Raw genomic sequence first — 72089 nt, 5'->3', positions numbered from 1 at the left:
ATTATGCCACAAAACACAATGATAAAAAACAAATAATTGCTATGACAACAAGATTCCAAAACATCTCCCAACAACGCCAAACTACTAATGGTAATGAAGACATAGAAGTTGCCCAATAGTCCATAGAACAAAGAATCATCAGAGACCCATTGATTGTTAAGACCAAAGGTCGTGAGGCAAGAAAGGGAAGGACAAAGACAAACACAACGTCGGTCAAGAAGATTATCCAAGGAAGCAGAAGAGTTGTCGTATATGCAATCAGTTGGGACACAATAGATCTACATGTAAATACAACAAAGATGGTCTACCGACTGCGAATGACCTAACACAATCAATATTTGGCACAGCACAACCGGCCATCACAACCAGCTTTAACAACAATGAAGGTGATCTCCAGAATTTGGAATCAATTTTAAAACATAACAATGAAAGGTCAAATTGGTTTCCATCACAACTTCAAATACCTTTAATTTCATTTGATTTGTGGGGGGCATAAACCCAAACTAAAAAAACAATGAAAGTCCACAGAAATCAGATGACTATGGCTTCTCCAAGTTAGTATGAAATAATTGTTCGAGTCCATTTTAATATAATTAATTGTTATTTAAGTTTTCAACCAAGCCGGACTTCAATTGGTGTGTTATAATCTCTATTGTAATGGTCTTAGTTATAATAAATCATAGAACTACTGTATGTAAGGAATTGCTTTTCAAATGGCATTCAACAAAAAAAAAAATTAAAGCCATCTCCAAAAATATATTATACTTTCCTATGGTCAATTTCAGCTACAAATTTGAGTTTTCCTTAAAATACAATTTCGCTCCAGTTTATATCTCTCCCTCATTGTACAAACCTAAAAATACCTTATTTTTTATGCACACGAAAAAATTTCTCCCCTAAAATATAAAGGGGAATATATTTCTCAAAAACTTATTCCATATTCCATTGACTACAATTCAACAAGATGAAGTCATTAATCCACCAGAACCACCACTGCTTAACCAGATAAATTGGTAACGAAAAAGTAAATGTGACTACCACATATAACACAAAGTTCTGAATTGCCTCAAAATAATTAATGCTACTTTCATGAAAAACTGATTTCACCTCGGTACACTGTCTACTAATAATCTATATTGGATTATGTAGTTTTAGGGTCTTCACACCAATCATCACACCTACAACATGGGACACACATTATTCAACTCCAAAAAATTTATCCCTAATCATTTTAAATCCAAATATTGTTAACACTCATTTATGCTCCCAACACACCAACAATCCTTAATCACAATTTGAGAAATCTAGGCATATTATGCATGATTCCTACTAATAATGCACGTGGCAACCTTTTAAACATGTGGTATGTCTAGTGACATGTTATGCACTAAAATTCTATTTACTAGTCAAATTTATATATAGAAATTTGGACACGAACTGCCTGTGGCAATTGACATTATAACTGCCTATCATAGTATAAAAACGAACGTTCAATTACTACTACCACCTCATACTTTTCATTCCAATAACTCCAAAATCACTACAATAATTTCATTAATAAATAAAATCAAATTAACACCTTTATTCTACCAACAGAAGTACCTAAACACACCATAACAAAATATCCATGCACACCAAATTGAGAACCGGGCTCACAACTAATAAATAATTGGTTTAATACTCCACTTTTAAGATTTCAGTTTCAATTTCCTTTCCAACTAATACCTCAATTCATCCCTCCCTTCTCATTCCCAAAATAACAATTCATTCATTTCACAATCCATACCAAAAATCTTCTTCTTAAAACAAACAATTCATTGACCTTATGCAAATGTGTTACACCCTAGCTTAGGTTCACTTAATCTACGGGTGACAATAAACTAAGTCTTATCTACCAATGACATAATTGTATTTTAAAAATTCTCTTATCATCTCTATCATTTTATGAAACTCACTGGCCCACTTATTTCCAAAATTACTTCTTTTAGATGTTATTGTAACAAACAAAATAGTAACCACAACCATAACATAATATTATTCAAATTGTATTTTGTGATTTTTACACCCAATTTTTTCGAGGTATTTAGTTTTCCAACCTTTATCCAAAAAGTTTCAATTTTCCAATTAATAGTTTCCATTTATTTCTTCTCTATTTTCCTCATCTATCAAAATCTATATAAAAATGAATTATTCTCATAACGAGGCTTCTCAAAATTAAGCTGTAACAATGTCACCAATTTAATTACAAAAACAAAAGAGAGAGAACTTACAACCATCATTGTCGCCGACACCAACTCTAGTAGGGGAACTACTCGAAAAAAAGATTGACATCTGAAAAGAAAATTAACATGAAATTTAAATGAACAGATTGAGATGAAACATATAAACTAATGTTTACAATGAACAACTGCTATTACTAACCATTTCTTAATTAAGCAAATGTTCAGCACACAACAAGATTTTTTACTTCATCTACAATTAAGTAATTTCTTCTTCCTCCCCCTTACCTATTTAAAAATGGATCGACATTAAAACTTACTCAAACTTCTACAATACATCTTCCCTTTAAACCCAAAATTTAACAAAAAATATCTACAACTAAGATTAACAATAAAGTCACAAAAACACCAATGCCTACTCCCTAACCACTTTTCCTCTTTTCACATATCAGTTCACAAATTTAAAAAATGTTTCCCCCTTTTCAATAAAAAAAATTAAATAAATTACACCACAATCACAAACCAGATACTACTTAAATTAACATACAAATGGGTACAACTTATGCTCTGTAATAGATTATTGTTGCCTTTCAATTCTTCTTCTTTTTATATCAAAATGGTTCTGCTACTCCTTATTCTTCTCCACTGAAGATACCAAAAACAGATCCAATACTTCATTCTTATACTCCTCGACGATAGCCCAACTTTGATACATTGGTTTGAATCATCCCATTTAAAAATCTTCCACATCGGTCATCTTGCATTATTTTCGTTAACAATTTTTTTAAGAAACTAATTACAAATTTCAAATTATAACTACTCTGATTCTGAATACACATGTCACTGATTCTGAATACACATCTCAACTCTCCCAAAAATAATGTAAATTTACACTATTACCCCTCCAATTACCAGAGGAATATTTCGTAAAGAAAATAATAATAAAAAAATAATATAAAATTTATTTCTACACCTTGGAATAGTTTCTTCACGGTTTGCAAACTGGCTACTATAGGTAACTAATATAAAAAATAAATCCTAGCTACAATTAAAAGTCCATTGTCCCTGCGAAGGATCACAAACCTCAAATTGAGGTGAGGGATTGAATCCCTGCCCTAAATAATTAAATGTAATAAACAAAACGAAGTTCAGCCGCAATTAAATATTGATATTTATTAACTTATAATACACCAAACTATGCACACGTATTACTTGGTTTGTTTAGTTTAATTATTAACATCCAAAGTCATGTGGGAATTTTTTGTTGCTAACTTTTAATAGTTTATCACAGTATGCAAAAAAATATATATATATATATATATTGCTAATAGCACAAGTTAATGGTATATTTTGATGCAATCAGAGCCAGGTCGTGTAATGCTTAAAATTTCCCTGGTATAAGAAAATGAATACTGCTGAATTTCAATGACTTAAAAAAGTTAAATTCTTAGCTACCATTGGTCCAACAAAATCTCATTTTCTCTAACCTAACACTTAACAAAAAAGGTGCTGATGTCCTTGGAACAAAGTAGAGATTTTAATCATATGATCCAAAGACCAAAAAACCAAACATTACAGAGAGAAATTAATACATCATTGATGAACCTGTATAGGCAAAAAAAAAAAATAGTTGTTGGATTCTCCACTCTTCACTTCTAACTGCCTTCATCTTTTTTTGGCTTAACGTTTTGAAAAAAAATATTATTGAATATAAAAAGACAAAGGACATTATTGACACCAGAAATGGTGATGGTGATCTCATCTCATCTGAAATTCTCAATCAAAAAAAGAGTAATATAATTCCTTTGACATGTTTTATCTTTCACTCATGCCTTGAGTTTGGCCTTCTAACAAATCGCCCCTGTAGAAGGAAAAAATATATATTATGAGAAAGTGAAAATTGCTAATGTAGTTGTATCATTATAAACCATGCTAGGGTTATTACTAATTAGCAACCAGATTATTAGGTTTCCATGCATGTGTGTGTAGAGTACTAAGATACAATATTAAAGGACAAGAATATTAATTTGGCGGTAGTTTAGAAATTGGGTATTTATTGTTGCTGATAAATATTTTAATACATAATAAGGTGCACCAGAGTTTATATTTGCAATAAAATAATGTGCCCAAAAGTTTTGCTGATTGGCTCAAGTATTTTGCTGTCCATGTTAGAGTTTCCGACCTTTATAAGCAATTGAAACCTCTTTTGGCTTTTCCACAGCTTTATCAAAGCATTGAAAATTTGAAAACAAACAAGAAGAAAAGAACGTATTTATGCTATTAAAGGATTTTTAAATAGTATAATGATTGTTGCATTTTTACATTAAGAATCAAGAACTAATATTAAAACTAAAAAAATGATAATTAAGTTGATCTCTAAATACTCCGTTTTGGTTATATATGAACAATAAATTGTCATTTATTGGACGAAGTAAATTGGTGTTACCTTAAGTTTGGCAAAAAATTAAAGAAGGTTGCAAATTTCTTTAATTTTTTAGTGACACCTTTCCAAACTGAAATTACCAAATTAAGTTAGTGAACACATGACGTCTCATAGGTGTATCTTACCAATGTCTCATAAATCTTGACTGTGACAAATTTTTAATTTTGAAATTTAAAAATAAATAAATAAAAATGTACCTTCATTCTGGGCCGTCGATCTGCGTTGACTTTTCTAACTTGGTATCTGATCTTCTTAGAGAAGAGGCGCGTACGCCGTTTTTCCTTGTATCGCAATACGCTCGCTTCTCTTACTCCGCCTGTCTCCGGGAACAAATCAATCTGCGCCAATCTGGCCTGCCCATATTAATTTAAATAAAAATAAAATCAAACATCTGTGATTCACTGCTTCGCACCACATCCTAAAAATTATAATTCAACCCAACAAAATATGACAAGTGTCATTTTCTCTCACATTCTAGTCACTACCCAATATGCCAGCCAATTTTAACAAACAGAAAACGACACATTCTGCCTCTTGCTATTTAAAAGGTTACAATTCTTTTTTTAATATTTTATAGAGGCTTTTAAAGTATATTTAAATTGGGGTTTTTTTTTTAATATTACAATACTAGATGAATATTCTTCTACTAATTCTTTTTCTTTTATAAATACTAGGAGCTCCACTACTGTTCCTTCAAACGTCGGAAAACAATTAAACTCGTTCGAAAAATAGCTAAATAAAACGGCATTAACTAATCAGAAATGCCCGTAAAAAAAGTCAGTTCCAATGTCGAATTTCGAACTGAGTGAACTGAAAATAAAAAAAGTATATTTATGGAACGTGAAAAACACGCGCCAATGCATCAACTCGTTTTACTAAAAGTTTAAATCTAATCAAAAGTTCCAACACAAAACTTTTATTATTTGTCGTTGAAAAAAAAAATTAAGCTTTGCGAGACTTTGATTTCCGTGCGGGAGTTGTGAAACCTACGGTGACGTCATTTTCAGGTAGGTCTGACCCCGGAGCATCGTCAGAGAACGGTGAACCTTTATCTGACCAAGCGTTCAAAACGTCGTCGTAATTGAGCTTCAGCGACAAACCCTCGTTGTTCTTAGCCTTCGAACCCGACACTAACTCCAGACTCTTCGACTCTGTAACAACCGCCGATTTCTTCTCCTCTTTCTCCTTGGTCGCCGACACTACCGCCTTCTTCTTCTTCTTTTTATCCGGCACCGGCGCCGGAGCTTTCCTAAACTTTGGCGAGAGCTCCATTACATCCACCGTGGGAAAGCTCCACCAGTTCCCTTCATCAACATTTCTCAAAGCACTAATTCCTCCTCCTCCCCTTCTCATCATCCCCAACCCTAATTCAAACCTCCCCCCCAATCCCAGTCCCAACCCCATCGGATACCCGTAACAAAATCCCCCGCCTACGCTAGATTCAGCGGTGGCCGCGGCTGAGGAATCGACGGTCAGATTCCCCATTATGCTATCAATTCCGCCCTCATCAAACTCCTCATCGAGAATTGATTCGGCATCAAAATCATCATCCTGGTAAGCATATCCCGTAGAAGTCGTAGTAGTAGTAGTGGCAGTCTCTCCCAAATCCATCAATTCAGAATCGCAATTCGAATTGGGCCGAGAATCGAACTCGCCGGGGCTCTGACACGACGTGGAAGAATTAGCGGCGAGCTTAAATTCAAGGCGAGAGGTGTGTTTTCGATGGTGGTAGCGGTGATGGAGCAAGAAGCCCGAACCATCTTCGTCATCGTCGATGAGTTGGAACGGTAAGAGCAAATCGGTCGAGTCGTCGAACGGAATCGGCGAGGAAGCATGGGGATTGAAGTGAGGAGGCAATTTGGAGAATTGAATGGGATTGGAGAAGAGGTTTGGGTAAGCTGTGGAGAGCAATGCCGCAGCCTCATTGTAGGTCTGGTTGGGTCGTTTCCGAGGAGTTCTGGGCTTTCTGGTAGTGATTGCAAGACCCGAATTGCTCGATTCCGATAGAGTTGAAGATGGTGGAGATGAACTTGCATTCGAATTTCGAGTGGTCGATGCCGATGATGCCGACTTCACGATTTCTAATTCGAATGCATAAGTCCTACCACCTCCTCCGGTCAGACACGAAGACATTTGCAGATTAGTACTATTTTGTGGTAGAAACATGAGGGAAGACAACTCTCTAATTACAAAATTTCAAACAATTAACTTTATTTGGAGAATTTAGAAGTTGAGAGATTGAAGCGCAGTTGGCGTTTTTATTTCACTTTTGTTTTCTCAAGTGACTAAAAAAAGAGAGAAATTTTTTCAAAAGAGAGGAATATGCACAAAACCCTAAACCCTTGTAAAGTACACTATAGTTCTGGGATTTTAAGGGCTAAAATAAAAAGGAGTGGGAAAAAGCCAAAGGGATTCTTTATTTTATAGAGATAAACTATAGAGAGGAAAAAAACACTGGAATAAAAAGACCTTTTTCCAAGGAATTAAATTAAATTATAGATTAGGCAGAAAACAGCTTATTTTATCTGTGTCTTAAAACAAAACAAAAAAAATAACAGAGAGTCCAGATATATACTACTCAGCTCAGAGTCTCAGACCATCATGATGATGTGAGTGAGTTTTGGATGAAGAGAAGGAGAAATATCTTAGTTTTAGAAAGGAAAGTTACCCAATACGGGAAACGATAACTCTTAGTTGATATACACTGAAAAAGAGTATAAAATACAGAGAGAAAGAGAAAGAGAAGAAGGTCACGAGTTGGCCAAGCAGATAAAAAGGAAAAGAACCGTTAAGAGCTCTGTACTAATAGGGTTCATGACAGGCCAAGAATTCAGTCACTCACTCACACTCTTCTTCTTCTTTTTTTTTTTTTTTTTTTTTTGAGTAAAGAAAGAAATTAGAAGAGAGACTAAAGAAGAGATTATTTAGGGTCGAAGAAAGACAGAGAAATGGAGATGAATACAGAAGAAGAGACAATGCTCAGTCTCTGCAGTTCTGAGTGTGGGACCACTCTGTTTATTTACAACTCGGTTCTTTTTGTTTTAGTTTTTCTTTTATTCGCTTATAGCGATTGCTTCAATTATTTTATTTCCACATTTACTGAATTAACCTTCTTCTTTTGCTTTCTATATAATTATTATCTCTCGACTTTTTTTTTTCTAATTGAAAATAATGACTAATTATTCAACAAAGACCACATTAAATGTTAAATGTTCTTTCAATATTATTATTTTTTTGGTCCGACTTTATATAATTGTCATAGATCGTGCTCCAAAAATTTTACCTCCAAAGATTTGACTCGGTAAATCCTCCTAGAATATTTTAATTTTAGCTTATTTGCTTTAACTACTTATTTTATTATGAAGCCTTATGAAGATTCCTTCTAGAGATGCTGCTAAACCAAGGAACCAAGTTTTCTTTCCCATAGATTAATTAATCCAATTTTCTTTTTTTTTCCTCCACTTCATTTTTCAAAACCTCTTAAATATGTTTTTATTCTCTCTAATATATGACCATTTTTTTCTTTCTTTTAAATCTGTAGCTTACACCGTCCATTCATGTGGAAAATGACAAAACAATGTGATCTACTATTATATACCTCTAAACCCTAAAATTGGCCATTGAGCATATACTTGAATGAATATTATAAAATATATTTGTATTGTTTTGTGTTTAGGAAATATATATTTTGTATTTTTTGTTTGTTTTAAAATCAATTTTCATACCTTATATATAATAAACAAGCTCAAAATTATTTCTATATACATATTTTTGCAAGTTTGATCAATATTTTTTATGAAAAATTTGTAAATATTTTATGTAATCAACCGACTCGACTGCATAACAACAGCAAATTACACTTCCAAGTTGTAGGTCTACATCACAGTGGCATTATAGTAAATCTAATGCTATCAGGAGGGCATAAAGGGGTAACCAAAAACTTCTAATCCTGTTGATGGGGCAAGTATGGATGGATCCTTAGGATTAGTCCAAGTGTGCCACCCATACCACCTGCAAGACTTTCTTTGGAGATTTCATGGAAAAGGTTTCTTATCCGCTGACGTGGCAACCTTCTATTGGTGACTTCGGATTTTAGGGCTGACATGGCATGTCTTTTAAGGAATGGATGATGTTCACGTGTATCAAGGTGGGATTTTGGATGTCTCTCTTATGAGCAATGATTTGTAGACTTTTTTAGGTTTAAATTTTTTTAATTATTTTCTTTCTAGTTTGGGTGTCTGTTTGCCGTTTTATTATGTGTGGCAGATTCGAATCATACGTTGAGCTTATTAGCTTCAATGATTTGTGATTTGATGATCTTATTGTTTTGTGGCAACCTTCTACTTTCTCTAGTATTATCTTTCTTAAAAGCCACTTTCACTAATACATCTAAACTTGGTTTTCATAAGATAATTACAATTTTTTTTTTGTAAAAGAAAACAAATTTATTGCTAACTTTACAAATATATGAATATATTGTTTCTTGTCCAACTCTCTAAAAGTCATATGGGTCGAATATCATTCATAAATTTTAAAAAATAAAATAACAAGTTGAACCGAACTTCATTTTGAGCAAATATTCTATTTCAAATTTGCCCCTACTAGTTTTTTTTTTTTTAAATAAACTTAATATAAGAAATTAAATGTATATAAACATATTAATTTTTTTATAATTTTTATTAAAAAGAATGTAGCCCCCTACAATTTAGTTCTAACTCTGTCGTTGTGTTTCTCAAAAGTTTGTTTAATTAACAAGCTAGCAAACATTTTAGAAGAATAGTAGAGTTAGTGTATAATTTTTGTATAATTTACTGAATATAAAAAAATTTCACAATATTTTTTTTTTTGGGCATGGCCCTCCAAGGTACATGTTCGCCACTGAGTAGAGTCTTCTAGGTTAGGGAGACTAGTAGTGGGCCTAGTAACATAATTCTACATTTTTTTTAGAAGAAAACTACATTATTTTTTAAGTTTTTTTTTTTGTTATGTAATTCTTTGGAGGGTCATATTTGAGTTTAAGAAAAAAAAATGAGTATCATTTGCAAATAATAAATTATGAGAAAATAATATAAATACAAAGATATAATTTTTTTACTCGCTAATAATATATATATATCTCTTTTATATAAAAAGTGTTTAAATAACGAGAATTCTTGGTTTTAATGGTTTTTTATTTTTTATAATGTTAACTTTAATATAATATTCTTATATTTAACAAATTATTCTTATATTTAACAGTAGTTTGTAAACATTATTTAAACTTAAATAAAATAAAATAAAATAAATAATTAAACAAATTAAAATAAGATATTTTTTAGATATTTTGCAATGATAATTATTTAGAAATAATAAATAATTAAATAAATTAAAATAGAATATTTTTGAGATATTTTACAATGATAATTATTTAAATAATAAAATCATACATTTTATTACTTAAATAAAATTTAATTAAACTTAAACTCACTTATTAGAATAATATCATATTAAACATATAATATAATCTATTGTCAATTAGCAACAAATTATTTTTAAAAAAAACTAGCAAGAAACTTAAATTTAAAATTTATGTATAATATTTAAAATTATATTAAACATATACTATATAATCTTTTGTTGTCACTTCCAAATTCAAAAATTAGAACAAACATAAATTTAAACAAAAATAAATAAATTATTTAATTAAAATATGATATTTATTTAAAATTTATATCACATTAATATAAATTTAATAAAAATAATTGATAAATTCTATAAATAAAACTAAGTAAACGTGTATTGCACGTTACTTATATCTAATATATATATAAATGAAAATAAGGATAAGTAGGATTAAATTATTATAAGTTCTTTATTAATGAAACTAAATTACTATATTCTATTTAAATTCATTTAGCTATTGGATTAACATTTCAAATATGTTATTTAGTTTCAATTCGAAACTCCTAAAAAAATTACAATCCAGTCCAATATATATAATCATCTCCAAACTCAAGTTAAAATTCTACAAATTTACAAAGTAAAATCACGTGACCATATTTCTACAAAATAATAAATTTGATAAGTAAATCAATTATCTTTTAAATCTCTTTTTGATTTATTTATCATTTGTGATGGTTTCATCAACAAAATTATAAACTTATTTCTATACTAGATACAAATAACGTGCAATACACATTTATTTAGTTTTATTTATAGAATTTATTAATTATTTTTATTAAATTTGTATCATTGTCATATAAATTTCAAATAAATAAATAATATTATATATAAAAAATAATATAAACATATTAAATAAAAAAATTAAACTAATACATTGTTCATAATTTTTAAAAATATATATATATATATATATACGCCCTGGTTTTCCCACGGGCTGATTAGCAGGTCGAGCCTCGGACTAATCAAGGTTAGTCCGTAAACTTCCCCAGGTCGGAGATCCTGTTTTCCAGGTCGTACCCCCTTAGCTCGAGGTATCCTCAAGAACTCTCCAAGGCTGCCCAAGACTGGGGGAAGGAATCCTTGAAGCCAAAGGTCGGGTCAGGGAAGCAGCTCGTGGTACGAGCTGCTTCTCATAGATCTCTGACCCTTTGTAAGGTCAACACACGCAAGATAAACGTGCCTATATCTGACATCACGTGTCCGATATCTCCCTGACTTCTCGGACACGCAGCAGGAACGTGCGCATTCAGACACCCACGGCTGGGTTGGGCCGTGCGGCCCAATATCTCCTTATCTATCGATTGGACCATACTCATGTGTCAGGTTTATGAATTAATCATGAATGTCACAGAGTTGATATGACAAATAAGAAGGTCACGGGATGACCTCCTTACCAACTTCCAGGTGCCTTCTCCTATAAATATGGAGACCCTGGGAGTTGATAGGGGTTGGAAAAAATAGTCTCAGAAGAGATATACACTTTGTAACCAAAAAATCCAGAATATATCAATAATATTGACTAGTGGAGTAGAAGGATTTTAACCTTTGAACTACTTAAAAACGTGTCTTGAGTCACCTAGCTCATTCTCTAAGATTTCATCTGTGACGGTTCTACTTTCAGCACTAATCCCTTTCTCTTCTTCTCTTAATTACCTGTTGGCGAAGAACCGCGTCAACAGTTTGGTGCTTTAATTGAGAGCAAGTTCAATTAGTGCTGCCACAAACATCCAACTATGGTGACCACTCGATCCAGGCATGGCAACGAAACAGAGCAGCAGGATGGGCAGGAGGCCCACCATATTGCCATCCCTGATGAACAAATTCCTGAAGTCCAACAGAGGCCAGGAAAGCAGCCGGCGGGCCAAGACGATACTGGTAGTTCGACACCCCGGCCACCTAATCCGAACCCGTGTTATTATACTGCGGTGGAGATGGAGAATGCTCAACTGAGGAGCCAGTTAGCAACAGCCGGTCGGCAAATCCAGGATATTCTGGCCCGGCTACCCCCTCTCACAACCAACGTTAACGTTGGAGAGAGGCAAGGTGAGGCTCCTAAGTCTCACCGGGGTAATCGGCCCAGGCATAGCCGGTCGGGTAGGCCTCATGCAGCCAACTCCACCCCTTCGTCACACCATCAAGAGTCAAACTTCAAGGAAATGCCTGGGGTCGGACAACAACAATACAGCCGTTCGGTCAGGACGTCAACTCCTAGTTCTCAACCTTCCTCGAGAACGCCCAGGAGAGCTCGAGGAAATTCCCGAAGGAGATCCGGGGAGGGCCAGCGACGTCAGGCCGTCCCAGAAGACCGTCCTGCGCCTCATCCAGCTCGCCCGAAGCGGGACCAGCAAGCTGGCAGGGCCGAAAGGCCCCCACCAAATTTGATCTGTCCAGACGGAACTAGGATCGCCTCCCCAGTCAGGCATCCTCCTTCTCCAATCAGATATCCGTCTCCTCGGCCTTTCCGAGACATCCCGGCTTACGGAAGTAGTAGGAGAGACCCACCATCTGCGGGACCTTCCCGACATAGTAAGGCGCCTGAAGAAAGCTCAGGTCCTCACCACCAAAGGCGGACTCCAAGCCTATCCGGCAGGAGTCATTGGACCGGCAGCCGCCGGAGTGATCTCTCCGGAGGAGACCTGCGTCAGCGACTGAGTTCGGCATAGAGCCACCAGACCACCCAGGGAGGCGACCTTCGAGATCGCCTCAACTCTCACAGAGAGGACAGGGCTAGGGATGGTAGTCAGGTCCGCTCGGCGGGAGTCCGATCCGAAGTACGTAACGGAGGGAATGTCCCAAATAACCTATCTCAAGATAGGAGGGGCAACAACCCACCTAATATGTACAATGGGTCCGGAGCTGTGGAACAGCCCCGGAATAACCCAAGATCTCAGGACCAAACCCTCGAGCGCCTAACTCAGATGGAGGAACTGATGAGGAAGCTCCTATTAGAAAAAGAAAAAGACGAATATGATTCGGGTGACGAAATGGAACTCTTTGCCCCCAATATAGCAGCGACGGCATACCCGTCTGGTTTCCGTATGCCCCACTTGTCAAAGTTCAACGGGGACGGGGACCCGTCGGACCATTTGGAGATGTTCAACACCCTAATGATGGCTCATAACATTGGCCCGAAGCTGCGTTGCTTGATCTTCCCTTCCACGCTGATCGGACCTGCCAGGCAATGGTTCAAGCAAAGTAAAAGACAGTCAATCAGCTCCTGGAAGACTTTCTCAGCTGACTTCAAAAGGGCATTCCGTGCCTCCTAGGCCGCCCGAGTCCAAGTCGATTCCCTAGCTAACGTGAGACAGCAGCCCGGTGAAACGCTGAAGGCCTACTTGAGCAGATTCGCGAATGTCGCTGCTCGAGCCCGAGACGCTGATAATAGCTCTAAGCTCATGGCCATGAGAACCGAAATCTTGGTCAGGGGAGACCTGTGGAAAGATATTCAGAGGAAGGGAGTCAACTCGGTTAACGAATTCCTTAACAGAGCCCAAGAGTGGATAAACTTAGAAGAAGCTGAAGCTTCAGCCGCGGGGACCAGCCAGGTTCCCGAGAAGCCCGCTGGAGCGGGGACGGAGATCGTGGTGGCGATCCCCGGCGACGTACAGAACAACCAGCCCGGCGGTGGCAAAAGAAAGGGAAATGGTGAAAACAGCCAGCACGGTCAAAAGAAGAATAAGTCTGTGGATAAATTCAAGCCCGTGTTCACAGCATATACCGAGCTCACCCAGTCCAGGGAAAGCATCTTCCTAGCCAACTCTACTCGGGTCCCCTGGAAGAGGCCGGAGCCATTGAAACACCACAAGGGAAAGAGAGACACTTCAAATTTTTGCCATTTCCATAACGACGTCGGCCACAATACCGACGATTGCAGGCATCTAAAAGATGAAATCGAGACTCTCATCCGAGCAGGCCCCTTGGCGCAATATTCATGAAACAGGGTCCCAGCGGGTCGACCCGCTCCAGAAGTCCCAGCCAGTCAGCCCGGGCCTCGGGTAGATCAGGACGTCCCTCCTCCCGTGGCCGAGGGAGAGATATCCACAATCTCTGGAGGACCGCACATGGCCGGCACGAGCAGAGGCATCCAGAAGAGGTATGTGAATGAGCTAAAGGCCCACAACGGAGCGGAGTTCATCCCGGAGCAGCGTCATTCAAAACAGCAGCGGTTAGAGAAGCAACCGATTACCTTTACAGAGGAAGACGCAGACCATGTCCAATTCCCCCATAATGATCCCTTGGTCGTAGCAGTCCAACTCGCCAACCGGAAAGTGAGGAGAGTGTTGGTGGACAACGGAAGCTCGGTGAACCTCCTATTCCGATCCACATTAGAAAAGATGGGTCTAACCGTCGCCGAGCTAAAGGCGACCTCCATGATGCTATATGGTTTTTCGGGAGAAGGATCGGCAGCGATAGGGACGATCGAGCTGGTGATCACCCTAGGAGAAGAGTCTCGGACAGTCTCCAAGCTACTTGAGTTCGTGGTCATTGACTGCTCCGCTGCCTACAACGCCATTTTGGGCCGACCTACACTCATAGCTTTCGAGGCCATCACTTCCATTCGACATCTTGCCATGCAGTTCCCTACTTCAACAAGAATCTGCACCATCAAGGGCGATCAGCTCGCTGCCAGGGAGTGCTACAGCATTTCCATGAAGGGAAAGTCTAAACCCGGGCAGCTGGCAATGGCCATTCAGGGCGAGGAGGAATCTCAGGGACCCTTGGCGGCTCCTGAGATTGAAAAACCTCAGAATCCCGAAGAGGAAAAGATCGCCTTGAGTGAGGACATTGACCCCCGAGTAGGCGAGGACAGATCCGAGCTCCAGGCTATTGAGGATCTCGAGGAGGTGAACATTGATGAACAAAATCCATCACGTACGGTTAAGCTTGGGAAGAACCTCTGCGACAAGAGAAAGGCGGAGCTGATTACGTTTCTGAGAAATAACTTGGACGTATTCGCATGGTCCCACGAGGACATGGTGGGGATTAGTCCGAGTGTCATCATGCACACGCTCCATCTGGATAAAAGCGTTCCTGCCAAGTCTCAAAAGCAAAGGCGTTTAGGAACAACCCGAGCTGAAGCCCTAGAAGAAGAAGTGGCCCGGCTCAAAAAGTGTGGCTTTATCCGCGAAGCCAAATTTCCAATTTGGGTTGCCAACCCCGTGCTAGTTCCAAAGCCCAACGGGAAATGGTGGACTTGCATTGATTTCTCCGACCTAAATAAAGCCTGCCCCAAGGATTGCTTTCCATTGCCTAGGATCGATCAGCTGGTGGATGCTATGGCGGGGCACGAGCTCATGTCCTTCATGGACGCGTACTCAGGCTACAATCAGATCGCGATGAATCCGGCGGACCAGGAGCATACCAGCTTTATGACCCCAATGAATGTCTATTGCTATAAGGTCATGCCATTTGGTCTGAAGAATGCCGGAGCTACCTACCAGAGGCTAGTAAACAGAATGTTCGCGGACCAGATCGGAAAGAACATGGAGGTGTATGTTGATGACATGCTCGTCAAGTCAAAGACTGCCGACAACCATGTTTCCGACCTGGAAGAATGTTTTAAAATACTACGGGAATATGGCATGAAGCTCAATCCTCAGAAATGCACGTTCGGTGTCGCATCAGGGAAATTCCTAGGGTTCATAGTCAATACCCGAGGAATCGAGGCAAACCCCGACAAAATCAAGTCACTGTTCGAGCTTCCTTCCCCCAGATCACGGAAAGACGTCCAAGGCCTCACAAGAAGAGTGGCAGCACTTAACCAGTTCATTTCCAAATCGACCGACAAGTGTTTGCCCTTCTACAACCTGCTCCGGGGAAACAAGAAGTTTGAGTGGACAGTAGAGTGCGAAAGCGCATTCCTCGATCTGAAGGCGCATCTGGCTGAACCGCCCGTGCTGTCCAAGCCCAGGGCAGGAGAGCCTCTTTTCCTCTACATGGCCGTCATGGAGGATGCAACTAGCACCGTGCTAGTACGAGAAGAGGACCAAGTTCAAAAGCCAGTCTACTACATCAGCAAGAGACTCCTCGGAGCAGAGTCACGGTACCCACTGATGGAAAAATTGGCGTTTTGCCTAATCACAGCCTCGCGAAAGCTCAGACCATATTTCCAGTCCCACTCGATACACGTCATGACCGATCAGCCTCTAAGGCAGGTTTTGCAAAAGCCTGAAGCATCAGAACGTTTGAAAAATGGGCGGTCGAGCTCAGTCAGTTCAAGATCTTCTATACTCCACGAACTTCAATAAAAAGTCAGGCGTTGGCTGACTTCATGGCGGAGTGCGCGGGATTCCAGGAGGATCCATCAGAAGGCCTACTTCAATTCGCCTCGCCGCATTCGTCGTGGAAGATCTTCATTGATGGTTCATCTAACGAGAGCGGCTCCGGGGCTAGAATCATTCTAATATCTCCCGAGGGACATAGGTTCTACTCGGCGCTAAGGTTCGGGTTCAAGGCGTCCAACAATGAGGCAGAGTACGAAGCTTTGTTAGCTGGGCTAAGGGTAGCTCAGGAGTTAAAGGCGAGCTCCGTCCAGTGCTTCAGTGACTCCCAGCTCGTGGTAAACCAGGTTCTAGGCAAATATCAGGCGCGGGGACTCAAGATGGTCGCCTATTTGGCGAAGGTAAAAACTGAGCTGTCCGCGTTTGAGCGAGGATCGATCGAACAGATACCTCGGGAACAGAACGCCAACGCAGATGCTCTCGCCAAACTCGCCACCTCGGGAGAGACAGAAACCCTGGGGTTGGTGCCAATAGAATTCTTAAAAGAACCAAGTATAGAGGGAGATCGGGCAGAGGTCGAGATGATTGATGCCAGGGCGACCTGGATGACCCCTATCCTTGAGTATCTCGTCGAGGGCAAGCTGCCTGAAGACCGTAACGATGCACGGCGAGTCTTGTATCAGGATCCGAGGTACACGCTGGTCGATGGTGTGTTGTACCGACGTGGGCACTCCCTACCTCTCCTCCGGTGCGTTCATCCAGATGAGGCACAGGCCATCTTGAAAGACATTCACGAAGGATTCTGCGGAGACCATGCTGGGGGGCAAAGCCTGGCCTTGAAGGTTCTCAGGCAAGGATATTACTGGCCAACTCTGTCCAAAGACTCGATTTCATATGTGAAAAAGTGCGACAAGTGCCAGCGCTTCGCTGCGGTTGCCCGAGCTCCTCCAGTCGAACTGAAAATGATCTCAGCCCCTTGGCCATTCGCCGTTTGGGGGATAGATTTAGTAGGCGCCCTGCCTACTGGAAAGGGTGGGGTCCGCTATGCCGTGGTAGCCATCGACTACTTTACTAAGTGGGCCGAGGCAGAGCCGTTGGCAACAATAACATCGAAGAAGGTACTCGACTTTGTGGTTAAAAGCATCATCTGTCGGTTCGGCCTGCCGAAGAAGATTGTCTCCGACAACGGCACTCAGTTCGACAGCGACCTGTTCATTGAGTTTTGTGAAAGGCACGGGATTGTGAAAAGCTTCTCCTCTGTGGCCTATCCTCAAGCAAACAACCAGGACGAGGCTGTCAATAAAACTCTAAAGGCGAGCCTCAAGAAGAGGCTAGATGAGGCAAAGGGGGTCTGGCCAGAACAGCTCCCCCAGGTCCTTTGGGCATACCGGACCTCGCATCGAACTCCTACGGGTCACACTCCTTTCTCCCTAACCTTTGGGAATGAAGCAGTCCTCCCCGTGGAAATTAAAGTTCTGTCGCATAGAGTCCAGTCCTACGACCAAGATAGGAACCACGAGCTCGTATGCCATTCCCTAGACCTTATCGATGAAAGGCGAGAGGATTCGCAACTCCAGCTCGCCCATTACCAGCAAAAGATCGCTCGCTACTTCAATGCTAAAGTCAAAAAACGTACCTTTACCGTTGGCGACTTGGTCCTAAGAAGAGTTTTCCTGGCCGGAAAAGATCCCAAGGATGGAGTCTTAGGACCGAACTGGGAAGGACCATACCAGGTCATTGAAGTCATCAAGGAAGGAACTTGTAAGTTAGCTCGACTTGATGGAGGGGCAGTCCCACGGACTTGGAACGCCATCCACTTAAAGAAATATTATCAATGATCCACTAGTAAGACCTGGAAGGCCACTTTTTATGTATTAATAAAAATCAAGTTTTCCTTTTTTTTTTGCAAGTGTAATCTTAAAGTAACCACGAAAGACCCTTTCCCAGTTACTTGGGGGGCATATGGTACCTGGATATAACCAGGTCTCCTTAACGGCTTAGGTGTTGATTCTTATCAATGTATAAGGGTTAACGCGAACTAAGTCCTATCCTGGTTTTAACCGGGTCATAAAACTTAGAAGTTAACTTAAATTTATTGATCGTGGTTCTTCTTAAAGAGCACGAGATATGGATAAAAAGTTGACACGAACTAAGTTTTCAAAATAAGCTCCTGATTTTAACCGGATCATAAAACTTAGAAGTTAACTTAAATTTATTGATCGTGGTTCTTCTTAAAGAGCACGAGATATGGATAAAAAGTTGACACGAACTAAGTTTTCAAAATAAGCTCCTGGTTTTAACCGGGTCATAAAACTTAGAAGTTAACTTAAATTTATTGATCGTGGTTCTTCTTAAAGAGCACGAGATATGGATAAAAAGTTGACACGAACTAAGTTTTCAAAATAAGCTCCTGGTTTTAACCGGGTCATAAAGCTTAGAAGTTAACTTAAATTTATTGATCGTGGTTCTTCTTAAAGAGCACGAGATATGGATAAAAAGTTGACACGAACTAAGTTTTCAAAATAAGCTCCTGGTTTTAACCGGGTCATAAAACTTAGAAGTTAACTTAAATTTATTGATCGTGGTTCCTCTTAAAGAGCACGAGATATGGATAAAAATTTGACACGAACTAAGTTTTCAAAATAAGCTCCTGGTTTTAACCGGGTCATAAAACTTAGAAGTTAACTTAAATTTATTGATCGTGGTTCTTCTTAAAGGGCTCGGGATATAAATAACGGTTAACACGAACTAAGTTTATCAAACAAAAAAATGTGTATTATAGCCGAAGTTAAAATTGCAAGGCAAATTATCTCGAGGAAAAAATACCTCGTGCTAAAGATTACATAAAGTACTTCAAAATAAAGAGAAGAAAAAACGCCCTAAGCCCCGTCGGTCGGCCCCTTGGAGGTCGCGGTCTCATCCTGCTCCGCCGCACCAGAGGCTTCCCCAGTCTCCGAAGGCGGCACCTCTTTGTCAAAGCGGACTTGGAACTTCACCAACAAGCGCGCCCAGAGACCCGACAGCATGAAGGAGAAGTCAGCCTCCGGATTGTGGGCCCAACAACGATAGAACAGTTCCTGCATGGACTGTTCCGAGGTGGCCCGTTCAGCTTCAAGGACGGCCTGGGCCTCGGTATTCGCTGCCTCGAGGTCAGTTCGCGAGGTGGCAAGGGATGTCTCAAGCTCTTTGACCTTCGAGCGGGTCCTCTCTAACTCGGCCTTCGAGGTCGCCAGCGCATCTTTCGCCACCTGAGCCTCCTGAAGGGCGGCCTGGCGACCAGCCCTCATCTCCTCGAACTGAGCTCTGGTCTTGGCGATGCCTCAGTGTACGGCAGCGATGCCCTGCGAGAAATGGGAGATAAATCGGCTAAGTGGAAAAATAAGGCGGTGTGTAAGGGGTAAAAGCCTTAAAAGAGTGGGGCAACTTACCGTTAGGGTCATGTCCATCGATGACTCTATTACGTGGACCGGGCTCAGTGTCTCAATAGCCCGGAGCTCCTTCTCTTTGAACTTGTAGAAATGTTTGACGGCATAGCTCGCCGATTCATACACCGTCCCCCGAAAGGCTTCTAGGATCTTCTCCAGATCCTGGGCGTCGACCGTGATGCGTACGCCGGGGGCCACTGCAGCCGGGTTCACGACCTCCGTTCCCACGTCCTGGGCGGCTGATGGAGATCGCTGGGTTGGCGGGGGCATGTGTCCTGCTCCTCCAGCAAGAAGAATTGCCCCCCCCCGACCTGGGATGGTGGGGTTTTTCCTTCTCCTTTGCCAGAGATTTGGTGGAGCCCCCAGCCGTGCTCTTGGACCCTCGGAGCCTTTTCAATCTTGGCCCTGCCGGGGGACTCCCCCCGAAATCTATGTCCCGCAGACTATCCTCGGGCTGAGACATCTCTTCTGCGAAAACAAAAAACATGGTTATTACAAGTTAGCAATCTGGCAGAAATAAAAGCAAAAGGTTAAAGGCAAAAAGTATACGAATAATAGAAGAGCCCTACCCCCCGAGCTGGAAGAACCTAAGACGATTATTTCCCGAACAGGCGCAAGTTCTGGGTCCGGTTCTGACTCGGGACTAGACTCTTCTACATACTGCCTAAGCCCCGGAGCATAGATACCTCTTTGGAGTGATGGCCATGTGCGTAAATTGGTCCCATACTCCTAAAAAATGATCGACCTAAAAGCTAGGGTGTTATCTACTACTATGGTACCCCTAGGCCGACTATCCTGGTGATCCAGCACGAGCCGGTCAACACAATGGAGCAGGAATGTGTTCAGGTCCGGGTTCCTCCGGTGGCGATGGACGATCTGCCTAGGATTGAACCTAACCAGCTGGGGGTCCGCAGTGGCCCTATCTACATTCCTAAGCAAGAAAGGGTTACCTTGGCCGGAAGGACCCGCGGCTGCTCCGGATTGGATCCTCTCCTCGTCCATCCCTTGGGCGACCTCCAAGTTCCTCTTCCTATTCCTCACGAGCGGAACTTCAGCCGTTTCGTCCTCCTCTTCCGCGATCTCCTCCACGGTAATAGGTCTGTTTGCGCGAGCTGGGGGCGACCCCTGAGGCCTCTTCAGATTCAGAGTCTGATTTGGAAACATCAGTTTGCAGAACACCATCGTCTCGTCCGTCACGAGCACGCGATAATCCTTTTCACTGGGGGGCAGGCCCGCCAGTGTTTCATATTGACCCCCGAGGGTCGTAGACTTCTCGGTCCTCGCATAGATGGCTGCAAGATGAGGCTGGAATCAGAATGGAATACGGGAGGAGCTAAAATTAAACAACACTTAAAAGGCGAGCTAAGGTCAGGGTTCACTTACGAGAACGGTTGAAGTAGTGGTGCTCACAGTTCCAGAACCCAGTTGACATGAAGAACTGGTCCTTGAAGTCATTTGGATAGCTTGGCAGCTCGATGACCGCCGCCGTATTAGGGAAACGGGTTAAATAGTAAAACCCGTCACCTCGCCCCCGCTGATCCGGGCTGGCTTTGAGGCAAAAGAAATATAGAATATCAGCAGGAGTAGGGACCTCCCACTCCTGCTTCTTGAACAAGTACCTCAACCCTGCCAGCAGACGGTAGGAGTTGGGGGGGAGCTGAAAAGGGGCCAACCCCACGTAGTTCAGGAAATCAGCGAAGTACTGATCCAGAGGGAGGAAGGCCCCTGCCTTGAAGTGTTCACCACTCCAGGCCGCAAACGATTCGTCTAGCGGCGTGCAGCTCCGCTCGCCCTCCGCAGCAGGTCGGGCTATGACTGAGGCTTTCCCCAGTGGGATCTTGTGGGTGAGGAAGAGTTTGTTGATCTTCACCTGATCGGTCACCTTTGAGACGATTCTCTCTGCCTCAAAGAATGCGTCGGGGGCCACCTCGACTTGTTTCTCCACGGCCAGCCCAAAGTGGGGGATCGGCGAGCTGGGCATCACCGCCTTTCCCTTCTCTTGCCGGGAGGCCGAGCTTCCAACGTTCTTCTGAGGAAGGTTCTTTTTTGGAGCCATCTGGTTGCCTAGTGAACACAAGAAAACATTTTAGAAAAGGCGACCCAAGCGGGAGGAAGAATAATTATTATTAGCACGAGCTGAGGAAAGCCCAGCTCGTGGGAGGTGGAACCACGCGGTTCAGTGAACACGCGCGTATACTCCCAACAGATCCCAGATTACTCGGAATTCGCGTGTCAGGAGGTTCAGAGTGAAATTTTCCTTGGGAGGAAAGTTTCAGTAGGCAGGAATTGCAAAACCGCCCATGAGGCGTGTTCCCTAAGCTACCCGGTTTTGCACCCAAAATTCCCAAAACTACTACCCAGAAAATGTCCCAGAAAAAGCATCCTGAAACCCAGGCTCTAAGGAGATTTCCTACAACCAGTATGTCCTAGCCTAAAGAGGGCTGTCACCCTCCTTATCCACGCAACCCAGAAAACCCTTGCATGCGGCTACAGTAAATTTTTTACCTAAGCTACAGTAGCATGTTTTCAAAATGAGCAGGGTCAAGAAACTTACAGTATATGGCTAGAAGGTCGAAGAGAATGCTGCGTTGATAGGAGCTTCGTCGGTGAGATAGCTTCCAAAACTTCGGAGAAACTCGTGCGCCTAAGCTTCTTGAACAATGAAAATGGCAGCAACGAAGGCGAGGGTTTCGTTTTTCTGAAAGTTAGAGAGGGAAGAAGGAAAGAAATTTGGGAAATTTTGAATGAAGGGGTGGCCCGTGCGTAGGGTGGCCACCCCCTTTTTATATACGTGAAGGATCACGTGTAGAAGGCTCTTGGATGACCCTTGTGAGGGATCCGAGGCCTTCCACTCGAAATACGAAACGACGGCTGGGCTTAGACTAGGCCATTAAATGCGGTTCTCGTAAAACGTACCGTCACCACCCACGTCGTTCCACGTATCAGACGCCTGCACAAAAAGTGGAATGTGAAGGGTTGTGGGGAAGTCTAAAAGCCCCTACTGTGGTCTTCTATATATGACGTCATACACCACGAGCAGGAGCTTGGGGGGCAGATGTACGCCCTGGTTTTCCCACGGGCTGATTAGCAGGTCGAGCCTCGGACTAATCAAGGTTAGTCCGTAAACTTCCCCAGGTCGGAGATCCTGTTTTCCAGGCCGTACCCCCTTAGCTCGAGGTATCCTCAAGAACTCTCCAAGGCTGCCCAAGACTGGGGGAAGGAATCCTTGAAGCCGAAGGTCGGGTCAGGGAAGCAGCTCGTGGTACGAGCTGCTTCTCATAGATCTCTGACCCTTTGTAAGGTCAACACACGCAAGATAAACGTGCCTATATCTGACATCACGTGTCCGATATCTCCCTGACTTCTCGGACACGCAGCAGGAACGTGCGCATTCAGACACCCACGGCTGGGTTGGGCCGTGCGGCCCAATATCTCCTTATCTATCGATTGGACCATACTCATGTGTCAGGTTTATGAATTAATCATGAATGTCACAGAGTTGATATGACAAATAAGAAGGTCACGGGATGACCTCCTTACCAACTTCCAGGTGCCTTCTCCTATAAATATGGAGACCCTGGGAGTTGATAGGGGTTGGAAAAAATAGTCTCAGAAGAGATATACACTTTGTAACCAAAAAATCCAGAATATATCAATAATATTGACTAGTGGAGTAGAAGGATTTTAACCTTTGAACCACTTAAAAACGTGTCTTGAGTCACCTAGTTCATTCTCTAAGATTTCATCTGTGACGGTTCTACTTTCAGCACTAATCTCTTTCTCTTCTTCTCTTAATTACCTGTTGGCGAATAACCGCGTCAACAATATATATAATATGTTAACATTTTAAAGCACAAATGATAATTTTTTAATAAAAAATAAGATTATGTATTATATATTATTATAATGATATTTTATAATATTTAAATTCATATTAATATAAGTATTAAATGTCTAGTTTATTAAATATTATAATAATAATAATATTTGAATTTATATTAATATAATTAGTAAAAAATTATGATTATATATTTTTATCATAATAATATTTAAATTCATATTAATATAACTATTTAAAATTTAGTTTAGTATATAATTTTATTATAATAATATCTGAATTTAAATTTATATTAATATAACTAATAAATATTTATTTTTAATTATTTATAAATATATATTTTATTAAATATTTAGAATATTCCATTAAATTTTGCAAAACAAACGGTGAAAACTAAAAAATTCCATTATCAACACTTTTTTTATATAGAAGACACAGTGTAGTGTTAGCTTTTCAAATAATAATAATAAAGCGTACTATTAGTTGCTTTAGATAAAACATGTTGAATGATTCAAAACATAATACCAAAAAGAGGTTCGCACTCATTTATAAAATCTTATTCGGTCTATGTGTTTTACTGTGCACAAATTATTGGCAAATAAGAAGTTCACTGTGAAAAATAGATTTGATTCATTAATTATAGCACATCAGAATTTGGCCATTGCAAATATATCGATTTCAAAAAGAGGGAGAGAGCTAGCTAGGGGTATTTAGGGAAAGATGTAGAATAATTTTTTTATTTAAAAAAAACCATTATTTTTTCTAGTGAAGCTATTAGCTGTAGCCATTAGTAACTAAAAATTTAAGCATTCACTTTTGTAGCTGAACTTCTTGAATTACGTAGAAACCACGAGGACAAAAAAGCCTAACGTATGTATTTTACTTTAGAGTATCTCTAATCAAGTTCCAAAAAAAGGTATTCTTATAAATAAATTAGCATATTTTAAAAAAATATCACTCCAATTGATATTTAAAAAAAATTGTCAAAATTGTTATATGTTAAAAAGTGTTCTAAATTTAGTTTATATTATACTTTGTTGTAAATTTTATATATTTTTTAATTATCATATTTACACTAATTATTTGGGGGGTTTGTGTTTCCAAGTAGGTCTCATTTTTTAGCTTGATTTGAGGATACTCTTAACATATTTAAATATTTGAGTTTCACATTCCCTTAATCTAAACCTCCTCTAACTCTACTCCCCTAAACTCAAACCTTATACCAAACATCTCCTGAAGGATATCCGATGGTAGCAAATAGATTGGGGTCTGTCATTTGGACAATAAAAAAATGTATATTCTTAAATAAATATTAGATGATTATTAATTTTTATTAGTTTTTTTAAGTTAATTTGTATCTTGTTCATTGGAACACAATTGCACAAATTCAGATCAATATAATATTGACTCTTTTTTGTGCTAAATTTAGCATAAAATTTACATCATATATTGGAGAATACGAAAATACGAAAATAGTGCTAGTTAAAAATTTGTTAGATCAATAAATGTAACATGGAATATAGAATATAGAGAAATTGGAGGAAATAGACCCCTTTTATAGTGCGCACAATAACCTACTTTCAAAACATTTTAGCTAAATAGCCTCTTTTTTAAATGAATGGATATAATTTTACTCATTTACCCTTTCATTTACTTTGACAGAAAAATAAATAAAAAAGAAATCCCAATCCCTAAAACTAAAATCCCTAAATCGTAAAAAAAGGGCTGGTCTTCTTCTTCACTTTGGCTTCTCCTCCAGTCTCCTCTGCTCACAACACCATCACTCACAGCAACGCACTCCAGCCAGCCGACCCAGGTATGATCACGGTCGACCCATCCCTCCATCTCCTATGTTCTCTGTTTTACCCGACAACCATTTTCTCCTTCACTCCCGGCAAGCCACCCAACCTTCCTCTTCTCCTCCACTCACTCTTCTCCCTCCCTCACGTCTCTGTATTACTCTCTCTATATATATGTGTTTATGTATTTTTTTTTTAATTTATGTTTTGCTTTACTGATTTTTAAGAATCTTGTAGTTTACATTGAGATATTTAATCTATGCATGAAAGATGTTTGATAAAATGATTGAGAGAAACATAGTATTAGATTGGATGTGTTGTAGTAATTTTTGGTGCAATTGATGATAAAATATCACAGCATGCTTCTTTTTGCTTAGCTAATAATGTTTAGGTTCCTCTTTTGGGCTCTTTGCTTTATCATTTGGAATTCTACATATTACTAGGAGAGTTTTTCAGCAACATTTACCATTGTTATTATGCAATTGTTTACATCAGTTGCTAAGAGTGTTCTAATGAGAGTGTTCTAATGAGAGTGCTCTAAAGAGTGTTCTATGGGTCGTCTTCACAAAATTCTTGAGTCATTTACATGTCGAAGGTTGTGTGACATTCCTCAAGACCAATACAGGTACTTCATTCGAACATTTGTATGTGGTTTGATTAATTTTGAACGAGTTATATAATTGTAATTGCTTTATGCAGCAGAAATTGTGGAATATTTGCCATCAAGCATATCGAGTTCGACATGTGCGGGCTAAACATGAATTATGTTCATGATGACAATATTGTCTTCTTTAAAAAAAAAATGTCATGGGAAATCTACAATAAAGATTGGGATCCATAGTAAAGGAAAATATGGAATAGTATTTTGTTCATGTATCAAACTCTTATAGAATGACTTGTATTGGATATTTATTAACAAAGGCAATGGAATGATATTATGTTTATATCAAACTCTTATAATATGACTTGTATTGGATATTTATTGGCAAAGGCAATAGAATGGTATTTTGTTTATGTATAAAATTGTTCGGGTGTACAACAAACTGTTTTAGACTACTTGTGTTGGATGTTTTTATTTCAGACCTCTTTGTGTTATATTTCGACAGCCTGTCTAAAAGTTTCGACAGCTAGTCTAAAATTTTGACAGCCTGTCTAAAACTTTCGACAACTAGTCTAAAATTTTGACTACTTGCTTAAAACTTTCGACAGCTAGTCTGAAATTTCGACTGCTTGTCTAAACATTTCGACAGCTAGTCTCAAATTTTGATGGTCTGTCTAAAACTTTCGATAGCTAGTCTAAAATTTCGACTGCCTGTCTAAAAATTTCAACAGCTAGTCTAAAATTTCAACTGCCTGTCTAAAAATTTTGACAGCTAGTCTAAAATTTTGACTGCCTGTCTAAAAATTTCAACAGCTAGTCTCAAATTTCGACAGGTTGTCTAAAATGTTTGAAATGTCTAAAAAGACTCCAATAACACAATAAAAGAACATATATCTCAATTAAAATTTTATAAAGTTAAACAAAACTTAATCTTTATGAGATTATGATGATTACAGATTGAGTGGTACATATTTCAATCAAACTACTATGAAGATCAATGATTGAGTGATAGATAATCTATTGAGGTACTATTATGATGATTGTGTTTATAGTATAAGAATAACACTTTATCATGTAGAATTGGATCTTAATTAACATTTGTAGTAGAATCAATATTAGTAACAAGTTTATCCTTAATGATCACATTTTCCATCTTCTTGATCAAACCCACACATAATGGAACCAAATCACGCTCTTGCTATGTAAAGAAACTAACAATGTCTCTACTATTTTTTATTGCAATTGGTTCAATCTCCACCATTTTCGTTATCTTGTAAGTTAATTCTATATCGAAGAGGTTGCGATCGATTTCTGTAACTTCATAAATATGTTCAACTAACTCCTCATAAGTTAGGTTAGTTTGTACCAAACTTGATCTTGATCGTGAGCCATTTGAAATCCATTTCCATGAGTCTTCATTCTTTTTCCACATTCCATCACATAATATTACAATATTTTTTTAATGACATCTAAAAAAAATAATACAATAAACAAATATAAATTATTGGTATTACTTTGATTAAAAGTTATATAAAAAAATGAAAATCAAGTTGAAAATCTAGAAATCCGACAACCTGTCTGAAAATTCAACAACCCGTCTAAAAATTCGTCAGATGGTTGAAAATATATGACGATCTGTCTAAAAATTAGACAGTTGGTCGAAAAAATACGACTACTGGTCTGAAATGTAGACAACTGGTCTAAAATATTAGACTCATTGTCGAAAAATTAGACAAGCTATCAAAAAATTCTGGATTTATCTTTCTCGAAAATAGCTGAAACCACCATTAATTTTTTTCAAATTTTCAAGCTTTAACCTCCAGAAATAAACCTAAATCCTTACTTATACTTTCAATATACTAAAACAATCATTTTGCATTTTAAATCTACAAAAACAATATAAAAAATCTTATATTTTATATATAAAAAAAACTTTATAAACAAACATTTTGAATGAGTGGTGGCTGGATTTGTGGAGAAATGGCAGCAGCCGGTGATGAACAGTGTTCGCCGACGGTAGGGGGCAGTGGTCGCCAGTGGTGGTGGCGGCGGCGGGGGGGGGGGGGGGGGGGATGATAGTGGGTGGGTGTGGGTGGATGGGTGAGAGGAAGAAGATGATAGTTATTAGGGTTTTTATTTTAATTTATTATTATTTTATTTGAAGGGTAAAATGGACAGTACAAAAAATTCATTAATAAAATAGATAATTTAGCTAAAAAATATTGAAACTAGGCCAAAGTGCAAATTGCACTATAAAAAAAAGGCTATTTTGCCAAGGACCCACTAAATATATATTTCCAATTCAAAATTTATCCAATTCATATCCACGTTTATTTTTATATATATTTAAAAGAATTATAAAATACATATTTTAAAAAGAACATTTTAAATCAAAATAAAATATTTTTGTTTATGACTTATGAGTTGTTGTTATTTATGAGCTTAATGTTGTTGTTGTTCATAATTATGGAGTTTAAATTTATTGAATTAATTTTACAATGAATGTTTTATTTTAATATTTGAGTGATTTATTGAGTTTTATGGATATATATGTGGATTTTAGGGATAAACTATTAAAATTGATGAATAATTTTGTAAATCCTATAATTGGCATTTTTATAGAAATATCTTTTTTATAAAAAGAGAGAAAATGGTTGATTGAATTGTTTCCTTTTATTATAATTTTCGGAAATATTTGTTTTCCTTTTATTATAATTTTCGGAAATATTTTGTTTTTCCTTTCTTATATTTTTCGGATTTAATTGGAAAATATTTGGTTTCCTTTATTTTAATTTTCGGAATCTCTCTTTCCTTTTGTGTAATGGTTGGTCAATAATATGCTTCCTTATTTAGCATATATTGTCTCTTTTTGGTTATAAAGGAAACAAAGGTTATTGCAAATATTCTGTACTTACCCAAAAGTTATTATTGGATTATTTGCTGATGTATTTTCGTGCAGCTCAAGGATTACAATCAGGAAACTGGTTTTTAATATCATTAATTATTGTTTTCTTTTTGAGCTTGTTTTGATCCGACACAGGTCTGAGCTGTCCCCTCCGATATCGCATCTGTCGGATTAGAATCTTCTAAATAAGGCAACTCTTTGACAATCAAGAATATCTTCTGCGATTCTTGCCTTTATTAGAAGAATTCTTTTTCTGCCTTTGTGAGCACGAAAAAGACTCTATAAATAGGGCTCTAAAGGCAGTGAGAAAAATGAACTCTTTGGTGCATTATTCGTGAGCTTTATTGTAATATTTGAGAGTTCTTATTTATATTCAAGATCATAAGTTTTCAAGTGATCTTGTTGAATTATGTGTGTTTAGTTATAAGTGGTGAGCTTATACCATGTTCATGAGTGAATACACATTGTAATTTGAGCACAGCGTTTGTAGTCTTCGGGAGAAGATCTTTTACAAGCCTTGCGTCGGGAGGATGCAAGCACTCGCTGACCATTGAAGGGAGTTCAAGTGGTTGAGCGTTTCAATCAAAATCAGATTAGTGAAGAGAAGTACAACAAGTTGCGGCAAATCTCAAGAGGGAGTCTTGTTTTGTTTAAGTCAATGTTTTTGTACTTGTGATTCTTTATTAATTGGTTTTATTCTCTGGGCGTGGCCCCAAGGATTAGGTTATCCGAAAGGATTTCTGAACCTTGTAAAAATTCGCTGTGTTCTTTATTGTTTTGCACTGTCTTTTTATTGTGTTCAGTTTCTGTCGTGACAAGTTTGGATTCTGTCCCGACAGAACTGTAATCTGTGTAAACAGTTAATTACCATTCCGCACTTTAATTAATTTACTTGGTTTAATTAATTTGGTAATTACTAAAAACGGAATTTCAATTGGTATCAGAGCAGGTCACTCATTTCTGAGTGTAATCTTAGTTTATTCCGTTTGTTGTTCTTGTTCTTGCAATGTCTTTTTTCACAGAAGGAGGTTCCATAACTCGCCCCCCTTTACTCAACGATTCAAACTATCCATATTGGAAAGTTCGAATGAGAGCCTTTATTAAATCTCAAGATGAAAAGGCTTGGAGAGCTGTTTTAAGTGGTTGGACTCCTCCAGCAGAAAGCGATGATATAACTAAGGTAAAATCTGAACTTGAATGGACTGATGCTGAAGATAAACTGTCCAGTTACAACAATAAAGCATTACATGCCATTTTTAATGGTGTTGGTGAAGGTTACATTAAATTGATTTCTTCATGTGTTTCGGCCAAAGATGCTTGGCAAATTCTTCAAACTCAATTTGAAGGAACTGCTGATGTCAAGCGTTCTAGGCTTGTAATGCTCACAACAAAATTTGAAAATGAATGAAAATGAAACCCTCACTGAATTTTATGAGAAATTGTCAGATATTGCTAACGAATTTTTTGCTCTTGGTGAAAAACTTGAAGAAAATGTTTTGGTTCGAAAAATTGTTAGAGTTCTCCCTGACAGGTTTCAGACAAAGCTAACTGCAATTGAAGAAGCAAAAGATCTGGACAAAATGAAAGTAGAGGAACTGATGGGTTCACTTCGAACTTTTGAGCTAAACCAAAAAATTAGACAAAAAGGTAAGACAGAGGAAATCAAGGAAAAATCTATTGCCTTGAAATCCTCTAAAGAAAAGAAGGAAAGTTCGGATGATGAGGATGATGAGATGGCTCTGTTGACAAAAAATTTCCAAAAATACATAAAGAAATTGGGAAACAAAAAGGCCATATCCAAAAACCCAAAAGGTAATTTTTCTAAACCCTTTGAGACTAATAAAAAGGGTATTCAGTGCAGGGAATGTGAAGGATTTGGACATATTCAATCTGAGTGTGCAAATACCTTAAAGAAAAAGAAAGTCATGACAGCCACATGGAGTGATCAAGACTCTGAACAGAGTGATGAGGAGGAAAATAGTGTTGCCTTAACCTCTGTTCACAAAGGTATTGTTTTCAATTACAAGGATGCATTATGCCTTAATAATTCTGTTCAGAACAATGAAAATTCAGATAGTGATTCTAATGATTCTGATTTAGATGAGGAGTCATTTCAAGAGTCTTATAAAATAATGTATGATCAATGGCTGAAAGTTTGTTCTGAGAATCGTCTAATGGCTGGCAATAATAAAAATTTTGTTAAAAAAATTGAAAATCTTGAGATGATTATTGCCTCCAAAAATGATGAAATTGTTTCTTTGAATAAAGAAATTGAGTTTTTGCAAAAAGGTGTCAAAATGCTTAATCCTAGATCTGGAATTTTGGATGATATTCTTTCTGTAGGAAAAAAGGTTGGTGACTACAGTGGATTAGGATCTAATGGATCTGAGTCCTCAAGAAAAACGGTTTTTGTAAAATCTATGAATTATCCGTCTGTTGGGTCAACTAACCGTGTTGCAGGATCAAGTCACGATGCTGAGAGGACAGAGTTGTCATCTGTTGCAACAGATCTTCAACTGAAGAAAATTTCTCCAAAAAGAAACATTGAACATTTTGTTCCAGTTTGTCATTTTTGTGGGATGAAAGGTCACATAAGACCTAAGTGTTTTTCTCTGTTAAACTTGTTCAAAAAGAATTTTGAAAAACACTTTGGTGGTATGAATCAATTCTTGACCAAAAGAAATTCAAAATCAAAAACAGTATGGGTCAAGAAAGTTAACTCTGTTTGCTTGGCTACTTTTACCTGTCACAAAATGCATGCATCTAGTTCATGGTACTTTGATAGCGGTTGTTCGAGACATATGACAGGTAATGCCAACATACTTACCAACTTCAAATCCTTGAAGTGTGGAGTAGTAACTTTTGGGGATGGAATGACAGGAAATATTCTGGGTAAAGGTACTCTAAACATTGAAGGGTTACCGAAACTGAAAAATGTGCTTCTTGTTGATGGGCTGAAAGCCAACTTAATTAGCATAAGTCAAATTTGTGACCAAGGTTTTTGTGTTAATTTTTCACATGATGAGTGTAATGTTTTAAATCAAAATGGTGATATTATTCTCAAAGGCTCTCGTTCTTTGGATAATTGCTACACTCTCACACAAAAATTCACATGTCATGCATCTTCATCAAGCGTTAATACTACTGACTTGTGGCATGAAAAACTTGGTCATATAAATTTCAAAAACCTGAAAAAGATTGCTAATGCAGGTCTCATCCGTGGTATACCCAAGTTGGGTAAAGAATCACTTGGTAAGTGTGAATCATGCCAATTGGGAAAACAGTTAAAAATTTCCCATAAAGCATTGTCTGATGTTAATACTTCAAATGTGTTAGAATTATTGCATATGGATCTCATGGGTCCTATTCAAGTTGAAAGTATTAATGGCAAGAGATACATTTTTGTTTGTGTGGATGATTTTTCTAGATTTACTTGGGTAGATTTTTTAAGAGAGAAATCAGATACTTTTGAAGCCTTTCAAACTCTATGTACAAGATTGAGAGTTGAAAAAAATTGTAACATTGGAAAAATTGTTCGAATAAGGAGTGATCATGGTAAGGAGTTCGAAAATTCTGTTTATGATGATTATTGTAAAACATTTGGAATTTTGCATGAATTTTCTGCTCCCAAAACCCCTGAACAAAATGGGGTAGTGGAACGGAAAAATCGTACCTTGCAGGAAATGGCCAGAGTTATGCTTAACAGCAAAAAACTCACAAAGAAATTGTGGGCAGAAGCTATTAATACTGCTTGTTACACAATTAATCGTGTTTTTCTGCGCCCAGGTACAAACAAAAGTCCTTATGAAATTTGGAAAGGTAGAAAACCCAATGTTAACTACTTTCATGTTTTTGGGTGTCTATGCTATATTCTTAGAGATCGTGAGAATCTAGGAAAATTTGATGCTAAGAGTGATATGGGAGTTTTTCTTGGTTATTCCACTAATAGTAGGGCGTATCGTGTCTATAATATGAGAACCCAAACTATTATGGAATCAGCTAATGTGGTTGTAGATGATTTTAAAGATTTTTCTGAGTACTCCCATGAGGAGGAAATTGACAGGCTCATAGGTGTGGCGGATCCGACAGCACAGCTTTCGGAGGGGACAACTGCCACTGCTGACGTATCAAATGACAAGTCTGTCGAAACAACAACTGGGCAAACAGAGAAGGAAAATCCAGTTACTTCCTCTGACTCTGTTAAAAAAGAACCATCAACCAGAGTAAAAAAGAATCACCCTTCTGACCTTATTCTGGGAAATCTTGAGGAGAGTATGGTCACTCGAAAGAGGTATGTAAATTTGGTTCAATTTGTTTGTTTTACCTCCACTTTGGAACCTAAAAATGTGAAGGAGGCCTTAAATGATGAATCATGGATCAATGCTATGCAAGAAGAGTTAGATCAATTCACAAGGAATGAGGTATGGATTCTTGTCCCTAGACCGAGTCATACCAATGTTATAGGTACAAAGTGGATATTTAAAAACAAAACTGATGAATTTGGGACCATAATAAGAAATAAAGCTAGATTAGTTGCACAGGGGTACACTCAAGTTGAAGGAATTGATTTTGATGAGACATTTGCCCCTGTTGCAAGACTTGAATCCATAAGATTATTACTAGCTATTTCTTGTGTTCTTGGTTTTAAATTGTTCCAAATGGATGTAAAATCCGCTTTTCTAAATGGTTTTTTGAATGAGGAAGCTTATGTGGAACAGCCCAAAGGGTTTGAGGATCCTTACAATCCTAATCATGTTTTTAAATTGCAAAAAGCTTTGTATGGGCTGAAACAAGCTCCACGGGCTTGGTATGAGAGACTAACTCAGTTTTTGGTCTCAAAGGGATACAAGAGAGGGGGAGTAGACAAAACACTGTTTATAAAAAATGTTGATGAAAATATTATGATAGCTCAAATCTATGTTGATGATATAGTGTTCGGTTCTACTAATGATTCTCTAGTGCAGGAATTTGTGAAACAAATGCAGGAAGAGTTCGAGATGAGCATGGTAGGAGAACTCAATTTCTTCCTAGGACTTCAAGTGAAGCAGTCTGATGAAGGAATTTTCATTTCACAAAGCAAGTATGCAAGAAGTCTTGTGAAAAGATTTGGACTCGATGCATCTAAACCTGCTAAAACTCCCATGGGTACCACGGTCAAATTGTCTAAAGATGAAAATGGGAAGAAAGTTGATCCAACTCTTTACAGGAGTATGATTGGGAGTCTCCTTTACTTAACTGTAAGTCGCCCTGACATAAGTTACAGTGTTGGAGTGTGTGCTCGTTTCCAAGGGAACCCCATGGAGTCTCATGTGACTGCTGTAAAAAGAATTATTCGTTACATCAATAATACTCTTGATTTAGGCATTTGGTACTCCAAAGAAACAAATTCTAACCTTGTGTGTTATAGTGATGCAGATTGGGCAGGAAACACTGATGATCGAAAAAGCACAAGTGGTGGTTGTTTTTACTTAGGAAACAATTTGGTCTCCTGGCATAGTAAAAAACAAAACTCCATCTCCTTGTCAACAGCCGAAGCTGAGTACATTGCTGCTGGAAGCTGTTGTACTCAACTTTTGTGGATGAAACAAATGTTGGCAGACTATGGGTTTGATGTTAAAACGTTAACCATTTTTTGTGATAATACAAGTGCTATTAATATCTCCAAAAATCCTGTTCAACACTCTCGCACCAAACATATTGACATTCGTCATCATTTTATTAGGGAACTTGTTGAAAACAAAACATTGATTTTAGAATATGTTGAGACTAACAAACAAATTGCAGATATCTTTACTAAAGCCTTAGACACGGTCATATTTGATTCCCTCAGGAAGTCCTTGGGGGTTTGTTTTATTTGAAATTGCCAATAAATTGATTATCTTTCCTTGCATATGTGTTTTTGTAAATCTCTTGTCCTGATTGGAAGAAACTTGATGAGCATATTTCTTATTTTAGAGAATGATCGTTATAAGTCCTATACTTTGTTGGAATACAAAACCATATTTGAAAAAATTATAGATCATCCAATTTATATTTGATCGAATCATTATCTTTGTATGAGCATTCCTAATCCAGTTTCTTTTCAGGCTCCATTTTGGAAAAGAGCTACCTATACTGATGTGTGAAAGCCGACACTGAGTAAGTTGGTACCAGGTAATTAGCAATTATATTGGAGGATACTCTACCAGCGTAAAGGGCTACCATCAGTATAAGAGTTATAGCCTCCATTATGGTTACAATTGGAAAAAGGCTAAAAATCGCCAAATATGGGCAATGACCCTAGCTTTAAAAGGCCAAAAAGAAACGCCAAATTGCTTACACTTGCACACACATATGCCTGTTCTAGACTGTGTAAGATGGCTATAAGACTCATACAGATAATGAATTGACTCAAATATGTTTTGTGTATGGTATGTTTTTCGAATTATGGTCTCTTAGTATTTGAAGTATAACTCATTTCTCTAATTTGTGAAAAGTATGGTTATCTTGTTTCTTCTGAACAGGACTTGGGATTTACATGGACACATATGGTAAGGCATTTTACACTTTATTTTCGGCAATTTTGTAATAAAAAAAAATAATAAAAGTTTGAAAAAGAAAAATCTGATATCTACCGTGTATTTTAAAAAAAAGGGGCTTGGAAAAATTAATTTATGCAATTTAATTGGTTTATCTCAATATATTCTAAAAATATTCAAAAGTTTCCATTTTGAGGTGTGACAGAATTTGTTTTAAAAAAGGGAGATATTTTTTGGAATTTATCACTAAAAATCCGGTTACCCATTTTTGGTTACCCAATCTTGAACTTGCCTCATTTGTGTTTCGAATACTTTATATATTCGGAGTCCCTTGGTTGTTTTTTTTTTTTTTTTGATCAGTGTTTTCTTGTTAAATCTCTCTCTTATAACCAAAGTGTTTAGGGTTTCTTTCTGTGTGTGTTTCACTTGTTTTTCTCTTAGCAGTCATGAAGACTCGAGGCCGTGGTTCATCTTCCAAGTCCGTGAAGTCTCAGCAGGAGACACTTCCTGAATCTGTTCCCACTGCCACTCCTTCGGTCCCAGCATCAATTCCTGCTGTCTCTCCTACTCCAGGCCGTCGTTCTAAAACCACAGCAAGAAAGAAGGTTCTTGCTCTTTCGGGTCCTATCAGTTCATCTGTTCTTGGTGCTTCTAGCAAGGGAGTTACGTTCCCAAATTTGGATGCTGAGCAAATTCCTGCCTCGGCGGTTTCACTCGCCTCTCCCGAAGATCAATTAAAAGTCAAACCGGCCTTAGCAACTAGTCAGTCCAAATCAATTTCTACTGAAGATGTGTCTGCTTCATCTGATCATGACTCTGAATCCTCACTATCTCCTGATGTGTTGACACCCAAGGCAAAGGGCAAACGTAAGTCCAAAGGTGTTGGGTCGAAGAAAGGGAAAAAGGCCAAAGTGACTAAATCTAAAGGTGCCAGCTCCATCTCTGATTCATCTCCTTTATCTCGTTTTAAATTAAAGGCCAACATCAATCCTCCCCCATGCACCTCATCGGAGGATGTCTCTCCCGAGACGAAAGACTCTCAGCCTGAGTTGGACCCTTCCTTGACCGAGCCCAATCCTGAAGTTCCTCTTGATAATTTGGCTGAGGAGACTGACTCTGAAGAAGACCCATCTGAAGCATCTCCTGTTGCATCGGACCCAAAAGGCACAACTCCATTGGCATTTCCTGAATTGTCGTCCAAACTTGCTAAGCAAAAAGGTGCTCCTGCCCGTACCTCAGGTTCTTTCAAAGCCCACTCTATTACATTCTGTTTTAATGATAATGAGAAGAACATGCAATTCTATGATCATCGCCATTTTATTAGTGAGCGAAATTTTCTTTTTGCTCCTCATCGTGTTTTTGGGGTATTGCTTACTTTAGAAGAAAGAGGTTGGTTGCGATCCTTGTCTGGGTTTGATGGGTTTGTGCCTCGGGTTGTTAAAGAATTTTATGCAAACTTGAATGATGAACTATTAGACCAATCTTCTTTCATGTTCCATAAAGTTTATGTTAGGGGTCATTGGTATAATTTTAGCCCGTCCGAAATTGCTAAGGCTCTCAAATCTCGTCCCTGTGGAGATTGATGATTCTCTTGAGTTTGCAAAGGATCAAGTTTTGTCTGAACTGGTTGGTCAGGCTATGGTGTGGGAACCAAGCACCTCTCTTCGTGTCACCGATCTCACTCATTTCTATGGTGCTCTTTTCAAGTTTGCTATGTTTAATTGGATGCCTACCACACATTCCTCCACCATCACTCAAGATATGGCCTTCCTGTTGTTCAAAATTGGTACTGGAGTCGCCATAGATCTTGGAGCTGTTATTTTTGACCAAATCATGTCTCTAAGTGGTGCCAAACGTAAGGGGCAACACTTGATGTTTCCACAGGTCATTTACAAACTTTTGGACTCTCAACGTCCTTTGAAGAAGTCACATGAGACCTTGACTTCTCCTTTGGTTGGTCCCACCTATACTGTCAAAGATGATCATGCTCCGTCCACAGCTCGCAAAGTCAAAGGAATTAATCTGGCCAGTCCTGCTTCTGGAAATGTTGTGACTGACACTCCTGCTGTCCCGACTGATCTTGGTGCTGTCCAGACAGGAATTACCAGTCTTTCTGTCCGGTTTTCTCTCATGGAGGAGACTCAGCGCCAAATTCTTGCTTCATTGGCCTCTCTCAATGCATCCAGCTCTCCTGCCCCATGATGATCTCAGTACCTTTGATCTATTTTCCTATTGTTAGTTGTAAAAGAACACTTTCTGTGTCTTTCTTTTGGTTTCATTTCCTTTTCGTTTCTATGTTTCTTTGGCATTTTTTTCAGACAATGAGGGGGAGAGAGTGACTCTATTTTTGATATTTTGTTCACCTGCTGGTTATTATTGGTTTCTTTCGTTAACTGTGCTTTGGTTATCTTACGCAGGGGGAGTCATTTTTGTTTATTTTGTGACTCTTATGGTTTTAAGCACTTACTTGTGTTTTGCAGGGATCTTTTAAAAAATAGATATTCCTTGTCTATAAAATTGCCAAAGGGGGAGATTGTAAATCCTATAATTGGCATTTTTATAGAAATATCTTTTTTATAAAAAGAGAGAAAATGGTTGATTGAATTGTTTCCTTTTATTATAATTTTCGGAAATATTTGTTTTCCTTTTATTATAATTTTCGGAAATATTTTGTTTTTCCTTTCTTATATTTTTCGGATTTAATTGGAAAATATTTGGTTTCCTTTATTTTAATTTTCGGAATCTCTCTTTCCTTTTGTGTAATGGTTGGTCAATAATATGCTTCCTTATTTAGCATATATTGTCTCTTTTTGGTTATAAAGGAAACAAAGGTTATTGCAAATATTCTGTACTTACCCAAAAGTTATTATTGGATTATTTGCTGATGTATTTTCGTGCAGCTCAAGGATTACAATCAGGAAACTGGTTTTTAATATCATTAATTATTGTTTCCTTTTTGAGCTTGTTTTGATCCGACACAGGTCTGAGCTGTCCCCTCCGATATCGCATCTGTCGGATTAGAATCTTCTAAATAAGGCAACTCTTTGACAATCAAGAATATCTTCTGCGATTCTTGCCTTTATTAGAAGAATTCTTTTTCTGCCTTTGTGAGCACGAAAAAGACTCTATAAATAGGGCTCTAAAGGCAGTGAGAAAAATGAACTCTTTGGTGCATTATTCGTGAGCTTTATTGTAATATTTGAGAGTTCTTATTTATATTCAAGATCATAAGTTTTCAAGTGATCTTGTTGAATTATGTGTGTTTAGTTATAAGTGGTGAGCTTATACCATGTTCATGAGTGAATACACATTGTAATTTGAGCACAGCGTTTGTAGTCTTCGGGAGAAGATCTTTTACAAGCCTTGCGTCGGGAGGATGCAAGCACTCGCTGACCATTGAAGGGAGTTCAAGTGGTTGAGCGTTTCAATCAAAATCAGATTAGTGAAGAGAAGTACAACAAGTTGCGGCAAATCTCAAGAGGGAGTCTTGTTTTGTTTAAGTCAATGTTTTTGTACTTGTGATTCTTTATTAATTGGTTTTATTCTCTGGGCGTGGCCCCAAGGATTAGGTTATCCGAAAGGATTTCTGAACCTTGTAAAAATTCGCTGTGTTCTTTATTGTTTTGCACTGTCTTTTTATTGTGTTCAGTTTCTGTCGTGACAAGTTTGGATTCTGTCCCGACAGAACTGTAATCTGTGTAAACAGTTAATTACCATTCCGCACTTTAATTAATTTACTTGGTTTAATTAATTTGGTAATTACTAAAAACGGAATTTCAAATTTAATTTTTTTTAAAAAAATAACTAATTTCAAATAAAAAATCCAATCTACACTATTGTATATTGAACCAAATTGATTTTGAACTATAGTGCAAATTAAATTAGATCCAAAATATGAAATTCACAGGTGTGTTAGATTAGTTATGACCAGAAAGGTGTAGATTGGATTGGATGAAAATACTTATATACGTCCATACTTTGTGTACTCATATCATTACTCTATATCGATGTTTATATTTATAGGAGTTTCTTATGTATGGGCATTACTTTAGCCCCAACCAGTATGGACAATCTCTGTTTTCGGCACGTGGAAATTTTTTAACCTAAATTATATTTTATATAGTGGTGTATATTGTAGTTATAGTAAACATTCCACCAGTTTTTGGGAAATCTTGAATAATTTATGGTGCAGAAAAATAATATTTCAAACTGTCAGTTGCACACGTGCCTATTTTTTTCTACAGGTGTAAAAGACTATATGAACCCTGATTTTGACACCGTAATTTATTCAAAACTTCTCGAAAATTGGGGGACGTCTGATATAACTACGATGCACATCGTCAATTAAAAAATCTTGGGTTATAATTTATCCACATGTTGAAAACAAAGATTGCCCCCACATAGGGATGCCCCTACTTTTAAAAACTCTCTATCTATATGTTCATCTTTATTTTTCTGGGGGCAGTTTAATTAGCCAAACCTGGACCTGAGGGCGCACTTAAATGCCCATCGAGGATATCATATACCACCAATATATGGGAATAATTACAACCCAATACTACAACAAGGAGTTGGAGTTCCATTGAACAATAACTAGCTCCCAAGGGTACAAGAACCACCTCTCATAGATCTAGTTCAAGAATGAAAAAATATGCTCAAGGAGCAATTTAAGCACCTGCAAGAAGGGAAAAATAAAGAGAAAGCCTACAACTCGGATGAGGAGCTTAAACCATTTGTTCCGCATATTTCGAGCACACCTTTCCCCCATGGGTTTAAAATACCACATGCGGCATCCTACGATGGTAGTATTGATCTTGGAAGTCATCTAAGTACTTTTAACACCGTGATGAGAGTGAGCAACGTGGGGGTTCGAGCTCCGATGTATGTTGTTCCCTACTACCCTCATAGAGATAACCATAGGATTAATTAATCCTACAGTTCGAGATTAATCTCGAAATGGTAGTAAAAGAGGAGTTGAAGGAATGTGGGCAGAGAAACCAATACTTGAGTATTGGAACTCCCCATTCACAACCCGATACATGTATACAGTCGAGTGTGGTAGGTGTGCACGTTTTTCGATAGAAGAAGTTAAAAAGTTTCATTCTCAGAGATCGAGCAAACACTTTTGATGGGGGAGATGTTATACCCTTACTTTGAGACGAATCATTTTTCTCCAATGATAAGCTCGGGTTCACGTGGTCATTAGCAACAATATTTCCAGAATACAAAATTATATCACATTTGCTTAAAAAGTAGAGGATTAGCTCGAAGACTTAATCGGTATATTAAACTCGGAATAAGAGATTCGGTTCGAAAGTTAAATGATATTAGCTCGGACGAGGCATGTACCAGCTCGAAAAACCTGTTTTAGAAGCGTCAGAAAATGATATTCAAGTGAACCCTTCCTATTTTCAAGGGATTGGTTTAGATATTTGTATTGCCAACTGATTTATTTATAATTAAAACTCAGATAAAGATTTTTATGCAACTTCCCCTAAAATTGTGAGGAAGAATATTTTAAACCAGGTCTATGAATACTTGGGATTAGTCATTAAATTTTTCACGCACAATTCTTGTACTGAAATTCGGGGAAATTTCTTCTCAAGTTTTAATTTAGAACAATCAATAAAAGTGACTCGTTGACTATGTAGATTTAACTACTGAACTATCTAAAAATCATTATTCATCTTTATTTTTCTTAGACATTCATTTCTGCTTAATTGCTCTTTTATTTTTGGTTGATGAAAAATTGCGTCAATATTATTTATATATATATATAGGGAGATTCTATAGTGGAGGAACCACTTTTGCTCTTACTGGTAGGGGCGGCATGTGGAGAAATTATGACCTAATTTTTTTATATATAACAATGTACTTTTGTAGTTAAAGTACGCATCCCATCAATTTTTCAGAAAAATTCAAATAATTTATGGTGCATAAAAATAGAATCCAAAATAGTTAGTTGCACGTGGATGAAAGAAAAAAGACACACGTACAACTAACAGTTTGAACCATATTTTCTGTAACGTAAATTATTCAAAATTCTTGAAAAATGGTGGGATGCCTACTATAACTACAATGTAGACCATCATATAAAAAAATTTAGATTATAATATCTTCATGTCGAAAACAAACAGAAGAGCAAAAGTTGTGACCCCACTATAAAATTCCCTTATATATAGTAAATGGTGCTACCTTACATAGTAATCGAAATTACTTTTTATACTAATTTTAATAGAGACAGTTGCATCCTAATTTATTGACTTATATTATTTATTTTGTTATACTCAAAAAATAATATCATTTTAGTATTTTATTATTTCTTGAAATTAATTTAGCACTCTATTATTTAATTAATAAAACTTTGGTACATTACCTCGTATATGGTTAATAGTTCAAAATTATACATTTATACTAGTTTTTGAAAATATTTTCTTCTATACAAATTTATTAATTTATTTAAAATTAGTTCATTTAAATTCTTTTTAGATTGAAAACATATTTATATTTCTTTTATATCAAAAAAATTATTTACCAAAATGAGTGAAATGTACAATTTTGAACTTATTTACCATATACAAGATATTAAACAATAAAATACTAAGTTAATTTCAAAATAAACAATAAGGGTTCTAATATAATATATGTCTACAAAAATATATTTATTCTTTAAAATGTTAACAACTTGGATAATAATTAGCTTTACTCATATCTTTATTTATAAAAAGTGTGCAGGGTTTTTTATTTTTATTCGTCAACTTTAATAAAATATTACAAATATGTAATGGGTTATACTCTTAAAATTAATTAAAAATATAATATTTAATAGAATATAATTATATTAATATAAATTCAAATATTATAAAATATCATTATTATAATAATATTTAATACATAATCCTATTTTTTTATTATTTATATGTATAGGATAATTCTCATATAGAGACTTCACTTTAAGCCCTACTGGTGAGGCTCTTTAGTGTTTTCGACCCGTGAACAGTTTTTGGCGCGATTTTTTTATGACCGTGTATATTGTAGTTGTTTAGAACATCCTGCAAATTTTCAGAAAATTTCGAATAGTTTACAGTATCGAAAACTAGGTTAAAACATGTTGTTTTCCACGCGCATGAAAAAAATTAGTCACGCGTGCAACATGTTTGAACTTAGTTTTTGGTACTATAAACTATTCGAAATTTTCTGAAAAATTTGCAGGATGCTTTCAATAGCTATAATATACACGGTTATAAAAAAAATTGCGCCGAAAACTATGCACGGGTCGAGAACACTGAGAGCCTCACCGATATGGCTTAAAGTGAAGTCCCTATAGGAGAATTGTCCTATATATATTAAAAATATGATATTCTTTTTTATTATTACTTAATCTAACTTATATAAATATATATTCATATAATTAAATAATAACAAACATTATAAATACATTATATATATGTGTTGTGTGAGTAAAGAGTGGGATTGTGTAACTACATAAGAAAGTAGAATAATATCTCCTTCTATCAAGAATAAACAAGTTTCTTTTCCAATCACTAAGGTGTGCTTTGAATGATATCATAGCCGAATGTTTTGTACCTTGAATAGCGATAAGTAGAGTAGTTTGTGATCTAAAAAATTATCATATTTTAAAAAAAAATTACATATAATATTTATTTATTTAAAATATAAATGATAATTAAAAAATTAATACATTTTAAAATAAAACTAAACAAATGTGCATTACACATGCTTTCACCTACTATATAATAAAATTGTCTTTTAATAATTAAGTATATGTAGTCTTGCATTTCAAACAATAAAACATTGTAGTATTATTAAGTTAGAATACTGAGTTATTATAATTTATTAAATATATTTGATAAATTACAGAATTAATCATAATCATATAAAAAATTACGTTTCTATATGTAATAATTAAATATTAACTTATATATATTGGTTGTTGTATTTATTTTTTATTTGGTATTTTATAAACATTTTTATATTGGTTGATACATGTTTGTTTAATTTTATTTAGAAAATGTATAGATTTATTTTTATTATTATTTTTTTTTATTATTATTAAAATTTTAAATAAATAAACAATGTCATATATTATAAAATAAAAACTTAAACATATTAAAAAAAATTAAGCCAAAACATTCTTTATAGTTTTTAAAAAATCATTAAACTAAGAATCCATTAGATACACATTTTTTACATATAAAGATTTTGTGCATTCTAGTTTTAAAGTAAATTATTTAATGTTGTTTATTATTTTGAAATTTAGTGTTCATAATAATTTAAATTTTGGTATTTTTTTATGTTTTGATTTATATATTATATATGGTGATTCTAATTTTAAAATTAAATATTTTTTTTCTAATTTTTTTTTAGAAAAAATATTCAATGTAATAAATATTAAAAAATTCTAAATTAAAAGTATGAATTTAAAAAGTTTATTTGATCAAATTTTAATTATTTAATTTAAAAAAAATAAAGCCAACAAAAAGTTATATATATTATTTAATTAATAAGTATAGCAATTAAAATAAATAATTTCTAATTAAAAAAAACTAAACTACAAAATAAGAAATATGTATATTTATGTCTTTTATTACTATTATATATATGTTTGGATAAACAAAATATATTAAATGACAAAATAAATAATTAATAAAAAAAGAAAAAAATAAATTTAAGCACATAAATATTTTTCGGTAATAGTTTTAAAAATATAACTGATAGAGTAATTTAAATACTTTAATATGAAATTTTAAAATATGTGATAAGAAATTGTTATGACTCATTTATTACTTTTTATTTTTATTTTCAATTTATTTACCTTATTAAGATGACTTTGTTATTTTTTGTTTAATTTATTTACCTTATTTAGATGACTTTAAAACTAATGGTGTTAGAAAACAATAAAAAAAGTGTTAAATCTAACAGAAACCAACAATTTCCACCACTATAGTAGTGATTATTTTTAATCACTACCTATAAGTATTTTTAGTATTTTTGGTACATAAATAAGCTGCAACTCTATTTTTTTTACATGACGGTGTATAATGTAGTTACATGAGAGAAATTTTCAAGAAATTCCGAATAATTTAGGATGGCGAAATCAAGATTCAAACAGCTTGTTGCACACGCGCTTATTTCAATATTTATACGTGGGTGCAATAGGCTATTTGTTGGTATTAAAAGAGTAAATCAGAGATACGCAGTGGGGAATGGGCCATTTTTAATAATTATTAATACCAGCCAAGATCATACACACACATATATATATACATACAATCAGATTAGAGATTACAACTTGTAGCCTGTCAAGTATCCTCGAATATTTTTTGTATAAAATCAATGATCTTCCTATCCAAGTCCTGAAAGCTCACACCTTGATCTTCCAGACCAATTCTCAAACACACAAGGACGTATGTGGGCGCGTAGGATTCAAAATATTGATTTATGACTCTCTAGATGTACTTAACGCATGAGATCTAGAGATGTTTGATAGAGAGAAGAGGAATTGAATAGTTTTTAGGTTAAGGAAAACTATTGCATCTGTGTAACGTCCCAAATTACCTAATATGGCTTAGGGCCTTGATTAGGGGGTCAGGATGGCAAAGTATGAAAATTATGTGCTATGTGATATATATATGTATCATTGCATGATTATGTGAGTTATATTATAATATGACTTGATATGCATGTTTAAGTGTATTAAATATGCATGTGGGCCCGTTTCTTATAAGAAGGGAAATTTTAGTAATTTTGGCCCGTTGAGGGCATAATTGTATATTTGTGCATATATGTGATATATCTGTGAGAGCACATTATTATGTGGATATATTTGGATTATTCGGTACGAGACAATCCTAGCGAGCAAAGTAGCGCTTTAGTCATAACGGGGTCAAATACCCAGCTCGAGGTGAGCCTAAGGATATTTGGAGATTTAGTACATTATCGGGATTGAACGGGTAACACAAATTTTTTGGTAATTATTTGAGGATATTGGAATTAACGGGAATTATAAGACGTTAATTATGATTAACGGGGTATGTGGAAAATGACAAAATTTCCCTTGAGGGGCTTTAAGAGAGTGATTTGGCCCTATGGAATTTAGGTCATTTTTTGCCAAAGCTAGTGACTTAGTTGCTCTTTCCTTTAGCTGAAGAAAACTAAAAAAAAAAAAAAAAAAAACAGAGTAAACATACCATTAGCTCTCAGCTATCTACCCCGTTTTCTCTCTCTCTCTCAAAGTCTTGGAGGTTTGATCTTTGTTTTGAGGAAAATACTTGGGAATTGAAGATTCAAGTTGGGAATTCAAGTAGGAGGAAGCTAAGGGAGATAATCCATCACTTAGGTAAGCCATAAACACTGTTTTGATTCAAAGTTGTTTTGGGTTTAAGGGTGTTCTTGAGGTTTTCTTGAGCGTCAAAGCTCAAGTATGGATTTTTGTGTTTTTGTGGGTTTTTAATCAAGTGTAAACTTGGGTTTCTTTTAGGGTAATGTATTGATGAGGATTCTGAGGTTGAATTATGAGTTTGGATTGTGTTTAGATGAGATTTTAGTGGCTTGAATTCAGGGGAAAACGCAGGGAATTCTGGGTTTGTAGGGAAGCGCCCCAGCACTGGAATTGGGCGCCCTAGCGCTATGCAGGGGAAGCCAAGGGGGCTCTCTGACTTAGCTGGCATCTCAGTGCTGGTATAGGGTGCCCCACCGCTATGCAAGGGAAGCCCTAAGGGGGCTCTCTGACTTGGTTGGCGCCCCAACACTAGTCTTGAATGCCTCAGTGCTGCACCAGTTTCAGCAAAGCCCATTTTTAGAGCCTGGGAGGACTTGGGGGCTCGGGGGATGGTTCCACCATCCCGTTGGGTGGGATTGTAAGTCTCGAGCACACGAGAGTGGTCCCGGAGTTTGTTTTTAGGGATTGAATCTTAATGAGATTATTATTTATGGTTGTGACTAGGTTACCGCTAGGGCTTGGGACAGAAACATGCTCGAGGGTTGGTTATATTTAACTCGTGCTCGGACCAAAGGTAAGAAAACTGCACCCAATACGTGATGTACATGAATAGGGATTGGCCCGAATGTTGAATATAGTCTTGATTGGCATGGGCCCTTGTAAATGTACATGATTATGATTATGCCTATGAATGATTGATTAAGCATGTCGAATGCTCTGTATCTAGATACTTATTATATGATGAATGTCTGTTAGCATTATATAATTGAGAAATGCTTGACTTATGAGTCAAGGATGGCAATAGCGTTGAGCGCTGGTCGAAAAACATTGACTTGTAAGTCAAGGGCGGCAATAGCACGTTGAGCGCTGGTCATTTTGGTTAGATCTAATTAGGAGCACACCATACGCTTGTCCGACCCAATGGTCGTGGAAAATTAAGCGCCAAGTAAGCTGGGCTAGCTCCAAGGCTGGTTATAGAGAGGATAGGGCAATGGGCCCCATGGTAACTTATTAGTCCCATATCCTAGGGCTGGGCCCCAGTATGATTTATTAATAAAGTATTTTGGGCAAAGGGCCCCATATGACATTTTAGTCATTTATATGAACGGTATGCATGCATGAGTAGGGTTATTACTGCTAGGCATGCTTATTATGACTTGGTAACGTGTTATTAACTGCTTATGAGCATGTGTTGAGTTTTTTTGTTGGGCCTTGGCTCACGAGTGCTATGTGGTGCAGGTAAGGGGAAAGGGAAGTTGGACCAGCCATGAGTTGGAGAGCTTAGGTGGCGACATGTACATATGCAGTCGCTTGACCACCACGACCAAGGTTTCTCAGAGGAATTAGGGTTAAACCCTATTTTTTTCATTTAGATCGGCGGGTTGTAACTTTTGAGTCGTAATTACCCCTTTGAAACTGTAAACAACTTTGTAAACGTTTATTCTGGGATCCCATGTACAACTTAACGTTTTAGTTAAATATCCATTCCTTTTGACCAAAATTTTTAACCCTGGACCGTTAATCACATTTTGTTGCATGTTTATGGCCAAATGACTCGTTTAGCGAGTTTAGCACTATTTAAAATACACAGTGTAATGATATTGGCTAACCAGGGCGTTACAATCTGTTTCAGAGAGATAGTATGACAGTCTATGAAAAACAATGACCTCCTCCAAAGTATCGCTTCTTTTAGGTTTATAAAGATCTTTTAGGTTTATAAAGATAATTAACTAATTTAATTCATCTTTATTTTATTAAAATAAATATGATCAGTTTTAACCTATTTAATTTAAATCATATTTAAGAAAGAATAATTAAACATATATAATTAAATAAATAAATTATTTGAAATTCAAAATTCAAATCTGAGGGATAGTAAATATCCCTGTGTGTCACTACTCACTGTGTAATACAGTGAGTGTCGTGAGTCACATTAGGGTTTTCCCTAATTTTCTCATTTTTTTTATCTAATTAATATTTAAGACAATATATTTATCCCAAAATAAATATCAGTTAATTCAAAATTAACTTTATCTTAAAATATTAGTTTTAAATAAATATCTTATTCTAAATAAGATAATTATTAATCTCTCTTTATATATTAATCCAAACAAGATTAATATTTATTTTAACCTATAGTTTTCAAAATAAAACTATATATTTAAATAATTAATTAATTCATAATTAATCAATTTCCTATAACTATCACATAATTATTTCATTGCCAAAATTAATTCCTTTGTAATTAAGTCCTTCTCTCTACAAATCTTTCTTTTGACATCCTTACCCTTGACAGTGTAGGACAGAGGTGATCTGGGGACCATGAACCTATAATACAAAGCTCCAATAAACCAGATTATTAATCAAACTCTTTAATCCAATAATCTTTTTTATTAATTCCGTGATTACTCTACTATAAATATGGAATTGCACTCTAAGCATTTATATAATTATATTTATAGAGTTTTCTCTTGTAGTTCATTGATATAATCAATAAATGTAGTTCTGCCCTCCATTTATTGGTTTGTTAATTAGAGTTGGTCAAGATTACTGTTTTACCCTTCTAATTACCTCTTGATCCTTGAGTACCATTAATTCACTAGCAAATAATTAATCTATAATCAAATTATAGATTTGAGCCCAATAACTATTCAGTTCCAGAATTAACCCTTAAGAGAACCAATATTCGATCCGTTAGGAAAGTATGGATTCCATTGTTGTAATTCATGATATACTAAGAAACCTTCACGAGTGAATCAAAAGATCCAATAAACACAAACATGAGTTCATGAATACTTAGGATTTATACTGATCTACAAATGATCATATATTATGATAAGAATCAAATCTTTATGTCAAAGGGCAAGTTTATAAAGATAATTAATTCTTATCGGTATTGTCATATATAATCTCTGCTATATACAACACCTTTACTAAGATGTCTATCCACATCAATAATCTGAATCTAGATCACTTGCATCATGTATGCTTAGTAAACCACACTAGTAACCATTCATTAAAGATTCCTTACTTTAATATGTTACTAACTATTTTATTAATTATATATGGTCTTAATTCTCTCGTACTAATACAAGATCATATTCTCATGAATGAATAAGGAATTTTCTTGATATGATCATATAATTAATTCAAACAATAATTATAATATTCAAATATACAATAAAATTGTTCTTTTTATTTAATTCAATAAATGTCTTAACATACTTTTAGGGCATTAATCCTAACACTATTTAAATCTTGATTTCCATAAAATTTGTGAGAGATCTCTTGCAACTACATTATACATTGTCATGTAAAAAGAATAGAGTTACAACTTATCTTGTAGTGATCCGATTTTTTATTTTTATTTTCATTGTTTGATTATTAGAAAATTGAATTATTGTTTGGTGTGAATTATGATTTATTGATTTATTGGAATAATTGGGTAATGTTGAAGCGTCCCAAATTTTCTAATAGGGCTTAGGGCCTTGATTAGTGTGCCCGGATGGTAATAATTGATTTAATTATGTTAATATGTGAATTAAATGAATATGTGATTAAAAATGCATGTTTAGGTGAATTAAATATGCATGTGGGCCCCATTTGGTTATTAGAGGCATATTTGTAAATGCAATATATTTGTATGCTATGATTGGTATCACGAGGGTGTGGTAATATGTTTGTGATGTGCGATCCGAGACGATCCTAGGAAGTGAATAGCTAAATAGTCACAACAGGGTCGAATACTTGGCTCAGGAGGAGCCTAGGGGTATTTTGGGAACATTGTTGGTGTTTGGGATTTACCGGGTACCGGGTAGTAATTTAGCAATTATTTGGACATGTCGAGATTAAATGGAGATTTATAGGAACACTCGATGTAATGCCCCAGATTCCTTAATATGGTTTAATGGCTGGATTAGTAGGCCGGGAGGGCCATAACTGTTTAATTATGCCATTAAATATGTTTATGCATGTTTATGAGAATTATATTATAATATGACGTTAAATGCATGCATGTGGGTCCACATTTTGTTTACAGGGGTGTTTTGGTAATTTGGCCCGTTGAGGGCATAATTGTATATTTGCTCGCATGTCAATGATATATTGTGAGGTCACATTATAATGTGGATTGGTTCGAGTATCTCGTCATGAGACGATCTTTAGTTATGATTTATCGGTTTGGTCAAAACAGGTTTAAGCTCGGGGCTCAGGGTGAGTCTCGGGGTGTTTTTAATGATTAGAGCGTTACCGGGAATTATAGGGTAACGGGATATGAATTATTGACGTTTGAGAATATTGAGATTAGCGAGAATTGGGAAGCGTTAATTATGATTAACGGGATAAGTGGAAAGTACCAATTTTACCCTTGAAATGGTTTTAGAAGCCTTAAGTGACTTAAGGGCATTTTAGTCATTTGGATGGATTTACATAACCCTTTAGTTGGCTATAGAAGCATATAGAATAAATAGAGCCAAAATAGGGTTTTTCTTCTCCATCCCGTACACCATCCTTCATCATTTCTCCTTTGGAGTTTTTGAGCTCAAAGTGGGGTTTCAAGCTAGGAAATCCAAGGGCTGGGTTTGTGGACTTGGTTCAACCATTGAAGGAGGTTCAGCCACGAATTTGAAGTGAGTTTAGCCATAGGTTTCTGGTTTGCACTATGTTTTTCCTTTAGTTTTTCAGCTTATGAATTCTTGTTGATAGTTTGGATTTGAGGAGGTTTTGATTGAAGTTTAGCTTGGGGTTTGATGAGGGTGAGTTATGGGTGATGTTTATAGGTTAAATTGAGTGTTTGGAGGAGGTTTAGAACTGGTTTGAAGGCTTGGTTCCAAGGGAAAATGCAGGGGAGAGTTTGCTGGTGCGTGCTGACATTTTGGCAAAACTGGGTATTGAGCCGCGGCATGGCTGTGGTGCGCCGCGGCTCATGGCGTCTGTCAGAGAAGGCCCCCTCTGTTTGAGGGGCACGGCGCGGTGCGGCTAGGGTGGGCCGCGGCCCTTAGTGGCTTTTTGGCCAAAATGGTGTTTTTAGCTTGGGGATTCGAGCCTTAGGCCTCGGGGTTGAACCTAGTACCCGGTTGAGTAGTGTTTGATGTCTCGGAGGCTAGGTTTTGGTTTGGGAACCCTCTGTTATCATTTTTATTGATGAATCCTATATTTTTGGTTATGACGAGGTGACCGTCAAGGAATTTAAAGGTTGATCGTTCTCAGGGGTCATTCTTATAATAACTTTCACTCGAATCAGAGGTAAGAAGACAGTGTACGGATACAGTTGCACCCTGTATATGTATATGACATGCATGGTTGGTTATAGAAGCATGTTGGTTGATATATGTGGACATGGTTTGCATATTAAATGCTAGTAAATGTTGATTACTTGTTTATGGTATTGACTAGTCAGGGACCGACCCTAAAGTCGAAGAACTTATAAGCGCTTGCCTGATCTAAGACTAGATGTTTATAGCCAGGGCATATGGCCCCGGTGACTGTTTGTCACATGGCTAGGGGACGCTGTCCGTAGTTACGACTCTAGAGTCGGGAGGAAGGTTATGTTGGTGACCAATCACCATGCACCTATCCTGATCAAACTTATGAAAGATTCACTTATCAGTTAAGCCCTGGTGACCCTATCGTCACATGGCTAGAGGGGGCTGTTCCCACTTTTGTGACTTTTGGCTACTGACACTTATCTGTTTTGGAATGATAGTCCTGAATGATTATTATGGTCATTGTTGATATTATGTCATGCTTTATTGTGTTTTCTTGCTAGGCCTTGGCTCATGGGTGCTATGTGGTGCAGGTAAAGGGAAAGAGAAGCTCACCCAACCTTGAGTGGAGAGCTTAGGCGATGTTGTGTACATATACAGCCGCTTGATCACCACAGCCAAGGAGTTCTCAGAGGAACTAGGGGTTTACCCTATTTTTGCCGCTTAGGTTGGCGGGGATTGTAAATTTGAAACAGTAGCGACCTTTTTGTATTGCAAACATCTTGTAAACGTTTTTAATGGCTCATGAGCAGTTTATATACCTAATGCAAAATATCTTTTCCTTTTTATTGGTTTTCACTTTAACCTGATAACTACACTTAGATAACGTTTTTAACCAAAGGACTCGGGTAGCGAGTCAAATTTCCGGTTCACTGTTCACCGTAACTGTTATGGGGTAGCCAGGGCGTTACACTCGAGGATTTAGCGGGATGTGGCAATTGACGGGATTGCCCTTGGTGACACTAGAGGATTTAAGATAGTCTTGAGAGCATTTTGGACTTTTTGGCAAAGGTATAAACTTGGACTTAGGCAGCTGAGACTCTAGAGTCACTTAGAAGAAACAAATACCTCAGCTCTTACTTTTTCTCCATCTCTCGGTTTTCTCACCCTCTTTTCACTACAAGAAAAAATGCTTTTAATAACACCAAAAATGTGTTATCAAAAGATACCATAACATTTTTTGATGTGTTAAGACCGACTATGTTATCGTAGGTCAGAGTACTTTACATAACACTTTATCATTGTTATACAGATGTGTTATTATAATGTCAACGATAACACACTCTAGGTGTTATTTTAATAAATAGATAAGTGTTTAATTATATTATTTATAGTCGATTATATAACACATTTCAATACTTATAAATTTGTGTTATACTACACTTTAGTATAACACATTTTTTGTGTTATATAATGAAGTTCGCATAACAAAATTCTTTACATAAAAAGTGTTATTGTAATAGATATTATAATACAATTTTCGTATTATTTTAATATTTAGATAAGTATAAATTCTCATTATATATTCATTTATATAACACTAATTTATTCTATTATATTTTAATTTTTTTATATATAATTAAAATTAGCTTTCTAATATATACTAGCATCATCAAATGAACTTGATTTTCAAATAATAAAAAGTAAAAACATTCAACATTGTATTAACAATCCACAAATTAGTTTAAAACATTCAACACTGTCATCAACAACAAAATGTTCTTTAAGTATTCAAGTAGTCTTAAATATTCAACATATTGAAAAGTTACTACTTTCAGCACAAAATATTCTACAGCTGCCCAACACAAATGCTTCAAAATTAAGTATCCTTTTCTCCTCCAATTGATGGAGAAAGAGACATTTTTCTCCTGCAATAGCAGATAAAAGGTAAGGTATATGCTTAAAAAAATTAAATAATATGAATCAAATAATAAAACTGTATACAATATAAGACCTAAGCAAGCAATACCAGGTGAACATACTTCAAAATTCAAAATACTGTTATCACACAGTGAATAGATACATATTACAGTAAACAAACATTAACATTTTCAGGTTAAAGGGGCCTCAATTTCACCCTAAAGACATCTCTGGTTCAGGTGGTTAATTACTGAGAAAGCATGTTAAAAGTTTGGGAGATTTGAGTTACAAAAGCATTTAGAATGATACTATTATTTCTAGGGTAGATCCATCGAATCTCATATCTCATTTAAAGGAGAGGTGTAATAGAATATGGAGCTCAAATAGGTACTAAACTCTAAACCTTAAGTTATTTGGGCACTAACAAGTAATTACAAAACACTGATACATATTCGCAGTCAATTACGCTGATATCACTTTTCATCTAAATGTGAGAATTTTAATTGATTTTCCATACTAAAAATTATTGTCTTTTACAGTGCCATCTATAGTGGTATAGCTAGTTTTCTGCTCATTCTCATTATCCTTAAGTGCACCATCAAACAAAACAATTAAGTAAAAATTGCATCACTCAACAAGCTCGATGATTTTATTTTTAAAAATGAATAAATACAAGATAATTCTTTGATAGCCTTAATTTAATGAACGAAACATACCCCTCTTTAGATGAATAACCTTAAAGCTTTTCTTTATTATCAGCTGCATTAGATGAGTGGACAGTAGAAGCAAGGCAAACTGCAACCAAGAAACAGCCAACGCTAGGGAAAAGGATCTCGACTCTATTAATTCTATTGTCTAAAAAGTAATTCAAGGTTGTTCCTGTCACCATTAAAGATCGCAACAGAAGCAAAAAATTCAGTATCTATAAGAGCAACACAGACTAACATCAACATTTAGAAATGGTTAGAGAGAGAGAGAGAGAGAATGAAAGAGAGGACCATTAACAACTGTTATGCTTGCAGTGATCACTTTTGTGACTGATAAGCCAACAGAAGCCCAAGCATACTGAGTTGAGAGATTTCCAAGGCTAAGTACCACCCCTCCTGCCATTGCAAACATCACAGAAGGCCAATTATCCTGCACCAATCACCCTAACATGAATCGAAACCAAATACATACAATACAATACAACTCCATTATGGCAAACAGATGAAATTTTCATTATGCTGTGTTCCTTATCACTGGTCTCTCCAAATAGCACCACATTCATCAGAGAGAATAGAGAATGAATGAACTAAACTTTATCCAAATATATGCAAGTGTTGAATATTTGTGATTCAACACTTTTAATGAGCTAAAAAAATATAATCAATACTGAATTAATCATGAGAAGGAGCAGCCAAAAGAATTATATAAAAAAAGAAGAGGAAAAACAAATACACATAAGGACCGAGTATGACTGCCACAAATAAGCACAAATTTAAGGTACTCAAATACAATACATCAAGCAAGCCCAAATGAAAGGTCAAGTACATAATTGTCAAAAGAAAATAAATATCTATATAATAAGTACTCAAGATCATCAAAGTTAGTCAAATGACAAACACAAATACCTGTTAAGGTCAAGTATGAGATTCTAGGTATTACTATAAACCACTAAATAAAAACTACTAGTTAGCAAGTATATTATTTTCTTTTATAAACTCTTTTTTTTTTCTGGCATAGAAATAAGTAATAACAACAATAATAACATTACTAATACTAATATTCTTAATACATAATAACTACAAACTTTTCCACAAAATATGAGAAAAATGAGAGTTGAATAAAATGACTAAAAATCAATCAAAAGAAAACTGAGATAAACCATATACACACGTACATACATACATACAATGTGTAGTGACTGAAACATATTAGTATTATATTTAACTAAATATCAATCCTAAGATAGTCTTTCTACCATCACTCTATAAAACAGAGCATAATTTGATAGTAAGTTGATTGAAAAGAGCAAAAGATATACAACACTTAAACCTTCCCATTTGAACCATATTACGCATAACTAATGGTAAAACTTACCAAACTAGAGAAATCAAACTTAAATCCTTATTACACATAACTACATAATGGTAGAACTTATAACTACACAGAAAGTTTGCAGACTTTTACTTTCCAAATATTCCATTCTTATTCAAATCCAATGATCATGTATCAAAATATATGCACCAATACAAGCAACAACTATACCTCCTTAGAGTACTCCTCAAGAATTGAAGGTTAGTTTCATGTGCTTGTACAAGGTTCCAACAACTATGCATTCCTTCCCCTCTTTTAATTCCAAAACATAATGGTAGAACTTATAACTACATAATTGTCTCAGTTTTTTTTAAAAAAAAAAAAACTGTACACTTCTCTTTCAAAATTAGACATGTGAACTTCTTTTTGTTCCCCTTTTAATTCAAATTCAAGAACTACAGTTTCAAACATATCAACATAGTTATATTGCACTACTAGAACAATTAATAGGCTTTTATACGTCATCATTTGTAGAGTATCTTCAAAACGTTGCTTTTCACACAAACATGTGCATTAGAATAATCGACACAAAAATGCTATTATGTTCTGTTTTTAATTTGAAGGAATATATCAATAACTAAAGTACATCTAATAAATTATGACAGAACTTTACTAAAGTTTCACTGGCCTAAGTTTACCAAGGACATTTGAGAACATAAATAACATAGTAACATTTTCAAAAAAACCAACACTAATGCTACAAAGAAAAGTTCTTCAACAGTCAAGAATAAAGTGCATCCACAAAACACAGATATAAGTTTGAAAAAGCAACACCTAAATCTTATGTTACAAGGCTTCATTATGTATCATTTTAATCATCATATTGCAAAACAATATAAGGAATGTAGGAAATACATCTTTTCATAGTAATTAGTAAATATACCATTTGGTCAGGGTGACTAGAAGATAGAAGCTCTTGGAGAACAGACAATAATTTTCCTTCTAAACCATTAGAAATGAGGTTTAGTGCCTCCTTCCATATATCGACATCTCTCTGAGAGCCATTTCCTAGAGATACTGCATCAATAGTAGCAGTATAAAAAGAAAAATAATGAGTTTTAGAAAGTAGGATTTAAAGTTCAGCTGTAGATATCTAGCACTAGTTGAGGATGCCCAATAAAGGAAAATAAGTCTCTAAGGATAACAACTGAGAACTAAATAAGTAAAACACTCATCATTCATTATAAACTCACAAGCATGCATGAGAATCCTCCTCGTACATTTCATCAGGCACTGTCGTTCAATGTAGTATTGAAGCAATACCTAAAACAAAATAGACAGAAAAGTAATGCAATTTTAAGAGCATGGAGGAAAAATCTAACATTCACAGAGAAAAGCTTCCTTTGAAGATAAGTGTTGAAACCCCATTCCTCTAGATAGAATTTGAAAATGAATTTGATAACATGGAAGGAAAAAGATAATAATAATAATAATAATAATAATAATAATAATAATAATAATAATAATAATAATAATAATAATAATAATAATAATAAGAAGAAGAAGAAGAAGAACAACAACAACAATAAGCAACTAACCACGTGAGGAAAGTCTTGAACTATAGAGTCAAGAACAACATTATACTTCTCCAAAGATCTTTCAACGAGGATATATGACTGAACCTCATCTAAACACTGTAACAAGCAAGATCTAATTAATCAGATGGTACAAAATAAAGAATATGATCTTAATAACAACTTCTTTGTATAATTCAAAACTTATATTTTAGGAGAGTCAACATAAACCCAGAAATACACTTATTTAGAGTGTGCTAGGCAGGAGGAAGAAGTGGAAGAAAGGAAAGGAAAGGAAAGGGATGGGATGGGGGTTATTTGATGGATTTGGGTAGGGTGGTTGTTATGGAAATATTTAAAAGGGAAGCCATTGGGCAATAAGAAACAAAAGATTGCAAAAAGTAATATTAAATTATTAAATATATTTCCAGTTTGCACGAAAATTTGTTTGACAAATTGCAGACATTGAATTACAATCTAAAGAATTATAAATTACTCATAACTATAACAGACACTTCTCTTAATTAGTTAGATTAAATTAAACAGAACTTTAGGCAACAACAACATTCTGAAAGGAAAAAAAAGATCTGTTTAAAAAGGAAATTTAACAAAGCTAAACTAATAATATATGTTTTAATTTGCAAAATTTTTTTTGGTCAGATAAGTACCTTTTTATTCTCTGGATCAATTGCGCTAAGTATTTATGTAAGAACATCTATTATGCCACGTGCATTCTGAATTTCTGACAAGCTAACAAAAGAATTTCTATTTAACTAATAAATTCATGTACAACATAGATGATAGCTTAATGCAAATATCGACCCTTTAAAAGTATAACACTTGATTGACAAAACATTCAATTTTCCCTTAGTAATTATACATATGGACTACATCTCAAAATAAAGCTCAAGAACCTTCCCTACAAGAACAAAATTTAGTAGATAAATCATCTAGTTGTTTAAAATTCTAGGATGCAGTATGTAATGACCCACTAATCTAGACTCTTGGACCATTATCAAACTATACATACAAATTCTTACTAAAACATACATTTGCGAAAATACCATAATTTATTATAAACTTGTAGAAACAAATGTTACTTTCATAAAAATAAATAGGATATGGGTACCCATTGTCTTTAAAACAAAAATAACTTAAAGTGAAAAGAGTTACATAGAAAATGCGGAAAATACATGTAAAACCATAAAAAGTAAAACAAGACTACATCCTCGAATCGAATAACGCTCGGCCCCTTGACTCCATTCACCATCGATACACATCCTCTAAGCGTCCACGAATCTTACCGCCTCTAAAGCTATTTTCCTGCACATAAAACAAAAAGGAATGAGCCTAATGCCCAGCAAGGAAAATCTAACACATAGTCATATACATAAATTTCATGACAAACGTAAAGACATATCATAACACTTAATACATACACTTATTATAATGGCCATTATTACTTGGGGTCCCATAGACTAAACAAGCTTATGCCCATGAGATTAGTGGGGTCCTACTAGCTAAGTAGGCATATGCCCATAATCTTTTTGGGGTCTTGTTAGTCAAATAGGGCATAAGCCCAAGCCTACAAACATACATATTCATAACATGTGCTTAAAATCCTATTGGTTGATATCTAAACCTTATAGTATAATAAATATAATCCTTAATTATCAGTCATATAATCAAACCTTAGGTTATACTTAATATGCTTAAACTATAGGTTAAACTTAGAAAATCTATAAGTACTACTATGAGTGTCCAAATAATTCCCGGTCTGAACCAAAAATCCAAAGTAACAAAGATAATACTATACATACTATAATACTACTAAACAATTAGTTAAGTAAAGTTCTTGGACTCTACAATTCTCCCCTACTAAAAAGAATTTCGTCCTCGAAATTTACTTACCAAATAACTCCGGATACCGGCTTTGCATGTCCTCCTCTAACTCCCACGTTGCCTCACGTTCAGAACTATTACTCCATAAGACTTTGACTATAGGAAAGCTCTTGGACCGTAACTGCTTCATCCCTCTATCTAGGATGCTAATTAGTCGTTCCTCATAACTTAAGTCTTGCTGGAGCGCTATGGTATCGTACTTGAGGACGTGAGATGGGTCTGACACATACTTGCGTAACATCGAGATGTGGAAGACGTTGTGACTATCGGCTAGTGCTGGTGGTAGGGCTAGTTTATAAGCTACTGGTCCCACTTTGTCCAATATCTCAAAAGGACCTATAAATCGGGGACTAAGCTTGCCTTTCTTCCCGAACCGCTTGACACCTTTCATAGGAGATATCTTCAGGAAGACTTGATCTTCGACTTGGAACTCCACATCGCGTCGCTTGGCATCCGCATAGCTTTTCTGACAGCTTTGAGCAGGAAGCATACGCTGTCTAATAAGCGCTACTGCTTCTTGGGCTTTTCTAACAGCTTCGGGCCCTAGAAGCTGCCTTTCTCCTACCTCGTCCCATTGCAACGGTGATCGACACCTTCTTCCATATAGCAACTCATAAGGTGCCATCCCGATCGTCGACTGGTAGCTGTTGTTGTATGAGAATTCGATCAGCGGTAAGTACTTGTTCCACGATCCTCCGAAATCAAGTATACACGCGCGTAGCATGTCCTCTAAGATCTGAATCGTACGCTCGGACTGCCCATCTGTCTGAGGATTGAAAGCTGTACTAAGACTTAACTTAGTACCCATGGCTTGCTGTAAGCTTCTCCAAAATCTTGATGTAAATACCGATCCTCTATCTGACACTATCGTCTTGGGGATTCCATGCAATCGTACAATCTCTTGGATGTAGATGTCTGTATATTGGTCTGCCGTATATGAAGTCTTAACAGGCAGAAAATGAGCCGACTTGGTTAGTCTATCTATGACTATCCAAGCGGAATCATGCTGCTTATTCATCTTTGGCAGACCCGTCACGAAGTCCATGGCTATATCGTCCCACTTCCATTCTGGTATGCTAAGCGGTTGCAATAATCCTGCAGGCCGCTGATGCTCCGCCTTCACTTGCTGGCATACAAGAAACTTAGATACATACTCTGCTATCTCCTTCTTCATCCCTGGCCACCAATAGACTGCCTTGATGTCATGAGTCATCTTGGTAGACCCTGGATGAACTGAGTATGGGGTGTTGTGCGCTTCTTCTAGGATCGTCTTCTTAATACTTTGATCGTCTGGCACGCATACCCGATCATTATATCTCAATAAACCCTGACTGGATATTGAGAAATCTGTAGTCTTGCCTTCTCTGACTGCATCCATGTGTGGTGCTAGCGATTCATCATGTCTCTGACCAATCCGTATGTCTTCTAGCAGATTCGATTGGATAGACAAGTTAGCCAGCTTGCCTACAATCATTTCAATTCCGACACTGATAAGCTCCTGCTGTAGCGGCCTTTCAATTCCGGATAAGGCTGCTAAATTCCCATAGCTTTTCCTACTAAGTGCATCGGCAACTACGTTCGCCTTCCCTGAGTGGTATAGGATTTCACAGTCGTAATCCTTGACTAACTCCAGCCACCGGCGCTGCCTCATGTTAAGCTCTTTCTGTGTAAAGAAGTATTTTAGACTCTTGTGGTTCGTATAAATCTCGCACCATTCTCCGTAAAGATAATGGCGCCAGATTTTTAACGCAAAGACCACCGCTGCCAACTCCATATCGTCAGTTGGATAGCGTTGCTCATACTCCTTTAACTGACGTGAAGCATAGGGTATCTCCTTATCGTTTTGCATCAGCACGCATCCCAATCCTAGCTTTGATGCATCGCAGTAGACAACAAACTTATCGTTGGGTGTTGGGACACTAAGTACTGGTGTTGAGCAAAGCTTATCCTTAAGTAACTGGAAGCTTTCCTCACACTTATTATTCCAGTTAAACTTTTGTTGCTTCCGGATCAGGTTGGTAAGTGGAGTGGCTATCTTAGAAAAGCCCTCTACAAACTTTCTATAATAACCTGCTAGCCCTAAGAAGCCTCTTATTTCTGACGCGTTCTTTGGCCTAGGCCAATCCTTCACGGCCTCTACCTTCGATGGATCTACTGCAACTCCGTCTTTTGATATGATGTGCCCGAGGAACGCCACTTGCGAAAGCCAAAATCCGCATTTCTTGAACTTGGCGTAGAGTTGATGCTCCTTCAATCGCGTCAAAATCAACCTCAAGTGTTCCTTGTGCTCTACTTCATCCTTGGAGTAAATTAAAATGTCGTCGATAAACACAACGACGAATTTATCCAAGTAGTCTTTGAAGACCCTATTCATTAAGTCCATAAACGCGGCTGGTGCGTTAGTAAGACCAAAATACATAACCAAGAACTCGTAATGTCCATAACGAGTCCTAAAGGTTGTCTTAGGAATATCTTCTCCCTTTACCTTGAGCTGATGATACCCGGACCGTAAATCGATCTTAGAAAATACAGTCGCGCCTCGGAGTTGATCGAACAAATCGTCAATCCGAGGCAGCGGGTACTTGTTCTTAATCGTTACTTTGTTCAGCTCACGGTAGTCTATGTACATTCAAATACTTCCGTCCTTCTTCTTCACGAATAGTACCGGAGCTCCCCATGGTGAATGGCTTGGCCTAATGAAACCCAAGTCTAGGAGTTCTTGTAGCTGCGTCTTTAACTCCTTGAGTTCCGTAGGTGCCATCCGATATGGTGCCTTAGAGATAGGCTCGGTGCCTGGTACTAATTCTATCGTGAAGTCTATTTCTTGAGTTGGCGGCAATCCTGGCAAGTCATCGGGGAAAATTTCTGGAAAGTCTTGAATAACCCGAACATCTCCAACCTTAAGCGGCGTCTCATTCTCCACATTCGTGATGCTGGCTAAGAATGCTTGGCATCCTTTCTCCATCATTCTCTGAGCTTTGAGAGATGACACTAATGGGGTGCGCAATCCTGAAGCTTATCCCATGAAGCACAGTTTCTGGCCGTCAGGAGTCTCGAACATCACCTTCTTGCGTCTGCAGTCGATCGTTGCGCCATGCCGTGCTAGCCAATCCATGCCTAGTATGATGTCGAAGTCTTTGATCACCAGCTCTATCAGGTCTCCTTCTAGTTCCTCGTCCTCAATCTTGATCGGTACGCCTAGTACTATTCGTGATGATAGAACTACTTTGCCCGAAGGCAACTCGGTTACAAACCTAGTTCTAAATCTTTCACTAGGTTCGTCTAGTTTATCTATCATTCCTAAGGAAATATACGAATGAGTGGCTCCCGAATCAAATAATACATTTAATTATTGAGGATGGAAACCTGACCTGTGACCACCTTGTTGCTAGCATCCGCCTCTCCTTGGGTTAAAGCAAAAACCCGAGCAGGAACCATCTTTTCATCCTTCTTTGCTTCTGGCTTTTGCTGAGGACACTCTTTCTTGCGATGCCCCTCTTGGCCACAATTGAAACACTCCTTGGTGTTGGCGCGGCATTCTTCGGTGTGCTTCTTCTGACATTTGGCACATGGCGGGTATTCCACGTAGCCCGACCTATTTCCCCCATTATTTGGTCGTGCCCTTTTATTACTATCGGCTTGCTTGTTGTCAGGATGCCTTCTCTTCTGTCCGTTACCGTTGTTGTTGGACTGATTGTTGCCGCTATTGCTAGACTGATTGTTGTTCCGATTGGCCTGAGGTTGGCTCTGCTGTCTGGGTTCAGGCTTACTGGCTTCTTCTTTGGTTACGTTGGCCTGTAACCTTTCTACTTCGATTGCCATCTCAAGAACGTCGGCATATGAAGTGTTTCCCGGGTTTGCTAGCTTCACCCCCATCTCGATCTTTGGTTGGAGTCCTCTCACGAATTTGTTCACCCTCAGATAATCGGTTGGAACTAACTCTGCTGCGAACTTGGCTAAGTGGTCGAACTGACGAGCATATTCTGCCACTGTTAAATTCCCTTGCTTCAGGTTGGTGAATTCCTCGACTCTCGTAGCAAGTACCGCTGAATTGTAGTACTTCTTGTGGAAGAGCTCCACAAATGAGGTCCACGTCATGGTGGCAGCATCGTGGGATTGCTGGACCAAGTCCCACCATATCCTGGCATCTTTCTTGAGTAAAGATGAAACGCAGGATATACGGTCCGCATTACTGAGGTTCATGTGGGCCAGAATCGGCTCCACATTCCTTAACCACTCTTCTGCCTCAAAGGGGTCTGTAGTCCCTTCGAAGTTTGGAGTGTGCTGCTTACGGAACCTTTCATACACTGGCTCCACGTGCTGTACTGGATATGGAGCATAATTCGTCATCGGCCATCCCCCATACGGACCAACTTGTTGGGGTGCTGGGGCCATTGGCTGAGGCTGCGGCTGCGGCGGAGGCTGAGGCTGAGATTGAGCCTGTTGGCGTTGTTGCTGTAGAAGTTCCTCGACTTGCTGTCGCAGTCTGGCAATCTCTGGAGTGTTGTCAGCTGGCTGTGCCGGCGTGTTGCGGCGAGTAGTAGCACGCACTCCCCTTCGGCGAACTGTAGGGACCGCATTGGTCGCTGGAACATCGTTGGAGGCGTTTCCGTTGGTGCGTGCAGATCTTCGGAGAGACATCGTAGCAGAGTTCTAACAGTTGAAAGAAACATGTTAGAACTTGACCTAATAGGCTCTAAGGCAAAAACTTATTCTAAACAAACATAACTCGGACCTATTCATTATGACTTTTTATGAAAAGTTATATAAGTCTTTATTTATATTCAGAGTGGGTTTCTATACTTAAAAAAACAAGTCATCTTTATTTTCTAAGTGTGTTTCTAATCATCCTATATGACTTAATTCTCAGGCTCGAAACTTATCTTTGTTCCATAGTTAACCATATTGAGGGAGGGCTGGGATCAGTAAAATCGTTCCCACTACTATGGCCCCCTAACTCTCAATAAGGAAACCAGGTTCATTGATTTGTATCCACGCTCACCGAACTCAGTCATTATTCATTTTATTTAGTATTTATTATGATTGCAAAAATAAAATCAAACTCACACATGATATTCAAATAGCATGTTATTCATTTGGAAAAACAATTTTACTTATTACAATCAAAAGTAAATAAAACAAATAAAACTACTAATCTAAAAATCGGGATCTTCTACATCCGATCCGTCATCTAGCATATCATCATCTATTTGTTCATAATCATCATTTTCATGAGCATCGAAACGTCCTATAGGAAGGTTGGTGAGAATCCTATGTTTTTGCTCATTTGTGAACTGAAACTCAAATTTTGCGGTAAACCTAACTAAGAGAAAATAGTATCTCATCGCTAATGGTAATTCATCCTCCTCATGCATCTCTTCCCATATTTCTTCTAAAGCTGCTATTACAGGATGGAAATATTTAAATAGCCTAATCACTAGTACATATTGTTCCGTTGATCTTAGCATTATTTGTTTAGCCTCTTGAAGGCCACCTATCTCTTGGTGAAACAAAAGCAACCTTCGAGTGATCCTTTCTAGGGCTCCTACGGTGTTTCTTGGCTCTCTTATTCTTTTTAAGGCCTTAATGGCTCAGATATCTTGGTAGGTTAAAGCTCCGTTCATTCTTAACTAAAACATAAACACTAAGTTGTTAGCTATACACATAGGCAAAGTAACTTGTAACTTAAATACTTACTTGGCGGTCAGATTCGGAGCTTTGAGCGTGTGTATCAAGGAGAACTTCATGCGAAGGAACCGTTTGCTCTGATACCAACTGTAATGACCCACTAATCTAGACTCTTGGACCATTATCAAACTATACATACAAATTCTTACTAAAACATACATTTGCGAAAATACCATAATTTATTATAAACTTGTAGAAACAAATGTTACTTTCATAAAAATAAGTAGGATATGGGTACCCATTGTCTTTAATACAAAAGTAACTTAAAGTGAAAAGAGTTACATAGAAAATGCGGAAAATACATGTAAAACCATAAAAAGTAAAACAAGACTACATCCTCGAATCGAATAACGCTCGGCCCCTTGACTCCATTCACCATCGATACACATCCTTTAAGCGTCCACGAATCTTACCGCCTCTAAAGCTATTTTCCTGCATATAAAACAAAAAGGAATGAGCCTAATGCCCAGCAAGGAAAATCTAACACATAGTCATATACATAAATTTCATGACAAACGTAAAGACATATCATAACACTTAATACATACACTTATTATAATGGCCATTATTACTTGGGGTCCCATAGACTAAACAAGCTTATGCCCATGAGATTAGTGGGGTCCTACTAGCTAAGTAGGCATATGCCCATAATCTTTTTGGGGTCTTGTTAGTCAAATAGGGCATAAGCCCAAGCCTACAAACATACATATTCATAACACATTTAATAACATAAAACATAAGATAACATAAGCATATAACATATTGATTCTAGCCTATTTTCCTTACCAAAGTTACCGGGATATGTGGACTGAGTTGGGACTTTTTGGAACACTCCTAATAACCATTAAAAAGAGTGAGTCTAAAGAAGAAAAGAGATGAAATGAAAGGGATGGAAAAACTAAACCATTGAAAGTTACACTTACCAAAACTTATGTGCTCAAGAGCTTAGATTTCCTAACCAAAATAAAATGGGGTTAGGAGACTGAGTAGAAGATTAAGAGAAGGGAAAATAACTTAAAACAAATGAACTAGAGTTTTGGTTTACCTCAAAGACTTGTAAGATCAAATTACACCACAACTGAAATACTATAGAACCTCACTTCCCAAAGTGTTTGATAAGCTTATGATGTTTAAGCTTATGATTCTCCCAAACTAGGTGTTTACACTCTCACACTCACTTAACACTAGCAGCTTCTGAACTTAGAGCAAAAGGTGAATAATGGATGGGTACTAGGTCCTATTTATAGAGTTTGGGAATGAAAGTATCTTGATTTTACTTGAATAAAAATAATGGCTTTTTAGGTGTAAATCATTTGAATAATCGTTCAGCAGAGGCTGAAGACTCGTTCAAAAGATGCTGGACTTTTGAAGAAGTTTGAATGGCTGAAAGGAAAAGAATTCAAAAATCTTTGAATTTATGCTGGAGGAGGCGATATATCGCCCCCTGTAGGCGATATATCGCCTGGGCCAGTATGCCCGAGGCGACCGTGCATCGTCTCGTGTTTTCCGTATCTACGTGCTGCGATATATCGCCCCCTATAGCTGCGATATATCGGCACACGCTGAATATTTAAACACGAAATTACACATTTTTAGCTAAGTTTGAATGGAGTAAACAGCCTTGACTAAGCCCTCAACGTATTCAAAGCTGCTGACTGACCTTATAACATTCAAACTTTACCCTTATTTAATTTAATCCTAAAAAATACTTAATCCTTAATTACCCATTCATAACATGTGCTTAAAATCCTATTGGTTGATATCTAAACCTTATAGTATAATAAATATAATCCTTAATTATCAGTCATATAATCAAACCTTAGGTTATACTTAATATGCTTAAACTACAGGTTAAACTTAGAAAATCTATAAGTACTACTATGAGTGTCCAAATAATTCCCGGTCTGAACCAAAAATCCAAAGTAACAAAGATAATACTATACATATTATAATACTACTAAACAATTAGTTAAGTAAAGTTCTTGGACTCTACACAGTAAAAGCTTTACACCAACTAATTACTTTCTAATATTAGAGTAATAGACTACTGCAGTGTCTTGTCATGCAGTTGTAAGTATAATAAATATTTTAAACCATTCATTCATAACAACTATGAACAAGTGCAACAAGAAAAAGAGCGAGAGAAACTACTGCAATAATGAATAAAATATTCCTTAAAATATACTTCAAGCAGCAGTATGTTTAAAAAATCAGATTTACAACTAAGAAAAAGATGTTGTAAAGTGCTATACCAATAAGCAAATTAAGTTGCCCTCAACATAGTGATATCTTTAATTGAAAATAGAAGAAAAAGAAAAAAAAAAGGCAAAATACATGTTCCAACCGTCAATCCAAAGTGAATTCCCTATATACATTTCAGCTAGCAAGAATAAAGTAAAAACCCCAATACAAAAATAAAACACATAAAAAAAGTATAAATCATTCTAACTCATGATATTGTGAGAAATAGCACATCTTTATGGAAATCTTATAACCATGTGTTGTGAAAAATGGTGTTTGGTGTGGTGAAACAAACCAAACTTGCATAATGGCTATGGTGTAGTGTTTGGTGGCTTTTGGGGTTGATTTATTAGCTATGGTTTTCTTTTTGGTTGGTGGTGGGGTTGATTGAGTGGTGGGTTTTCGCTTTTTATCTCTTGTTTTTGTGGCTGCCATAAGGGTGTAAAATGATAGACAAGAATGGCTATGAAACTTCACAAATAAAATATTATCAAGCAATAAGGAAATCTAGCAATATATCCACGTGCATATTAAATTATAGGAGCATTTAATTTTATTAAATTAAAGGCATAATTTTACTTTATATACATATGTGAGCTAGGAATATATTTATTTATTTATTTTTGCCATTTCTTTTTGTTATAGTGTCTTGAGAGCTTAAAAGTTGTCAATCTCAGATTTTCAAAGAATTTGATTCATATGCCAGATTTATCTCAAGCTAATTTGAAGAGTCTATTTCTTAAAGGTTGTGAGAGTTTGGAAGAAGCTCCTTCACTCAAATGTCAACAAATTCTTGCTCACAAGTGTTTTACAAAAGAAAATATAGCAGCAGAAACAAATTACAATATCAATTATAATGATATAGACTATAATCACATAAATTTACTTTGCCTACCTGTTCATCAAATAAGTTTGTGGTTTAATCACCAGTTGGTCAAAAAATGACTATAGTACACACAATTGAAAAGTAGCACTTCTAGTAAGAAAAACATACCTCATCAAATGGAAGAGTACCAGGCTTGTCCAGTAATTCTTGTTGCAACCTCTGAAGAAGGAAATTCAGCCAAATTAAGGGATAATAATACAACAGCTTCTATATAAACTCATTATAAAGATATCTGCTTTATAACCCCAACTAAAAGGATCCTATAATCCTATAAAGATATACAAAAGAATATTGATTTTAACTCAGACTTTTCCTCAAACAGATGGTATGCAACAAAACTTTGAGTATACTTTAATGACTTAATTGATGCTATAAACTTAAACACTAGCTGTGCCAAGTCAATAATTCAACAAGAAAGAAAAGATTTAAAGACAATATATATACATATATAAATTCATAAGGATAACATCTTTTACTTAAATAAAACCCCTTATTTTTTTTTCTTCAAATATCTCTGCCATCTTTTGCTTAAATAAACCCTTTATTTTTTTTCTTTAGATTTCACTCATAATGCAAAACAGGGGCAGCAAGTTGGAAAAGAGAAGAAACTTGCAAATGGCATCATCTTAGGGACATGGACTCGATATATTAGTGCACTTTTCAAACAGCTACAATGACTATTTGAACGCAGTGTTCATTTTCATCAAAAAGAACATTCTAGGTTCCAATTCCTTCAAAACCCAAGTATATGATTTCATGTTCTTTCAAATAGCAAGAATTCCATATTACAATTAGTATAGATATAAACTCTATGAACATAAGTAAAATTTGTTTTGATAATTCAAACTACCACAAAGCCCTCAACAATTTTAAGAATATCAATAATAAGAAATATGTGTGAGAGAGAAATAGGGGGGAAAGGATAGAGAAGTTAAACAAAATTTACTTTCAATACTAATCCAACCACAACAGTAATAAAATTATTGAGATTAGCTTATGGGACATAGTAACAATAAAAATGAGATAGTAATTATCATAATATTGTACAAATTAGTAGGGTATTCATAGAAATGAATATAGAAAAATCCAATTCAATCATAAACCATTTCAAAAAGATAACATTTATATAATTAATAAAAAACTTAACTAGATAGAAAAAATCGGTCATTTCAGAAGCTAGAATAATGGAGTAAGAAAGAGAGTCAAAATTCTTAACACATAATGACAAATTGCCTAAAACTTGTACATGCCTAAATAAAAAGATGATGATTGCAAACTTGGTATTCAGAAATCTATAAATAGTTCAACTTTGAAATAGCAATGTGCTTTGTGAAATCATACTTCATTATTATCTTAAAATGTACCACATCATTCCAATTACCAAAAGTAAAAAAAAAAAATCAAGCATTCTCATCTATAGCAACAAAAAAAAAAAAAAAAAAATTAATCAAGCATTCTCATCTATAGCAACAAAATTCTGATTGATATATTTTAATTCAATTAAAATTTCTCTTATATATATATACACATTTGTATACCTAAGGCATTGAGCATTAATGATATTGATTTGGGTTAAAGAGGAATTTATGCTGCCATTTTATAGAGAAAAAAGCAATTCAAGAATTAAAATTTCTCTTATATATATATACACATTTGTATACCTAAGGCATTGAGCATTAATGATATTGATTTGGGTTAAAGAGGAATTTATGCTGCCATTTTATAGAGAAAAAAGCAATTCAAGAACCTGGACTAGTGGCCATCCAAAACAATAGTCGATGAAAAATAATTTTGAATTATAATAATCAACTACAAAAACCCAGTCAGCTCTTACCAAAACTAAAAGAATTCAATTCAGAATTGATCATATAGATCTTCGAACTAGCTTTTCAGTTGCAAATGAAGATAAGATAAGATAACATGAAAATAAAATTGGCAAGGAACATCCACTAACAAATTAATATTGAATCCTGCATAATAATACACTGAACACCCAATAAGACAACAATATTAAGGTTCATGAAATTGGTTATTGGACTAGAAAAATTATGAAATAAAAGATACTATGGGAACTGCAATAAAAAAGGAAACAAACAAATGTCCTCAACAAGGTGAAGAAAAAACCAGGAGGAACAAAAACATTCCTGTGATCTTTAAAAAAGAAACAATCACACTAATAACACAACAAAAGCAAAGCACAGAATACTACCCAAATCCAGTCAAAATAACTCTACAATCACAAATATCACAAGATTGAACAGAAAGCATCCTTCCTGCATATTTACCAAAATGGTATCAATGTAAGCAATGCACAACTAAACTAATCATTAAATGCCAAGGCTGTGTTGCAATAATACAACATTATGAAAGCTATTGTCATACCTCTTACAAGTGGACTGCCAACACAGTGTCAGGAGACAGGGCGATTGGGAAAATAACCTGCAAGAAAAATGGGAAGATAACATAGATTTGGAATGACCAAAAAACAAATATACTAGTCCTTTTGAGCAACAGTTATCTAAAACACCTACCAGAGAATCTGTAATGAACCAACTACTCTAGACTTTGGACCATTAATGACTACTATACATAGACACTAATCTTTAATAAAACTCACTAGTGAAATAATCATAACTTCATTAAAACTTGTAAGACAAATGTTAAACTACATAAAATTTAAAGTAGGGTATGGGATCCCATTTTTTTAAAAATAAAACATAACATAACTTTAAATAAATGGATTACAAAATAAAGTGCGAAAAATACATATAAAGCATAATTTTTAAAAGACTAAGAAGCGACTTCATCCTCAAATCGAACGCTCAATCCACCGATTCCATCCTGCCTCAATACACAACCCCCAAGCTGCCAAGAACCTTACTGCCACCATAGCTATTTTCCTGCACATATAAACATAAAGGAATGAGCCTAATGCCCATCAAGGAAAATCTAACACATAAATCATATACATAAAATTCCTATCGCAACATATACTAAAACATATCATAAACATATGTCACATATACTATAATGGCCATTATTACTTGGGGCTCGTAAACTAAACAAGTCATATGCCCATTAGATTTGCGGGGTTTGCTAGCTAAGCAAGTCATATGCCCATAAATTTATTGAGGCTTGTTAGTTATACAAGTCATATGCCCAAGTCTACAATCATACATAATATAACATATAACATAACACATAAATCATAAGATAACATATAACATAACATATAAAACCCTATCCTATTTTCCTTACCAAAATTACCTGGATATGAGAACAGGATTGGGACTTTGGAGCACTCCTAAAAACCATCAAAGAAAGGTGAGTATACTAAAGAAAAAGGGATGAAAAGAATGAAAGAACTATACCATCGAAAAGATACTTACCAAGAACCTTACGTTCAAGATCTTAGATTTCCTAACCAAGAATAAAGAATAGAGTTAGGATTTTGAGTAGAAAACTATAAGAATAACATAGAAATGAACTAGAATAATGAATACCTCGAATGCTTCTATAACCGAACTACTCCTCGAACTCGAAATATACTATAAACCTTACTTCCCGAGTGTTTATTAAGCTTATAAGGATAAAGCTTATAACCCCAACCCAAGTGTTTATCACTCTTAAAATAACCTAGCAGCTTGCAGACTTCTAACTTAGCTTGATGAATGAATAAATGGCTGGGTACTAGGTCCTATTTATAGAGTTCAAGAATGAAAAGATCTTCATTTAACTTGAATAAAATAATAGCTTTTTAATTGAAAAATATTTGAATTATCGTTCAGCAGAGGCTGAAGACTCGGTCAGAAAGATGATGGACTTATCAAGAGGTTAAAGATTAAAATGAGCTCGGTTTCAAAAATATTTAAAAATATGGTACATGAGCCGATATATCGCCCCTAGTAGGCGATATATTGCCTGGGCTAATATGCCCAAGGCTCGTCGAGGTGGTCGTGCGAAGCTACGTGTTTTTCGTATCCCTCTATGGCGATATATCGCCCCCTATAGCTGCGATATATCGGCATACGCTGAAATATTAAACACGAAATTGCACCTTTTCAGCCTAATTTGAATTGAGTAAACAACCTTGACTAAGTCCTCTAACGATTTCAAAGCTGCTGACAGACCCTAGGATATTCAAATATTGATCTTAATAAACTTATTCCTCAAAAATACTTAATTATCATTAAACATACACAAGACAAGTGTTACTATCTTATTGGGTCTATCTAAACCTTATAATATAATAAATATCACCATGGATATCGGTCATATTAATCAAATCTTAGGTTAAAATTAATATTCTTAAATTATAGGTTAAACTTAGAAAATCTACAAGTGTTACTACGAGTGTCCAACTAAATCCCGGTCTGAACCAAAATCCATAGTCATAAAAATACTACAACTATTACTATTGCTACTACTATCTAACTAGCTAAGTAAAGTTCTTGGACTCTACAGAAGCAAAGGCCGTCATTTAGTTCAATGATCCACGACACCTGAACAGAAGAAAAGATTGAAAAATTATTAGTCAATGCTTCTTGTTGTGGCCAGAATTGTACCCTTTCAAGTCTCACAAACCTATATGTGAATCATCATTCATGCAGGATGCAGCCTTTGCATAAATTCACCATCCAAACAAGCATATGATATAGTAAAGTCTCTACTAGTATCAACCAAACATGTGTGCACCATACTAAGAGAACCACAATATAAAATAAGTAGAATCGTACCTTCTAGAACCACAGTTGCAAGGAATCTTTTTCTCCTCCAAAGGAA

The 72089-nt window shown here is 36.3% G+C and overlaps 1 protein-coding gene and 1 long non-coding RNA gene across 2 annotated transcripts; both read right to left on the bottom strand.

The window, feature by feature from the left end:
• Positions 1-3734: 3734 nt before the first annotated feature.
• LOC133782194 (protein CHLOROPLAST IMPORT APPARATUS 2-like) lies at positions 3735-7683 on the bottom strand. Its single transcript, XM_062221409.1, has 3 exons — positions 5653-7683; positions 4860-5015; positions 3735-4080 (listed from the first exon to the last, which is right to left on the bottom strand). Exons 1-3 carry the CDS (start codon positions 6826-6828, stop codon positions 4042-4044), a joined length of 1371 nt encoding a protein of 456 aa, XP_062077393.1. The 5' UTR covers positions 6829-7683; the 3' UTR covers positions 3735-4041.
• A 46321-nt stretch (positions 7684-54004) lies between these two features.
• LOC133784037 (uncharacterized) lies at positions 54005-69792 on the bottom strand. The gene is made up of 3 exons (XR_009871091.1): positions 69690-69792; positions 67416-67466; positions 54005-54134 (listed from the first exon to the last, which is right to left on the bottom strand). It is a non-coding gene; the product is annotated as an uncharacterized LOC133784037 (long non-coding RNA).
• Positions 69793-72089: the final 2297 nt, after the last annotated feature.

The sequence above is a fragment of the Humulus lupulus genome, chromosome 6 (genome assembly GCF_963169125.1).
Source record: "Humulus lupulus chromosome 6, drHumLupu1.1, whole genome shotgun sequence".
NCBI lineage: Eukaryota > Viridiplantae > Streptophyta > Magnoliopsida > Rosales > Cannabaceae > Humulus > Humulus lupulus.
The sequence above is the reverse complement of the archived record's forward strand: the minus strand, read 5'-3'. Positions and strand labels throughout refer to the sequence as shown.

Excerpts from the sequence above, each read along its gene's own strand:
- LOC133782194 (XM_062221409.1), bottom strand. The coding sequence starts at position 6,828 with ATGTTTCTACCACAAAATAGTACTAATCTGCAAATGTCTTCGTGTCTG. Across the intron at positions 5,016-5,652 it reads TACCTGAAAATGACGTCACC|GCCAGATTGGCGCAGATTGA; the intron begins GTAGGTTTCACA and ends TAATATGGGCAG. Across the intron at positions 4,081-4,859 it reads ATCGACGGCCCAGAATGAAG|GGGCGATTTGTTAGAAGGCC; the intron begins GTACATTTTTAT and ends TTCCTTCTACAG.